The following is a 72,089-nucleotide window of genomic DNA, read 5'->3' as shown; positions in this document are numbered from 1 at the left end:
AATTAAATACGAAGCGAGAGTAAGCGGGTTTAGGTAACGAATATGTATAGGCGTTAATTGAATATTCATTTGTTTCATTGTATAAATGTGAGATGGTTCGTCACTTTGGGCATGCGCGCTTGTGGAGGAGCGATCCCCCGTGCATCTGCGCGCAATAAACATACCTACTTTATAACTTTCGAGTTATAGAGTCTAATTCCGTACGTCAATTTTCTCAGATTTTGGTAACATGTTGCTGCAATGGGGCGCCTAAAATCCATGCAGCACATACCATCAAAATCCTCACAGCCATGTTCTTGAGCCAACAACAAAAAGCCAATAGTTGCTGGTGCATCACATTCTTAACTGCCTAACAAACAAGGTGATTTAACTCTTTAATGCTTTCCCTGCCGTTACTCCAGATAAGAGAAGAACCGCTGCAATACGTTCCCATCAGTTCCATAAATCAACTACATCATTACATGCTTCATCCAAAGCTATATTGTGTTTAAGCACATTATGCTTATCAACATGTTCATAACCTCTCCCCCAAGGTAACAATTCATGGGGTCTCGACCAATGCCCGGTACGAGTGTCTTTCATGCGTACTAAGACACCTTCATGCTTTCTCTAATCGTGCCTCTGGGGTCATTCCATTCATTCCCCCTGTTTTTTTGTTTTGTTTGTTTTTTTTTTTTGCAAGCAAATGTCGATTTATTGTACACAATCACGAGTTTTTATGTTTTCAGAAGCTGCGCGCTTAAAACAGATTGGTTCTTTAAGCTAAGCATTACATACTAGGCAATCCCTGATTGGTGGTTAACTACAAACAAAGGACACTTTAAGTAAGTGTTTACAGTCATCAATTAACAGCAAGGTGTTACTTCTCCTTGGCCCATCACTTTCTCATTCCCTTATCTTTTCTCCGCATGACTCATCCTGTTGATTGTTATCTATTCACATTCCTTGTGCTCCCAGGGTTTGTGGCCTACAGGCTCGAGCACATTCCTTTCAGCTAACATGGTCCTGATTTCCAGGCCCCCTCCAGCATCTCCCCCTTGTTTTTGAGCAATCCAACATGTGTTCTCATTGTAAGCATTGAATCAAACAAGGAACACATAATACTAAAACCAACAATGCTGTCAATACCATCGATGTCCCTTTGATTATATTTTGTAAACAGCCCCCTAACCCAAGGATTGAAAGCCAGTCCGTTAACCCATTCTCAATCTTTATGGCCTGTACATTTTTTCTTAACTCAGCAAGCTGCTTATGAATAGTTTGAGTGATCAGTCAAATTCATGCAACACTTTCCTTAGCGCTGTTCACTATAGGCTACTCTCTACTGTTCATGCTGTTTCCTTATCTTCTAGAGGTGAGATCACATGCCTCCTTTTTTTCTGTCTCATCCTGGTTTCTTCTCATACTCCCTCAAAATTATTTACCTCTTTGCTGCAGGATCACAGCTGCACTTCATCAAAGCAAGGCCAAAACTGCACATCCTCAATGTCAAAACAACCCACTGTCTCTGTTCCGTACAATTCTACAATTTCTTTTTTTTTTTCTCTCTCTCTAACAGACAGATTTTATTCAATTACATGCAGAACTAAGCAAAACAGAGATGTCCAGGCTCCAAAACCAAGATTTCACCAATCACTTGGCCAGATGTCCTGGGAGTCTTGGTAACCTGGAGATAGCTGCTGCAAAGGTCCATGTGGATTCACCTCTTTTAAGTCAAAGGTGATCACAGGGTCTTTCATTCTGCTCATCTTTTATCCTCTTTCCAAATCTGCTTTCCAAGTCTTTGAGGCTGGTAACACCTCTACTGTCTTCAGTGGGTACTTTTCCAAGCTCAGGCACTATGTCCCATCCCCTTTCCTTCCAAAGACACTGTCCTTGGCTTTCCTTATACCTTTCTCCTCTGCTTAAGGAAGTCTTAAATCACACAGGAGCAGCACCTGCCCTGCCGAGGGCTGCCCTTCTCTCATCGCTCGGGACCGGCACTTTCTGCAGCGCTTGGGCACCACACAGTCACAGGAAACGTTCCGGGAACGGGCGGCGGGGCCTCCCCGCTGCACAGGTACCAGGGGCGGCAGGCCCGGGGGCCGGGCCCGCCGCAGGCCGTCCCTACCCAGCGGGCACGGACAGCGCGGCGGGGGGGCAGGCCCCACGGGAGGCGGGCGGGGAGGGCTCGCACAGCGGCCCCGAGGTTGCGAGAACAGGCCGGGAAAAGCCCCGCAACCTCCCGGGCTCGGCTCGCCCCGCCGGGCCGCGCCCCCCGCGGCCGCTCCCGGCGCCTGCTCGGCTCCCCCCCTTGGGCTGATGTATCTAGGCAACCAGTTTGCGTCAGGTGTGATAAACTGTGAACTGTTTGTTCATCAAAGTTTGTAAAAACAATGGAAATTTACATGGAATATGCGAAGGTCAGCCACAAGTATTCGGTAGGGTTACGAAAAGAAACTTGAGAAGGAAGGAGGGGGTGAGGCTCATGAATACGAGGAGTCCGTGATGTGAGGAAGACAAAGAGCCTTCATCCCCACGACCACCAGGAAGCCGAGGAAGGCAGAAAACGACCCCCTAGCAACAAGCAGCGCAGACGCAGAGTGCACCACTAACACCGGAGGACGAAGGGTATAAAACCAGTGACTTTTGGGAAGAGAACACGTGCCGTTGGTGGAGCAGGAGACTCCCCGGCCGCCCAGCGCTGTTTTGCTTACTTGTCGCTTGCTTTAATAAATCAAATTTTCTAATCGGCCAGTCTCTGTCATTTAATTGGACAGGTAAACTATAACAATTTTGGTGCCGTGACTCGGATAAAGGCAATCTGGCCTGAGGCCCTTGGCAGGGGAGGCACCCTGCTGGATAAGTGGCTCTTGTCAGGGTGCTTCTACGCCAAATCCTTTACCGATGAACCTCAAATTTGACAGTAAGCAAATAAAACTGGTTACCCCATAATCTCTGTGCACGAAGCCCGAATGAAGACGCAGGACGTGTGAGTATAGGCCGGTTAACTGTTCGGTTGGGGTTGGGTATCCTGAAGCGTGCTTGTGTGAGATGCCCAGGGAGGGCGAAGTGAGTGCGGACCCTCAGTAGTGCGGTTTCCAAACCCCGCGAGGGGCTGGGCTACGAACCAGGGGAAGCGAGTGCGTGAGTGAAAGAAGGCGCTTCGGAAGATGGGACAGAGGAAAAGCAAGCCCTCTGATCCCATGGGTGGTTCTGAAGTTCAGATTAGGCTCCCACAGATACCACCGGATAGTCCGTTAGGCTTAATGATTAAACATTGGGATGATTACCCTTCTAGGTTGAGTAAAGATAAAGTAAAAATGATTCACTATTGTATGGAAATTTGGGGTGGAAAACAAATTAGAGGGGACCATCTATATTGGCCTGTATTTGGGTCCTTTGAAGACTGGATTTGCCAGGCCCTAAACATCTATGTACACTCAAAGGAACCTTTTAGTTTAGAAGAAAGTGAATATGCCCATTTATGGATTGGGTCAGAGACCAGAGTGAATCTATATCCTTTAAAGGAGAAGAAGGAAGGAGCTAGGAGAAAGAAACCAAGAGATGAGGAAGAGGTTCTTACCTCGCCTCCCCCTTATATTCCACCACTCCCTCCTCTGCCACCTTTGGTGCCCCCCCCCCCCCACCAGTGGCACCAGGGCATGAGAATGACTCAGCTCCAAGTTCCCCTGAGGAAAATAGGGTAGTGACTCATAGCCAAACCAGACAGAGGGAGGAGAAGGCAGAGTTATATCCCCTTAGAGAAGTTGCGATAGGGGGACCCCAACCCGGCATGGGGTATGTTTCTGTCCCACTTAACTCAGGGGACGTGAGAGAATTTAAGAAAGAGATGGGGAGTCTGTTGGAAGACCCCCTAGGGGGCTCAGAAAGATTAGACCAGTTCCTAGGCCCTAATATATATCTGGGATGAGATACAAACTATTTTGAATATTTTATTTACGCCTGAAGAGAGAGATATGATCAGACGAGCTGGAATGAGGATATGGGACCATCAACATCAAGGAGGTCCGGCAGCAGATATAAAGTGGCCAGCCCAGAGACATAATTGGAATAATCAGAATGAAGTTGATAAAGGCCACATGTCCGATTTACAGATAATAATTATACAGGGAATTAAAGAAGCTGTCCCTCGAGGAAAAAACATTCACAAAGCATTTAATGAACAACAAAAGAAAGATGAAACCCTTACAGAATGGTTAGAAAGAGTAAGGAAGAGTTTACAATTGTATTCCAGGTTAGACCCAACTACTGATGTAGGGCAAGTATTATTGAAAACAGTTTGTGGCTAAATCATGGATCGATATCCGGAAGAAATTAGAACACATTGATAAAATATTCTAATCAATGTTGTCCGCTTTATAAAGTGGAATGTGGAGAAAAGTGGCCTTTTAATTAATAATTATAAGGTTATTAATAATTCTTATACTCATTTATGCTGGAAATGTGAGAACATTTTTGTATTAAGTATATTGTAAATGTTGGTATGTGGTTATTGTCTTGAACATCCAAGGGGTGAATGTGAACCTCTATATGTTTTAAAGTGTATATGGGATAAAGAATTATTATATGTATGGTGGGGACAAGAAATTGAATGCCCTAACTGTAAGGTTTGGACGCCTTGGAATAAGAGAGAGAGCTTTAAGTGAAATTAGAGTCGTCTGTGGCTGGGATAGCAATTATAGTAAGAAAGTCCGTTGGGATGTGTTTTAAGTCACTGGAAGGAAATGGGGGGGCAGCCTGGGGGAAGCGTGAATAAGAGAACTTTGGTTAAGTACTGTAATCAGTGGTGGCCCCTGTATAAGTTGGGGGACAGAGAGACATGACTCTTAAATGGGACACTGAATTATAATGTTTATTACAGTTAATGTTATTCTTGAGGCGAGAGAAAAATGGGATGAAGTAATGTGTGCTGATATATTTGTGTGACAGAAGGAGTGTGGGATTAACACCACCTGATCTTTGATTATGGATCTAGAAAAGGATAGGGAAAACCAAACAAAACAAACAAACAAAACCAAAACCTGAGACTTAAACTAGAAAGATGTTCTTGTTGAAATATTTGTGTAAAAAAAAAAAAAAAAAAAGCTCGGGTTGTTGCTCCTTCTGTGGAGCAACCAGAATGAAACATGTTGTAAGATAAAAACTTGTACTAATGTATGTCAGATCTGAAGCAGGGTGTGTGTGTGTGTGGAGAATCAAAGACCCTGTGAAAGTGTTAAAGTATTGGGGTGAGTTTGTACAAACCCCCGTACCCCCTCGAAAGTGCGGCTGAGTCATGCTGAATGCATGGCAGGGTGTTTTCTGTTTGCCTGCAAAGGCTGATATGTAAGAACACAGACTTAAAGCAACAAGTAACAGTTTTGCATTCAGGGTAAGAAAGAGTTAAAACAGAGGTACTGTTGCAGAGGCAAGCATTTGTAACCTATAACTCCTGCTCCAATCCTTCTGATGATGAGGAGGAGGAGGTTGCTGTTGCTGACAATTGAGCAGAAGGACCTGACAATGTCACCCCAATTGCTGCAACATTTGCAGTACTACAGGACCTGTAACGGCCCCTTTTGGGCAGGCAATGGGTCTGAGGAGAATAAAGGTGAAGCTTTGGGGAAATTTAGATGTTTGATAGCTGGTTACAAGTTAACACGGATGGGGGCAAAGGAGATTAAATCAGAAAAATGGGAACTTTCTGATGGGCGAGAAGTCATTTCAAAAACCATGGCTATAAGAATTATGCATAAATACCATGAAAACACCCATTCGGGGGGTTCAAGCATTAGTAGATCAATTTGCTATAAAATATGCATGTATTGGGATATATAATATAACAAAAAGAATAATTGGGAACTGCATAACTTGTCAAAGGGTGAACAAACACCAACTAAGAGAAAAGCAATTAGGAGGATGAGAGCTAACCCACCGACCTTTTGCCAAAATTCAGTTAGACTTTACTGAATTACCGAAGGTAGGAAGGTATAGATATTTATTGGTAATAATAGATCATTTAACACACTTTGTAAAAGCATTTCCAACTGCTAGGGCCACTGCCCAAATGGTAACCAAACTATTACTCGAAAATGTGATACCTAGGTATGGTTCTATTGAAACTATTGACTCTGATAGGGGACCACATTTTGTTTCAAAAATCATAAAGGAAGTTTTTACTGCTTTAGGGACCAAATGGGAATATCATACACCTTGGCACCCACAGAGTTCGGGAAAAGTAGAACGGGTAAACGGTGAGATAAAGAAACAACTGACCAAGTTGATGATGGAGACCAAAATGTCTTGGGTGAAATGCCTTCCCCTAGCCTTATTAAATATTAGGACTCAACCCCGTACTGATGTGAGAATCTCCCCTTTTGAGATGTTATATGGAATGCCTTATGATTTGGAGGTTCCCCGAGATCATCCCCAGGTCGAAAGTTTACAACTGAAACAATATATAGTTCAACTTATGGCTATGAGAAAACAATTGCGAGATAAAGGCTTAGCAGTACAAAGACCTCCATTGAACATTGCAATACACAATATACAACCTGGAGACAAAGTTTTAATCAAGTCATGGAAGGAATCCTCATTAACTCCCCGCTGGGAAGGGCCTTATCTTGTTTTACTTGCTACAGAAACCGCCATTCAGACTGCTGAAAGAGGATGGACTCATGCCAGCCGAGTGAAAGGACCCATCTCTGAGGAGCAGTGGGAGAGCTCTGGAGATCCAGAAACTCTGAAATCGAAGTTGCATAAGAAAAAGGACTAATGAACTGGACTAAAACTATATTCTGCCCTAGGAAGGATTGTATCTGTTATCCTTTTGTTTGTATAAAATGCAATTTATGTAAAGATAATTGGTGGTATCATTGTAGCGAGGATTTTTTCTTATGGGATCACTGTAAACAGTGTTATAAAAAAGAAAGAAAAGTAACTGCACAAGCTTTAAAATTGTTGGTGGCCACTGGACGAATAGTTAAGTGAACCCAAGCTTGGTGGGAAATTTTGACACTTGGTATTAACCCAGAAAAGGGGTGTACACACCCAAACGAACCTCGAGAATCCCACCCAGAGATTGTACAGGTAATTTGTAGAACTACAGTGCCTAAAATTCCTTATGTACAACCTCAAGTTAAAACAAAAAACTGGGAGGCCTGTAAAGAGCGAAAAAAGAAACAGGAACATTCTCCTGAAGAATATGTTTGCTGCTGAGAAGATGGTACACCTTGCTGTACTAGGCAAAAATGTAGGCGAAGGAAGCAGCGATGTAAAGAAGTGGAGACTGAAAAAGAGATGCTCAAGGGGGCTGTATAACAATGAACAACATAACTCACCCGCAAGGCCCCAGGCCTTATTGCTGGAAGTGAGAAGGGAAGGCACAAGGGGCACAACCAAATTACATAGGTTAAAAGGGGAAGTTTTAATCAGAAAAAACCCACCAGTCCTCCCCAGCATTGGGTATTTATTTGTTTTGATTTGTGTAAATTTAGTACAAGCGGAATATAACCCCCACCAACCATTTAAGTGGTTCTTACTTCGGTGGGAAGATCAACAAATAATTCAGATCGAGGTGACACCTTGTTATCGATTTGTTAATAAGTTAAGATTGATTGACTTTATTTGATTGATTAATTGATTTTATAAAATCATTTAATAAAATTAAAATATAGAAGGATAAGAAAAAATAATTTTTTTATAAGAAAGTTATAGCTACACAGTAAAAGTTGTTATGAGATCTTCTGTACGTCCTGTACCAAGGCTAGAAGAAGGGGCTGGAACTATTGTTAAAACATAGGTAATAACTTTAGGGTTGAAAGGTTTCTTTGTATTTAACCAGTTTTCTGTATGCAGAGGTGTATTGAAATGTCAGAATATGAGATTAATGGGAACTGGGGAGAGTCGACTGGAACAGCTTGTAGTTACCTGCCAAGAAACCGTGAACTTTAGTAAAAGGTAATTCTGGCAGGGGGAGATCGCGACCACCGACTCATATACCACCTACCCAAATCGTACCCCAGACTCATTTCTAGACCTTTCTAAGCTCTACTGCGCAGAATCGGATATAGGAGGAGAATATGTTAATGATTTACGGGAAATATCATGGTTATGCATGAATACTTAATGAATATGTATGAATAAGTTCTATATATGGTGTCTGATTTTGAGACCTGGCGTGCGTTGATCGTGAGAGGACTCACTCACGCACCTGGCCGTTAAAAAAGAAGTGTCTGCTTATCTACATCACATTGGTGTCGATAAGTTCTTCATTCCGAGATTTCGGTAACAACCTGATACACCCTCCTTCAACATCACAATCTGTCAGCTGATGGGCTTACAGCTTATGGACGGTTGGCAATCCCCGAATTGTGCTAGTAACAGGAGCAAATGGGACACTAATGAACCCTTGATTATGTTGATATTGGTGTTAACTTTTGGACCCTGTATATTCAATAGAGTAGTTTCAATCGTAAAAACAGATTAGAAACAGCTCATTTGATGTCTATAAGAACCAAATATGAACCTTTAGGGAGAATACCGGAGGTGGAGGAGACCCTCATTTTAAGCCAACAGGAGCTTAAACGATTTGATGAACAAAATGGTGAAGAGAAAAAGGGGGGATTGTGATAAACTGTGAACTGTTTGTTCATCAAAGTTTGTAAAAACAATGGAAATTTACATGGAATATGCAAAGGTCAGCCACAAGTATTCGGTCAGGAAGGGTTTCGAAAAGAAACTTGAGAAGGAAGGAGGAGTCCGTGATGTGAGGAAGACAAAGAGCCTTCATCCCCACGACCACCAGGAAGCCGAGGAAGGCAGAAAACGACCCCCTAGCAACAAGCAGCGCAGACGCAGAGTGAACCACTAACACCGGAGGACGAAGGGTATAAAACCAGTGACTTTTGGGAAGAGAACACGTGCCGTTGGTGGAGCAGGAGACTCCCCGGCCGCCCAGCGCTGTTTTGCTTACTTGTCGCTTGCTTTAATAAATCAAATTTTCTAATTGGCCAGTCTCTGTCATTTCATTGACAGGCAAACTATAACAAGGTAGTTCATTGCTGGCTGCGTTATCACAGTTTTTTGAATCCTCCTCTTCATTTGAACTAGATGAAGGAGGGGTTGCCACGTCCGAATAACTTGGCGGCTATTCTCGCCAGCGCCATGTTTGGGTGTTGTCCCCTGCTTTGTCTATTCTGCGCAATCTGTCTTCGCCTTGCCTAATAGCCTCCCACACACTACTTTCTTTTGCCTTATCCCTTTCCTGCGGTTTTTGTTCCTCAGCTTTTAACCTCCGCAGTAAATTTGCCAGGTCATCTGTCAGGTATAAGTTCTTTTGATCCCGCTTTGCATTCTTATCTTCTACCAGATAGCATTCCGCCTTTCTTTCTGATGGTGGGCTGTCCGGTAGATTACCTGGTGGGCTAAGAGGACTAGGAGGTTTAGAGTCCCCTGCTAATGAAGTGCCCACCTGCGTTTCCTGATTTATTCCTGGGAGCCGAGGACACTCTATACCAAATATAGATACTCCCGCTGCAGCCCATATTTGAGCCCCTTCAAGTTTTTTGTTCATAGTACGACATATCTTACCCCAGGTTGAACCCCACACCCTCGTGCCCGTTTTCTCAGATTCCCAAATTTCTTGTTCAAATTTTTCCCACAGTTCACAACGCATAATATCTTGTGGGTTAACAATCGACCCTCTGCCCTTCATCCATAGGATGATTTCCGTTATATCTTTCTGTGGGCGTTTTTCCCCCGCCTCCGTCACCCATTTTTTCAATACCTGTACCACGGAATCAACATCAACATCTTTTTCCAGCTTCATCGCCCCTCCGGAGGTCCAGCATCGTCCAGCGCACTGCCTTCCAGGATCACGTCTGGGTCACCACTTGTTGTAGCTTATGACATATCCAAACCTCAGTGCAGCACCTGAGGGACCATCAGCACTCAGACTCTCATGGAGAGGAAGGCAAAATGGCAGTTTATTGAAAGACAAAGGCATTTATATGCTAGTAACAGAGCCAGCCCCTTCATGGGCGGTTTTCTACTTAGTTCCTACGTTTCCGTCACAACACGTGATCTTCCGCATCGCCACATCCCTATGCTACTACAATGGTGGAATTAGGAATTAATTTGGAAGTAGATCAAGCAAAATTAAAAGTAAGATTATGCTTATTAACCACGGAAGATGAAGCCAAGATTAATCCAGAAACTTGGTATAGCCCAGGGTCGGTGGGAAAATTAAATATCAAACCGATCACGGTCTCCATAAAAGACCCAGACCAGCCAATTAGGATAAAACAGTATCCCATCTCTAGAGAGGGGAGAGAAGGATTACAGCCAGTAATTGAGAGACTTTTGGCCCAAGGGCTTTTGGAACCCTGTATGTCTCCCCACAATACTCCCATATTGCCCCTAAAGAAGCCGGATGGGTCTTATCGTTTAGTACAAGATCTGAGAGCTGTAAATGAACGAACCATTACCCGGTTCCCTGTGGTGGCTAACCCGCACACTATACTTTATCAGTTAAATCCAGACTATAAATGGTGTAGTGTTATAGATTTAAAAGATGCTTTTTGGGCTTGTCCCTTAGAAGAAAAATGTAGGGACTATTTTGCTTTCGAGTGGGAGAACCCTAAGACCCATAGAAAACAACAATTACGGTGGACCGTTTTGCCCCAGGGATTCACAGAGTCTCCAAACTTGTTTGGACAAGCACTGGAACAGTTACTGGAATCTTATGAATTAAGTCAGGGACTAATTCTAATACAATACGTGGATGATTTATTAATCGCTGGAAAAACTCAAGGAGTCAGAAATGAGAGCATCAAATTATTGAATTTTTTAGGCCTCAAGGGATTAAAGGTTTCTAAATCCAAATTACAGTTTAGTGAGGAAAAGGTAAAATATTTGGGACATTGGCTCACAAAGGGACACAAGAAATTAGATCCCTAGAGAGTAAAAGGAATTTTGTCTCTAACAGCGCCCACTAATAAAAGACAGATAAGACAGTTATTTGGATTATTAGGGTATTGTCGACAGTGGATAGAAAATTACAGCAGTAAAGTAAAATTCTTGTATGAAAAATTAACTAAAAACGGGTTGGTAAAATGGTCCCCTGAAGATGAGAATTGTTGGGAACATATAAAGGGAGATCTGGTAGAAGCACCTGTCCTCAGTTTACCCAATATCCGTAAACCCTTTCAACTTTTTATCAGTGTGGATAACGGGACAGCTTATGGGGTTCTGACCCAAGGATGGGCAGGACAGAGAAAGCCTGTGGGATATTATTCTAAAATACCAGATCCTGTAAGCCGCAGGTGGCCCACTTGTTTACAAGCAGTACTGGCCACTGCATTATTGGTAGAATAAGTGGGAAAAGTCACCCTGGGAGGTGAACTAAAAGTATACACCTCTCATAACATTCGAGGAGTGTTACAACAATGAGCTGATAAGTGGATTACAGACAGTCGATTACTCAAATATGAGGGAATTTTGATTAACTCCCCTAGGTTAGAAATGGAGACCACCTCTATTCAGAATCCTGCCCAATTTTTATACGGAGAACCTAAAGAAAATTTGACACATGACTGCCTCCAACTAATAAATTTGCAGACTAAAATAAGGGAGGACTTAGAAGAAGGTGAATTAGATGAAGGAGAAAAATTATTTGTGGACGGCTCCTCACGAGTGGTTGAAGGACAACGAAAATCAGGATATGCTATTGTGGATGGGTATACTTTTAAGATAAAAGAATCAGGACCATTAAGTAAAGCTTGGTCCACACAAGCGTGTGAGTTATATGCTATGTTAAGAGCATTAAAACTCTTAGGAAATAAAATTGGAACTATTTATACAGATTCAAAGTATGCCTTTGGGGTGGTACATACTTTTGGAAAAATTTGGAAAGATAGAGCCTTAATTAACACCCAGGGAAAAGGATTAGTACATGAAAAACTAATCCTAGAAGTTTTAAAGGCATTAAGAGATCCACTAAAGATAGCCATAGTCCATGTAAAAGGACATCAGAAGGGACTAACCCATACTGTAAGAGGAAACAATCTAGCTGACGGAGAGGCAAAATGGGCTGCATTATTAATGGTTCAGACCTTGAGAGAGGAACCTGAAAGGCTAAGATTAGATAAGACTTTCACTCTCCAAGAATTAGATAAGCTGAAACAAATTGGTGCGAAAAGAGATGGTGATAAATGGCTGTTACCAGACGGCAGGGAAATTCTTCCAAAGGGACTACCTAGGGGAATACTAAATAAAATACATCACAAAACCCATTGGGGAGCTCAGGCTTTAGTGTATCAGTTTGAAACAAATTATGCCTGTGTCGGAATATATGGTCTAGCTAAAAGAGTATTAGAGGGATGTTTAACCTGTCACAAAGTGAATAAATGACAATTTAGGGAAAAGGTTCAAGGGGGTTGTGAATTGGCTAAAAGACCCTTCGAGAAAATACAAGTGGATTTTACTGAATTGCCAAAGGTGGGGATATATCAGTATTTATTAGTCTTGGTTGATCACCTCACGCACTTTCTAGAAGCCTTTCCAGTGGTAAGGGCTACTGCAAAGACAGTTATTAAAATTCTCCTAGAAGTAATTATTCCGAGGTATGGAACTATTACAGTAATTGATTCGGACTGAGGCCCACATTTTACATCCAAAATGATTGAAGAGACAACTGAATTGCTTGGTACAAAATGGGAATACCATACTCCCTGGCGCCCACAAAGTTCCAGGAAAGTAGAAAGAATGAATGGGGAAATAAAGAAACACCTAACCAAACTTATGGTGGAAACAAAAATGAACTGGGTTAAATGTCTACCGCTGGCCTTGCTCTACATTAGGACACAACCTAGGACAGATACTGGTATATCCCCCTTTGAAATGTTGTATGGGATGCCTTATGACTTTGGATTATTAATATAGCACCCGAAGGTCGAGGATAAAATTTTAACAGAATATATTTTGGAACTCACAAAAAGGAGACAGGAATTAAGAAAGAAGGGTTTGGTAGTACAAAAAACTCCCTTGGACATTTCCATACACCGAATTCAGCCTGGAGACCAGGCAATAATCAAAACCTGGAAAGAAACCTCCCTAACACCCCGTTGGGAAGGACCCTTTGTTGTTTTACTTACCACAGATACAGCTGTACGGACAGCAGAAAAAGGGTGGACTCATGCCAGCAGAATTAAGGGACCTATCTTCCCAGAGACGTGGACTGTAACATTGGAACCAGGGGACCTCCGAATGAAGATAAGGAAAAACGAGGCCGGTAAATGAACCACTCCAGAAGGAAAGTAAGAAATAGTTTATATCAATGGTTCCAAATACCACCTGGAATTACCCTACGAAAGGTATATTTTGCACCTTGGAGTGAAGAACGAATACCTGACCAAATGGGGGGGACTGGATTATATAAACTGACAGGAACTCCTCAGGTTTTTCCCTTTTGCTGTGAGACAGAGACAGATATACCCGAATCACCCGGTATAGGAGACATCCGTGGAATACCCTGTTTAAAACACCCTACTTCCGGACACTTATGCTGGGTTGTTTGCCAATATTTAAATTGTGATAGAAAGTGGTCTTGTGTTTCATCTAAGAGACAACCTTATTGTATGAAATGTCGCAATAATTTGACACCTACCAGGGAACAACGGGCTCGAGCAGAAATTTGTAAATTATTTTGTGGATGGGAACTGTCAATACCTGAACTTTGGGAAGTATATGAAACAGACTGGTATAAAGTTTTAGGACAGTGTACTATAAGATTTACCTGGAAACGGGCACAACAACCAAACAGGTGGAAATATAATTGAGAGATAACTAGCTCCTTAGATCTTGGAAATTATTGACAGGATAACAGCAAATTCCCCTGAAGACTACCTGCTGCTGCCGAGAAGATATTGATATCCCGTTGCTCTCTGCAAAAGAGTAGACAAGGAAGGCAGAGAGGTATTGATCAAGTGGGGAAAAATGAAAGCTGGTATCCTATTAATGATATTGATTTTCACGACCTCAGGAAATGAACATCAACCTTTTAATTGGACACTTTCCCGCTGGGAAGTTCCAGCTGTACTTAAATTTAATATTACAGCAGGACCTCCGAGATTTCTGACATCCCTCTGTGAACTAGTTCCTATACAACCTTGCCTAAACCAAAAAGGCTATTACCTATGTCCAAATTCTAACCCAGGAAAAACTTATTGCAACTATCCAAATCATTATTATTGTGCATATTGGGATTGTGAGACAATCGCTTCATCATGGACCCCGACTAATCAAGACACATTTTTGAGCTCAAATTGGGGCCCCGAGGGGTGTGGGGAACCACCCAGACACGATTCCTTGGGGGGATCCGTAGGCCGCAGTAATTGTCACAATATATATTTGACTGTCCACTAACCCAATGACCCTGGATGGTTATTAGGATGAACCTGGGGATTAAGATATTGGGAATCTGGAGTTGACAGAGGAGGACTAATACTCATTCAAAAATGTGAAGTTAAAATGCCACAAACAGTAAGGACCAATTGAGTCATCACAAAGCAAAAAGGGAAAAAGAAAAAGCCAAAGGTAGAAAACTCCACAGCCTCAGTCACCCCAGGGACATACCTAACCTCTACAAATAAAGTAGAGGAAACACCCAGAAATGATGAACCCTTATGGGCTGTGATGCAGGCAGCCTATCAAGCTTTAAATGCAACAAATCCGAATTTTACCATTTCCTGTTGGTTATGTTATGACATAAAGCCCCCTTTTTATAAGGGGATAGCTGTACCATCTCCTTTTAATACCTCTACCGAGGATAGTCCCTCCAGATGTAATTGGAAAGAACGGAAAACAGGGATTACCCTCCAACAAGTCAGAGGGAGCGGTTGGTGTATAGGAAAGGTAACAAATAGAAGAAAATCTCTATGTACCAACCAGACTCGAAACTTTGTATCTGATGTTAAATGGGTTCTGCCTAGTTCTGGGACATGGTGGATTTGCTCCATAACTGGATTAACACCGTGTTTGTCTACTGCTGTTTTCAAAAGAAATGCTTCAGAATTTTGTGTACAGGTTACTGTGGTACCTAGAATCCTCTTACATGAGGAAGAGACTATGTATTTACATTGGAGCAATTTAAGACATAAAATCAACAAAAGAGAGCCAATATCTGCAATTACTATAACTACTCTACTTGGTTTAGGGGTCGCTGGGACCGCCACTGGCCTAACCTCCTTGGTGCAACAACAGCAGAGTCTAACATCTCTAAGAGTTGCAGTAGATGAAGATTTGGCCCAAGTAGAAAAATCTATTTCTTATTTAGAGAAATCATTGATCACATTATCAGAAGTAGTTTTACAGAATCGAAGAGGATTGGATCTTTTGTTCTTGCAACAAGGAGGATTATGTGCTGCCCTCGGTGAGGAATGTTGCTTCTATGCTGATCATACTGGGGCAGTAAGAGATTCGTTAGCAAAGCTAAGAGAGGGATTAGAGAAAAGAAAAAGAGAATGAGAGGCTCAATCCTCCTGGTATGAATCTTGGTTTAATCAGTCACCCTGGCTGACTACTTTAATTTCTACTTTGGCGGGACCCCTGATAATGTTGTTATTGGCTCTGACTTTCGGACCCTGTATCATTAATAAATTTGTAATTTTTGTGAAAAACAGGTTGGAAAAAGTGCAGCTAATAGTGATGAAGCAATCAGAACTAGAGATGAAAATCATACCAAATGAAAATCCTGAATTAAATGCAGCTTGTGAGGTATTGTCTAGGTTTGATCAGCAAATCATAAATAAAAGAAGGGGGGAATTGTAATAAGTAACTAAGGGTAATTTGCTGATCTAATGGGTTAAGCAAAAGGAACGATCTTGTTTCACCAGACATGGGAGCGTCCTACATTATCTTAAAGACAAATGTTAAACCCCAATGCTATGTTGCTATGGCAATTTGTATCTTTGTTTAAACCTTTATACCAAACGGCTGTGTGGAGAAAGATTGCGTGAACTAGTTTTGTAACCGACATTTTATCAAAACTACCTTAAGCAAGAAACCATGATAATGGAAGAAGTCGAGGGGTGTACCGAAGATATCGAAACCAACCTCCATGAAGATAAAAGAAGCCGTTTAGCTTGCCTGAATTTGCGAGCCTTGGGTGGAGCTGCGACTCCCCGGCCGCCCAGCGCGCTGTTTTTGCTTTCCTGCCTTAATAAATATTTAGTGAATTTATTTGGACTCAATTTATTTCAATTTTACTATAACATGCTTGTTCTTTATTTCAGTGCTGATTGTGTTGATGTGCTGGCAGTTTACTGGCACATAGTACAACTTATCATACGTCACCGTAACGTCCTCGTTGTTATTACCGCCAGACAGAATGCAGCAGAATAATGGAAGAAGTCTCTGACAAGCTGGTGCTCTACAAGATCCGTGTAGAAGTAGAGTGAGTTAAACCCACCAGTAATGTGTACCACAAAGGGAAATTTCTTAGCAGCAACATCCAGAGAAGCCCCCAAAATATGTGCTAGATCCCCAGTAACAGAGAAAGCGTAAGGCCTTTCACCCATTTTGAGCTTTGTTTTCCTTATGACAGGGTCATTGACCAGTCCCACTGCTGGAGAGTCAATGGCTGAAGCTTTGTTCTGGGGGTTAATAAGATGGTTCATACGTTCCATCAACGTGGAAAGGGACAGATAATAGCCTTTCCCCAAAGTATACTACCATGTCTTACCCTGCAGTGCTGTTTCAAAACTAGTGTTATTCATTATTATTACTCATTGATGTTATTCCAGCTGTGCGGGTACTGTATTTCTTCCAGCCCCACTTCCCACTTCCTTGAGAAGTCCAGGGATGTCACCAGCTGTACAGTAAAGTTCAAGCTGGTGTTTTGTGGGAAGATTCTGGTGCTGGCATTGCTGAGTAGCATGATGTAGAAACTGCCATCCTTCTTCCCCCCCCCCCCTCCCCCCCCAAGATGTCCTGAACTTGGAAGGCTTCTATCCAGTTGCTAAATTTCTGGGGCTAGAAACCCCACTTCACCAGCAATGTTCCTTCTTCCTCTACCTTTTGCAGCAACTGTCTTCTCAATTTTGTAGATTCTGTCCTCATCGAGATTTGCTTTTTGAAGTTCTTCAGGGTAAAATGTCCCCTCAGTTGCTTCATGACCATAGTCTATTAAGTGGTATACCGGTATCTGTCCCCTTCTCACAATTTCAGCTACTATGAAAATTCCATCTGTGAAAGTCTTCTCATAACCTTTCTCAGATCTCTCTTTTGTTCTAGACACCTTGATGTGGTCTCCCTTTTTCAGCAGAGGCACAAGTTCTTTAATTTTAAACACAGCCACATATGTGGTTTTCAGAAACCCTCGCAGAGTTTAAAGGGTTCATGTCCACAGGCCTGGCTCTGATAGTTCTGTGGAAGCTATGGTTATAGCTCTTTATAAACTCCAACAACACATCAACGTAGCGAAAATTGTTGTGTGCTGCAAAATACCTCCACAACTTGTTTTTGAGCATCCTGCTAAAACACTCTATGACAGGCTTTTTCTTCATTATGAGTAACAAAAGTGAACATTGCACTGCTTTAACAGCTTGTTTAAAGGCTGGTTTAAAGATTCTTTTCCCTGGTCATTCTGCAATTTCTGAGGCTTCTGCCCCCCACTAAAAATTGTTTCAAAAGCCCCAGCTATTTCAGAATCTGTTTTGCCTTTTAGACCAGTATCCCAGGCATGCTTGGATAATATATCTATCACCGTTAAGTAGGACTTAACACCATCACTGTTTCTGGAAAACTGTTGCATATCCTAGTAAGCATGCCTGCCATTGTGCATCTACCTCTGCCACAGTCATCCTGTTTCCTTTAAAGTGCTTTCTTGCCCCTTGGTTTAAGTTGTATGCTGCTTGGCATCTGTTCAGAACAGCGATTCTCCTTTTAGCACCTTCAAAAGGGATTTATACACCCAAAGCTTCCCACCTCCTCAGGAGCATAGTAAATATCTTTTAACAGAAGTGGTGGTATAGACATGTACATAATTGTTTCTCTCACATATTCTCACTTCTCTCTCTCACAGCTGCTGCACAGCATTTCTTTATCCTTTCTTAAATATGTTATCACAGAGGTGCTACCAATGTCACTGATTGGCTCAGCTTTGTCCAGCGGTGGGTCCGTCTTGGAGCCAGCTGAAACTGGCTCTGTCTGACATGGGGGCAGCTTCTGGTGTCTTCCCGCAGAAGCCACCACTGGAGAACCCCCACTACCAAAACCTTGCCACGTAAACCAAATACAACAAGATATAATGTTGGGGTCTGCAGCGGGTCTGCAGACAAGTTAGTTGACTTCAAAGACTTAGCCGTATACCTTTAAGACAGCCACAAATTGTCAGGTATGTAAACAGGATGTGAAGAATCAGAACTTAGAACCGCAGCATACGGGCACCTACAGCAACAGCAAATAGCAAGCAAGAAGAAGGACACAAAAACCTATCAGGGTCTAACACCTGTGCTGTCTAAGATATATAAATATTTTGTATAAACAATAAAGGGGCCATTTTGTCCGAACCCAGCTATGCAGACAGTGTTTCTTTTCAGTCCACCTCGACTTGCGTCACCACATTTGGTGACCCCGACATGCCTATATGATCCCAGTAAAGGGTATCAAAAAGAGACCCTGAGACTGTGCCGATCTAACCCTGGTAAGGGGTGTCAGGAGCAGATCCTGAGACTGTGACCAGCGGGTTGCTGGGGAGGCGGAGCCTGGTGGAGTAGCGCAGCGAGCGGCTGCAAGATCCCGGGAGAACATGACACCGGTAAGGTGAGCCACCAGGGACAACATGGGGAGTAAGTTATCTAAAGAAGATACCATGGTGCTATCTATGTGGCAATTAGTATTAAAGAAGCGTGGAATTACGTTAGATGGGCTTCGGTTAAAATAATATATATATATAATATATAAATAAAATGTTATTGTGGGCCAAAACACATGGAGTGGAAGTGTCCCCTGCGACTGCTCTTAGTGTGTGGACCTGGGACAATTTAGGATCAACACTGTCAGAAGCTCTGGAAAAAGGGGACAAAGAGCCATCCGGGTTTTTGCCTACATGGGGACTGCTTAGACATGTTGTAGGGGGCTTCAAGAATCCGCAAGACGCAAATGGGGGCTTGCAAAATCAGCAAAATGCGACTGGGGGCTTGCAGAGTCCGCAAGACACGAGTGGGAGCTTAAAAAGTCAGCGACATGCGAGTGGGGGCTTGCAAAGTCCGCAAGAAGCAAGTGGGGGCTTAAAAAGTCAGCAAAATGCGAATGAGGGTACATCGTTCAAACCTCCCCTGTATCCCCCTCCGGAATACAGACAAGAGGATGAGGGGATGGGAGAGGGGGAGAGTCTGTGTCCCTTACCAGGCGCCACTCCCCAATGCCCTGAATCCCCTAAATCTCTCCAACTGCATCGACTTATACGACAAGCAGAAGCCTCGGTGGACCGATCCCAGCCCCCCTGACTCCCCCCAACATTTGTGCCAGCCCACACGCCTTCCCCCCTCGGCTCTGGCCCCCCCGCCCGCCCCCTCGGCTCCGACCCTGCCTGCGCAGGATGGAAATGCCAAAAACCCGGATTTGGGTCCAGCTACGACAACGTTATCAGTCCCAGCAATGAAGAAGTTGGAGGTGGTAAAAATCTGATGCGCGACCCTCGCCGATTTTGGCAAGCTGTAAGAGATGGGGCATTAAGAGACGGGAACTGGGATTTAGCAGAACTGATAGGCGGACCACTCCTTGATCTTCCTACTCCTTCCACCGATGCACCGCATGCATATCCTATTGTACTGGGAGATGCTGGCTGCTGGTAATCCTCACGTTCATACACCATTTGCTTGGAAAGTAGTACAGGACTTGCAAAAAACTGTTTTGCAGTACAGGGTGACTGTGTTCTGTCACGCAGAAAACCTGTCTATAATTTACTGTATTACAGTGGTTGAAATGTATTTTGCTGTTAAAAAAAAAAAAAAGGAATTGTAGAATTGTATGGAACAGAGACAGTGGGTTGTTTTGACATTGATAATGTGCAGTTTTGGCCTTGCTTTGAATGATGTGCAGCTGAGATCCTGCAGTAAAGAGTTAAATAACTTTAAGGGAGTATGAGTAGAAAATAGGATGAGATGGAAGCATGTGAACGAGTAGTTTTAACCTATCACCTTTTACATAACAAAGCCTGCGTAGCGTGTTTATTTTTAGCTGGGGGTACAAATTGGTGTGAGTCTATTAATAAAGTGGCACTAACTTAAAAAAAAAGAAAAAAAAAGGGGAATGATCCCAGAGGCATGATTAGAGAAAGCATGCTATGTTTTGAACTTTTTGAAAATCTCTGTCGACCATGCGGTGCCTCCCATTGTGCGACATTTTATGTCAATTGGTGACAAGCAGCAAAAGCATGAAGGTGTCTTAGTACGCATGAAAGACCCTCGTACCGGGCATTAGTCGGGACCGCATGAATTGTTAACTTGGAGGAGAGGTTATGCTTGTGTTTCTACAGATGAAGGTCTGCGATGGATACCTGCTCGCTGTGTGCGGCCTGAGCTTAGCGTGCTGGATCGTGGGAGCGCTGCTGCTGGCAGTCAATCCAACAACTAATGTGTGGCCTCCTTACTGAACCAGTCCTTGTTTGGTGTGCCCTTCCTTGAAACTGACTTGCAGACATTGTTGCAAAAAAGTGAATGTAGGCGGGGAATGAAGAATCTTACTGAAATTCTTGTTATTTTCGATAATTGATTACCTCTGTATAATGTTAACCCAAAAAAAGTCAATATTGTTTGCACTTTGAATGTTGATACCTTGTTTGTTAGGCAGTTAAGAATGTGAGTCAAATTTGCCACTATTACATACAAAACAGAGCAACTATTGTTTTTTGTTGTTGGCTCAAGAACATGGCTGTGAGGATTTTGATGGCATGTGCTGCATGGATTTTAGGCGCCCCATTGCAGCAACATGTTACCAAAATCTGAGAAAATGTCAGCCTTTTTGGCATCCATTCACTCAATTGGCAGTATTGTTTGTTTGCTATTGCTTTGGTTGCCATCATGTTTGCAAGGGCCCTGCAGAACATGACAAACCTGGTACTAGCTGTTCAAAAAACAAAAAGGGGGAATTGTTGGGGTCTGCAGCGAGTCTGCAGACAAGTTAGTTGACTTCAAAGACTTAGCCGTGTACCTTTAAGACAGCCACAAATTGTCAGGTATGTAAACAGGATGTGAAGAATCGGAACTTAGAACCGCAGCATATGGGCACCTACAGCAACAGCAAATAGCAAGCAAGAAGGACACAAAAACCTATCAGGGTCTAACACCTGCGCTGTCTAAGATATATAAATAGTTTGTATAAACAATAAAGGCCATTTTGTCGGAACCCAGCCACGCAGACATAGTGTTTATTTTCAGTCCGCCTCGACTTGCGTAACCACAATATAAAGAGAGTGGAGGGGAATATGGAGGGGCAGGTGTGTCTTCTTCTGCAGGGTCAGAAGGGGGTCAGGGTCTGATCTGGGGCCAAAAATGTCCTGGTCCCAGTTATCATCATTATCATTGTCTTGCTAGATGGCAGTCCTAATTTGGGCTGTTGTAACAGGATGATCGTGCCAGGCCTCGAGGGAACTGGGTGCCACTGGGCCAAAGGGGCTTACTTATGCTCCAGTATCGATATGTGGGTTTGAGAGGCCAGGCAGTTGGATCGCCATTCTGCTGCGTCCCTCTTCTCTTCTTGCTTAGCTTCTTCCTCCCGTTCAAGGGTGCTATGCTTCCGGTAATTCAAGCCCAGGCAGCATCTAGGGCATAACTCAGGAGGCCAATTGAGGAACCTTTGCCCTTACCCTGCTTGCAATGGCTGGCCTCATGCCACTGTTCAAATTCATCCCTGACAGTTCATCCAATATCTTGGACCCAATCCTCTAACCGTCAGGGAGACCTCCAACCTTGCTCCTTTCCTAAAGTCTCCAGCAGGCGTTGGAAAGACTCCATCCTGCCGACTATGCCAATTAGTGTGGTCCAAACAGTAATGGAGTCTGACAACACATTATAAACCAAACTCTACTGAGGCAGTAAGAAAGATGAGCATCAATGCGCCCATGCGGCGACTCTCTTGATCACTGATGGCAAACACAGGATCATAAGCAATGCCATGGCTCTGACAGACTATCAGGGACACTTGATGTCTGGGTGTGGTGGGTTGATGTTGGCTGGACTCCAGGTGCTCACCAAGCCACTCTATCACTCCCCTCCTCAGCAGAACAGGTGGGGAGAAAATAAGATGGAAAAAAACTTGGGGGTCAAGATAAAGGCAGTTTAATGAAGCAATAGCAAAAGTCACACACACAGAAGTGAAGGAAAACAACAGATGTTATTCTCTACTTCCCACCAGCAGGCAATGTTTGGCCACTTCCTAGGAAGCAGGGCTTCACTATGTGTAGTGGTTGCTCCAGAAGACAAACATCATAAACAACGAATGCCCCCCTGTCCTGGATTTGGCTAGGATGGAGTTAACTTTCTTCTTAGTAGCTGGTGCAGTGCTGTGTGTTGGATTTGGTGTAAGAACAATGTTGATAGGACACTGATGTTTTTAGTTGTTGCTGGGTAATGTTTATACTAAGTCAAGGATTTTTCAGTTTCTTGGGCCTTGCCAGCCAGCGGGCTGGAGGGGCACAAGAAATTGGGAGGGGACACAGCCAGGACAGCTGACCTGAACCAGCCAAAGAGGTATTCCATACCATGGGACGTCATGCTTGGTATATAAACTTGCAGGGTTTGCGGGGGGGGGGGGAGGGGGATCATTGCTTGGGGACTGGCTGGGCATCGGTCAGCAGGTGGTGAGCAGTTGTACTGTGCATCGCTTGTTTTCCTTTCTCCCTTTTCCTTTGGATTTTATCCTTTTCCTCATCTTTCCATTATAACTGTTGTTATTATTATTATTGTTATTTTTAATGTTATTATTATTGTTGTTATTTTGTTTACATTATTAAATTGTTCTTATCTCAACCCTCGAGTTTTACAGTCCTTTCTGATTCTCCTCCTCACCCCTCTGGGTGGGGGGGCAGTGAGCAAGCGGCTGCGTAGTGCTTGGTTACTGGCTGGGGTTAAACCATGACACTCCCCTTCCACCTCCTTTCTCTTAGCTTTTATATCTGAGCAGATGTCATGTGGTATGGAATATCCCTTTGGTCACTTTGGGCCAGCTGTCCTGGCTATGTCCCCTCCCAAGATCTTGCCCACCCCCAGCCTACTGGTGGTGGTTGGGGGGGAAGGCTGGAGAGACAGCCTTGATGCTCTGCAAGCACTGCTCAGCAGTAGCCAAAACACTGGATGTTATCACCACCTTTCTAGCTACCAATACAAAGCACAGCACTATGAGGGCTGCTATGGGGCTCAGCCAGACCCAACACACCAGGTCATCTGACAGCAACGGCCAATCACGGTATATCTTTATAAATCTATCTATATATACACATATACATATATAAGGATACATAAAAATAGCATATCTATGTATACATAAATAAAATACATATTTATATATATTTGTACACCCCTTTATATATTTCTATATATTTCTATATTACATACAATTGTATATAAAAGTATACATTTTTATATATGAGCGTTTCTTGGATCAAAGGAAAAAGGCAGCCAACCAGAGGGAGAACTGATAACACGTAGTTATGACAGTGTCAAAAACAGCCCTCAGCCAATCACAAACCAGAACGAAAACACACGGGGAGTGAGAGGGGGCTTCCTTTTCTGACATGCTTCTGTAAACAGAAAGGGGTGGCTTGTCCTTCCAGCCAATCACAGGACTGCCTGATAACACGTGGGGTTGACGATTCAAGGAATGGATGTCAGCCAATCACAGAGCAGTAAGAAAACACATGGGTTTTGATGTTTAACAAAATGGCAGCTCCCTGCCATAAAATGGCATCTGAAAAAAATTAAATAAAATAATGGCCCTCTGTGTATGTAGGGGGAAGGGAATTCCTGGTCTGATGTACTTATGGGTAAACTGGAAGGAGCAACTGGTCCTGCCACCCAATCGCAACAGATCATGTGACCAGAAGAGGGGGGCATGACTGCCAGGGAACAATGGCACTCACGGGCGCGGGAGGGGGATGGGACGGGACACATGACACACCTGTTACTTCTTATCTTGGATAAAAGTTGTCCCTATACTACTAACTAGTCTCGAAAACTGGGTGACTTTCATGTAAATCAATACATCTGATCACTCAGGATATCTTTTAACTAACTCAGAACAACAACATATCAATATATGCAAATTAGAGAGCTTCAAAGATTGTGGATTTTCGCATTGCATAGAAATCCAAACTTCCAAGAAATTTCAATGGACTCAGTTCTATCTCTTTAGAAAAACATCCAAGAAGTCTGAACTACGTCTGCAGCCCCAGAAATTGCTCTGAATTGGTGCTGTGCCACTGCTGCAGTGAAACTTAGATTTATCAGTGCTGATTTCAACACATCCAATATGTCTGAGAAGTAGGGTTACCATTCACTGCATTTTTTACCAGACTATAATCCAGAAACTGGAAAGAGCTGTCTGCTGCCCAGTATGACACATGATCAGGATCCCAACAGTCTGCAAAATGCTCAAATCTAATATACTACAAGTTGGCTCACAAATGAAATGATCTTCCTAATAACCTACTAGTATGAAATGCTCAGAACACATCCCACATCATGACAGCAGCCATGTTATCCTGAAGTTGTGTGCCCAAAAATGGCTTGGCAAGAGACAGCAGTTCTACTGAGAGAGGAAGGCAAGTTAGGGCTACGCTGTCTGTAGATCATATATAATATGGGGTGTGCGTGTGTGTGTTACACCAGCAAACCAAAAATGTTTTATCCATCTCCAAGGAGCCTGGAATGGGCAAACCTAGCAAGTATACAAAAATACATCATCTGTATTAAAAAAATAAATGAGAAAACACCATAATGCCATATCCAAATTATGTAAGAAGGTCCCCTTCCTTATCAACACATATACAAAAAAATCCATATGAATATCTGCTTGGTTAGCAAGATTTGGGTCTTTAAACTTTGCAGATCTTTGAGGACCTGCAGGAAGGAAACTGCCATGCACTTTAAATTCTGTGCAGATCCACAGTGACAGGTACATTGTGACAGTGAACCCACGACTGGAGGGACAGGAATTGTAACCCTCCTTGTCTGAATTCCATGAATGGAAGAAATGGACAAAAGAAATGGTACCACAGGGGGTAAAAACCAACTGCAGCAGCAGCAAACAAACCAGACCTGCAGGAGTGAAATCATGGACTCAACGACATATCATTATGATCCTAGTTGAAGATGCTTTACTTAAGTTTCTGCAAACTTATATACAATTTTTATATTTGGACACACATCACACCTTAATTCTATTGGTTACATACACTGTTCAAATGCTGCTATACAGATACTAATTGGTTAAAAGCATACAAGTGGATAGTCCCATCTTTAAAATTGTTGACATTCCTGCAGTTATCAGCTCCCAGCTCAGCTCCTGTTTTTCTGCCTGCTTAACTGCCAAAGATCCTGTTTTCTTTGTTTTCGGTGTCTTTCTCTACACAACCTTGCGGCCTTGCTGAGCAGACAAAGCTTTTAATCATATCAAGCTGCTAAAGCAAGAGTGACTTTTGATAGGCCACATGTCCCTTTTCTTCCAAATACATTGCCACACAGACCTCAAACTAAGATATTGTAGAACAATTATATTTCAAAAGATTAACGTAGAAAACTTCACCTTGATAGAGGTTTAAATGTTTACTTTTGCATAACGCCGTGGTTTTGTACCCTTACCCCTGAGTGAATACGGCGGGTGCTGCTGGGGGGGGGGGGGGGGGGGGGGGGGGAAGAGCCAGGCCGGCAAAGACAGCCGTGCCCCACTCACCTGCCAGCCTCGGTCCAGCTCCCTGCCTACAACCTGCTCAGGACTAGCTGCTTCACGAACAAAAGCTTTGGGCAAAATCTGTAACTGAGCAACATGCCAAGCGTTTTCCTGACAGAATCAGTGCTATTTTTGCTGTTAGCCAGGCAACCCGTGGCTGAGAAGGAGAACCAGTGCCAGTCTGTGGCCAGTCTCCGGGGCCCAACACTCACTTCCCGCTGCTCGATTTCAGCTGTCAGCTCCTTCCGAGATACCTCCCGGCCAGCCAGCCAGCCAGGGCCCCCAGGCCGTGCCGGGCAGCGAGGCGAGGCGAGGCAAGGCAAGGCAAGGCATCGAAGTCCTCCGGACAAGGAGCCCTCGCACCCCCCCGCCACAGGCGGTTTTTTCTCAGTTTTTCAGTACCTATCTCAACACCGCACTGCAAGCTCGCAATGGAGCCCCGGCTCCGCCAGGGAGTGTTCCGACTCTCTGCGCAGAACGGAAGCAATAACAAGAAAACCGCGCACGACAGGGAAGATACTCGTAAGCAGCGGAGGAAACAGCCGCCACGACTCGACTCGCGCATGCGCGGCGGGGTTGTTTTTCACAAAGCTGTTCTTAAAGTGAGCTGGCAGCATGTGGGCAGTTGTCTTTGTAAGGAGATTGCAGCGCTGTACGGCCGCTGCCGCCTTAGTAATTTCGATGAAGCGTTTGTAGGGAGCACGTTGATATTGTCACGCTCTTTGCGTGGCAGAGGCGTTGTTCAGCGTAAAGTGAGGATCACGTTTTGTATGAGACCTTATTGTTTGGGTTTTTTTTTTTTTTTCTTGCAGTATATTTTTATACGTTTTGTTTTAAAATATGGTGCTAGGGAAGGTAAAGAGTTTGACAATAAGCTTTGACTGTCTTAATGACAGCAATATCCCCGTCTATTCTAGTGGGGACACAGTCTCAGGAAGGGTCAGTTTAGAAGTTACTGGGGAAATTAGAGTAAAATCTCTTAAAATTCATGCAAGAGGACATGCAAAAGTACGTTGGACTGAATCTAGAAATGCTGGATCTAACACTGCCTATACGCAAAATTACACTGAAGAAGTAGAGTATTTTAACCATAAGGACGTTCTACTTGGGCACGGAAGAGGTAAGATTTTTCATCTATTCATTCACTACATGCAGACGTTTTTCCAGAAAAAGACACATCTTTGCATCGTCTTGGTTTGTCCCTTTTTAATATGCAGTCTCGTAGAGCTCACTATTTCTAAAGATGAGGAAATGCTGGTTACATTCTTAGGTTTTACTTTTGGTTTGAACGCTTGCTTGCTATTAAAACCATGTTGAGGTGCATTTTCAAAGTACCTGCAGTCAGAACTTTCTTAAAAATACTTGCCTTTTAACAGAGTCTTTTCATAAGGGTTTGCATTTTTTTGATATAGGTTGGGTTTTTTTGTATATGCAGTGTGGCTTTTTTCTTAGTAACATTAGCAGGATTTGTTTCTCTGGGGAAAATAACCGTTAAATCAAAGCCAGATATGCAGTAAATTACTTTTTTTTGGTAGTATCCTATCGAATCATAAATGTAATTAAAACATAATATTAGACTTCTTGATACGTAATAGATACCGGTCTAACTTTCAGGCTGATATGTGATGATTTTTAAGGTTGATTCATTGTTGGCATATAAAAGATTCCCTGTGGCTTTGACGCGCTATCGTCACCCCACCTGTAATTTTCCATCTCTTCCTTTGTTCTAAACTAGTATACTTGTAAATTACTTTCATTTCTTTTATTCAACCCCTCTATGGGGGACTCAAATGTAAAAATCTGTCTGAAAGGCCAAATAGGAGGTCATGGTTCTACGATCCGAGCATCGCTTCTGCGCTGGGGAGTTCTGGAACCTGCATTCAATGAAAACCTGGTCTGCTAAGTCCTTATAGAAACGGAAAGTGCCTTACAAATTCCTTTATTTGGAGTATGGAAATGGAGTATTGCATTGTGAACAGGATTGTGGATCTTAAGTTTGATAATCTATTGTTCGCATAATTACGTTGTGAAAGTATAAGGGACTCTGAGCTTTTTTTCTGAAGTTTCCACCCTTTGTTAGAAGCGGTTCAATCCTGTTTGGGACGCGTCCTGGGAAGAAGGGAGGGAGTACTCCTCTCACCAGATTGGTTGCACAAGTCAGGTGGTGGCAATGACTTAATTCCTAGCACAAGAAAATGTTAAAACTGATTACATACTTTGGGTCGGGTGTTTTGATGTGTTATATTGGGTTGGTTGGTTTGTGGTTTTGGGTGTTTTGTTTGTTTGTTTTTAATATGCAGCATGTTTACTGCAGAGATCCTCAGCAGTAAAACGCAATTTTTAAAGAAGCTCAACTAGATTGCATTGAGCCTTTTATTTAGCACTTCTGAAGTAAATACTGTAGCAGAGTGGAGTTGCTATTGATTTTAATTATGTTATCATGATGCAAGCAAGCACGGGTCACTCATGAAGTGGTTTTGTAGCTCAAGTGTTCTTTATACTACCACCTTATAAATAATTCTCTCATATGAAAGTTTGTTCGTCCCTGGTTTGCAGATGACAGAAACGTGCAAACATGCATAAGTCGTTCATAGCAGGATGTATGCTTAAGCAGCGGTGATGACTTTCCATGTGGACTGTCGATACAAATGCTGACCCCGATAGTAAGTGCTTGGTTTTGGCTGGAAAGGGAACCAGGGGAAGGGACATATCTGACATGTTCCGACACCAGAAGCTGCATGTGTGGCACAAAAACTTACAGTTGTCCTGGCACACAGCTGCCCCTCGGCTGCAGGGACAGGACTGGGAATGCTCGCCGCCATTGAGTGGAGTTTAACTCAACACCTTGTACCCTAGTATAGTCCGGACAGGCCACTCTCTGTCCCCGCCTTGTCATTGGCCTGCTGGGGTTTGTTAGCGTGTTGCTAAAGCGATGCCAGCCGCTGATTATAGGGGCTGGGACGTGGGGGAAGAGCGAGGCTGAGGCAGTAGGTTCTCTTGTCCGTGCTCTGGTGTGTGCTGGGGGCGGGGCGAACGGACTCTGGTCTGCTCTGTGCAGGGTTGGGGGCGCTACGGGCCCCTCTTGCCTGAGGAGTTAGCAGAGTATGCGCGGTGGGGGTGAATATAAGTTAACCCGCCCCCCGGTTTCCCAGCAAGGTAGTTTCAATTCAGCAGTTGCTGCTTTCTCCCTTGCTGCCTGCCTTTCCCCCCGGTTATGGATCCGATCGCAGCCTTGGTAGGACGCTGGGGGCGCTGCACTGCTAAGGGGGAGTGCTGTCACCCTTGTTACTTCTTGTTGGGAACCGGGCCTGCCTGGCAACGTTGGCCTTGACCGCTCAGAGGGCACACTGCCTTTCTTGGGAAAGTCCATCTCTGAGGACAGACAGAAACATTCAAGCTCCTGCCGCACACATCCACTGGGCCAGCAAAGGGTGGCTGTTGGGACACGTGGCCCTGCAGCCTCTCACATCCCTCGCTTGGTTGTCTTTCCCCTCCCGAGCCCCTGGCCAGCACCGTCTATAATCGCCTTCCAGTAACGGTCAGCACATGTTCCTAAGAGAAGTGCAGGACTGGGGTGTCGCCTTGCACATGGCGCAGGGCAGGCTGGGGCAAGCCAGCAGCCATGGCCCTGTGGTATGAGGAAACCAGATGGTGAGGCATGGATAGTGCTCCTCCCTCTCCTTAGCTCTGCGGTAGTCAGGCTAGGCTGTGAGCAGAGTTGCTGAGCAAATGTGGTGGGGTGTAATGTATACTACATGTATATGAGTGGCTGGCAGGGGATCTGCTCAGGCTTTAGGCCAGTCCTCTCCTGCTCCAGTCTAGTCTGTGATTGACAGCTCTGTACTTGTTTACCACGGTTCTGCTGCTCAGGCTCAATGGGACTGCTGATCTGGCAGGAAGGAAGTGAAGAAGGGATGAAAAAAAACTTATGTGCAAGAAAGATTATAATTTAAATTAAAAAAAAAAGACTAAAAAACCTCCAAGTGTTTTTTAACAAAACAAGCATTATACACATTGTTTTGCTCTTTCAGTGTATTGAAGATTCTTATTTCATGACATTGTACTGAGGATGCATTTGTGTAAATAGCATTCTAGTGTTCTTATATTTTTGCATAGGTTTGTTTCGGCATTTCTGGTGCACCAAAGAAATTAAAGCATCAGCGTTTTTGTAGGACAATGGGAACTAAAAAAAAAAATACCTTAAAATGTACAAACATTCCTTCATGATGTTTCAGACTATTAACAATAGGTAGTGTCTTTTGCATAATTCCACTATGTGTGTTTTTATTACTCCAATGCTTTTGTACATGAGATGCTCAATTATTTTCTCTAAATAACTTTCTATTTGATGGAATTGACATTTTTCTGGTTTCATAGTAATTACATTGGCACAAACAACAATTTTTTTGAGCATTTAAAGCAATACAAGGAATTGTGACTATAAACCAAGGCCAGCTTTTTTTGTTGAAATTTAGGAAATGTTTGGGTCTTTAGCTCGATTTTGCTTGAATCGCAAACTTTGGATTTTTTTATACGTTAACTCTAAACAACATTAATTGGACAGCTTTGCCACCTTTTGTGCCCTGAATTTGTTTGGACACTTGCTAGGCAGGAGATAGAAGGAAGCTGAATTAATAGTATTAAGTTATCTTAGTATTATAAAGTTCTCTTTCATTTTAAGTTTTAACTAGAAATCCTATTGGAAAACAGTTTCCATTACAGATCTCTCAGGCAGACCTAGAAATGGCAGCAGTTACAACTATGTCAGTACTCTAAATCAAGATCATAAATTAAAACAATTTAGCTTTTATATAAGGTGAATCTGGGAATCTTGCCTAACCTTAAAAATTCTGCAGCCATACATCTAGCAGTTAATGCAAATGGACTGGAGAGACTTGGTTTTTGGGATGCTGTGTTCTTAGTATTGTAAAGAACTTATAACCCCCTCTTATTCTGGAAAAGAAACCTATATAATCTATTGTGCTGTATAAAATGTTCACAGGTAGAATAGCATATTGGGTTTTTATCTCCTAGATGATGACAATTCTGAAGAAGGCTTTAACACCATTCATTCAGGAAGGCATGAATATGCATTCAGCTTTGAGCTTCCACAGATGTAAGTACTTACATGCAGTACACAGCTTGTGTGAGAGAAGGCTAAAATACATACCTGCTTCAGAAAAGTTCTTGTGGATGGAGGGGAAACATTTTCAATGGCAGTAGGAGTTGTGCTCAGACATGCAATAGAGGGCATAAAAGCAAGCTCCTCAATTTAATGAGATTAAACTGGTTAAGAGTTTTTCACCAAACAGGAGCTCATTGTTGCCCAGTTGGTTCCTCTCTCTTTTGACTGAGGTCTATTGACTCGTTATGTCTTGTAGTATTTTACCCCTTCACAGGAGAAGGGAGGCGAATATGTGTTGAGTCCTGCAGAGTGGCCGAGGTATCTTCTAAATGAAACAAGATTTTTACTGGAGCCATGCAGGCTGTCAGAACTAGTGATAACAGCTTAACTGTTTAGGCTCACTCTGAAACAAATATGGCAAGTATCTGTTTGAACAAAACACAAGCATCGCATTTGAACAAAAGAAGAGGTTTTAGTTTTTCTAGTTTAAATGGGATGTATGTACTCAGGGTGACCTTTATGCAAAAAGCCAGGGTGGAAATAAGGAAATGGATGGGTGGATGAAGCAAGAAACATTCCCATACCTAATCCCACTTGTCTCAGAAAGCAAAGGTGAAGCAAGAGTGATAGCAGAAGTCTTAAGATAAATTCACACACAAACGCACAAAAAAAGTTTGAGGTGTCCAACATATACCTAGTGAAGGGAAGATTTACACATAGAGGAGTTACCAATGTGGAAATTAGCTAAAACACAAGTTGCAGGAAAATTAAATACAAAAGAACAGAGAGAATCTGGAAATAGATGAAAGGGAGGCAGGAAGGAGCCTTCTACTGTAAAAGCCAAGTGCTGAAGTCACAAAGGTTAAAAAAAGTTGACAGAATATTAGACTAGTACCTAATACTACAGCTAATAAACAATCTGCTTATTAGAGGGGCTGGCTTTAGCAGAACCTGTAGATGATAAATGCTTTTATGGATCAGTTTCAGGAAATACCACAGGGCTTTACAGTAGATTATATTGGAACACTGAAGAAGACCCATATATATGGAGACTTTAAGAAGTCAATTTAAGGTTCAGATGAAAATATAATCTATAACAGGGGTCTTCAAACTACGGCCCACGGGCTGGATATGGCCCCTCAGGGTCCTCAATCTGGCCCCCGGTATTTATAGAACTCCACCCCCTGCCGGGGGTTGGGGAGGGAAACCAAGCAGCCGCAGATGACTGCCTGCCACTTCATCCGCACACCGGCCCCCTGTTTAAAAAGTTTGAGGACCTCTGATCTATAAGAAGTGATAAGGATCATGCTAATATTCCCTTGAGTTGGAAGGGATGTTCAAATGTGAAAGAACAAAACAGTATATGTGAATGTGGAATATTATGTTTGATATTAAATAGATAACCAGTAAAATAGCAAAAGCATTGATTGAAATGCTAAAGTTCTTGTCAAGTGACTTGAAGGAATAACTATGAAGCTATCTTTGATAATACTGAAAAAATGAAGGCTGGTAATAAAAGGCCTGAAGAACCCTAGTTTGACACTTCCTCCTTACTGTTTCTTGCCATTATATATCCATAGAATATTTCTAACATTTATTTAAAACAAAACCAATGTGGTGGGTTGACCTTGGCTGGCTGCCAGCCCTCCACACAGTTGTTCTCTCATTCCCCCTCATAAACAGGACAGGGAGAGAAAATAAGATGGATAAACTTGTGGGTTGAGATAAAGGCAGCTAAGAAAAACAGAAGTCATACACAGAAGCAAAGCAAAAATAAAAATTCATTCACTACTTCCCATCAGCAGGCAGATGTCCAGCCACTTCCTAGGAAGCCGGGCCTCTGTATGTGTAGTGGTTGCTTGAGAAGACAAACATCATAACCATGAATGTCTGTGTCAGCCCCTCACCCCCTTCAGCTTTTATTGCGGAGCATGGTGTCATATGGCATGGAATGTCCCCTTGGTAAGTTTGGGTCAGCTGTCCTGGCTATGTCCCCTCCCAACCTCTTTCCCACACCCAGCCTATTGGCCTTTGGGAATGGGATGTTAGAGAGACAGCCTTGATGATATGCAAGCACTGTTCAGTAGCAGCCAAAACACTAGTGTGTGAACAACACTGTTCTAGCCACAAATGCAAAGCACAGCACTATATGGGCTGTTATGAGGAAAGTTAACTGCATCCCAGCCAGACCCAGTACAACCAAATACAAAGCAGTAGTGAAAAAAACAAGACCCTGATTGGCCTTACTGATTTTGCCTTAAAGGATACTGGGGCAGGATGAGGCATTTAAGACCAATTAGAAAATCCTTTCATTTGTGTTATTAAGGGGGGGAAGTAAACACTTCAGATCTGCAAATAGAGATGCTAAACCTGTAGCAGAAAGAATCATTCTAGTAAAGTACTAGCACAGCTAGTATTATTCCCTATAGGAGTTAGGGAGAGAAGCTTTGCCCATAACTTATCTCTTATTATGATGCATTTCAAAGATAGTGCAATATAAAAACTCTTCCTTTGAGTTTTAAGGCAAAAAAATCTTAGGAAAAGATAAGTTATAGTGAACTGGACATGACTGGAATATAAAAATTTTACACCCCTCATGTTATGCCTCATGTTATGATGATGGGGGGGGGGGAAGAGAGGAGGGGGAAAAAAAGGGTAATTCTGAAAGGTTTGAAGTCCCTTTCCACATTCTTCTACACCATCCCCACCCCCCAGGACTTCCTTTGTCTTTCAGCATTCAGAGAAGAATAGTATTTATAATTTTTATATGTATATATAAATACATTAAATGGCCTCATCAGGGTAAAGGAAAATGAGAAGATGCTCAAAATAGCCTCTCTCTATTCAGAACTCTAAATTGAGGTATTTAACTACCATACTTAAGGCAAAACAAACTACACAAACTATAAAAGCACTCAGTTATAACTAAAATAAGCCACTGAGATACCAGCCAATTAAATAATACACAATTACTTACAGAATACAATGTCCAAAACAAGAATTGGATGATACTAATGCTAATTTTACTTGATGGCCTTAATTTGACCTTAAAAGGCATGCTTTATTCTACACTTGAAAATGGCCTCTTAAGGCTATAGGAAATGTGTACTCTTCTGGCATTTTCTAGCACAATTCTTTAATTGAGTCTTAAAGTTTCTACAAAGCTACTGTTGGATGAATTGGAGATGATATTTTCTCCCAACTTTAATCTTACATTTTTCTGAGATATGGAAACTTTGCAAATAAGTTATATTTATTATGATGCACTAAAATACAGTTCTACATCAACTGTATCATTATTGGAAAGAGAAAAATTTTACTCAACTCTGACCTTTGTCTTGCACAGACCACTTGCTACCTCATTCGAAGGCAGACATGGCAGTGTGCGCTATTGGGTGAAAGCTGAATTGCGTAGGCCTTGGCTTCTACCAGTAAAACTAAAGAAGGAATTTACAGTCTTTGAACATATAGATATCAACACTCCTTCATTACTGGTAAGAACTGACAGTAAGAACTCTTTCTGGCATAAAAATAATGAAGTATAATAACTGAAACAACATCAACATGTAATTTTACCTAATATTTATTTGCTAGTTTAACTACAGCTCTTCTTTTAAGTATTATATCAGTTTAGCAACTTGTTAGCCTTCAAAATACTAGCAGTTAAGTTATCCTGTACTTGGAGTTGCTTGATTTCCATGGTACAAAATGCATTCCTCAATCTAAATAGATACTACTAAATTGTAGAATCTAATTAAGGAAGAAAACTTGGTGAACTGTTCCTCTTCAATTATAAATAGACTAATCTATGGAAGGAGCAGTGCAATTCTTAATGTTTTAGTGAGGGACTGCTAATTTAAAAATGCAAAGTAAAAAAATGGACTGCAGTGCATAACTGATAATTTCCATATGGATAGTTTTCTACTGATGGGGAGAAATTATCACAATTCTGTATAATCCTTTCCTGAAATTTCATTTTATTAAAGCAACTTCAATATCTCAACTGCTTTTAATGAGGACTTTATTTCATCTGGCCCAAAAATCCTTTATTTCATCCCTTCCTCAAATTATAATCTGGGGGGGATTAGAAGTTGATTGAAATGAGTTTGTGTGTATGGGTGAAAAAACAGGCTTGCAAAGGGACCTTGCAGAAACTCAATTAAAATCAAAGGTCTGTCATTTGACTTCAATGGGCTTTGGATCAAGCCCTGAATCCTGATGCGTAAAATAAATTGTTTGTTTTAACTATAGATGAAACAGGATCATTCAGAAACTGAGAAAATAGCAGGAGTCAAAATTACAGTATTGTAGCTTAATTATTTTGCTTCTGAAATACAGCTTAATGGGCATCACTAAGATATTCTAATTTACTGTTAGTTAAATTAAAAGCTCTGCAATAGTATGTTGGGATGTGTAGGTTATGAATGAAACCTTTTGTGTTATGCTATACAGTATTTATTTTTAGTATTAAAAACTTTTGTTTTAAATATGGCTGTAGTATAGAGGCAGAAAAAGCAGTATTAATACATGTTCATCCTAATTCCATTACTGTATCTGTATAATGCTGTTTAAATTACTTGAGACTTTTCCTATGAAAGTAGCTTTGTTTATCAAAATATGTAATAATAAGCACATTATGAAAATTGTTTTCCTGTGTTGATTTAAATACCTGAAGAGATTCATGGAGTACCTAATTTAATGGACAATATTTCCTCTTCTTGCAGTCACCCCAAGCAGGTACAAAAGAAAAGACTCTATGTTGTTGGCTTTGTACCTCAGGCCCAGTATCCTTAAGTGCCAAAATTGAAAGAAAGGGCTATACCCCAGGTATGTAATAAAGTAATTAGAGTATATGTTTTTAATTCCCTTCTAAAGCTAGGGTTTGTGCTTACTGTTTTTTATATAAATAAAGCATTAAGGATATTTTTCTACCTCAGTCTGCATTTAGCAATCTTCTCTGTATACTTTGCTAACTAAGATAGCGCTACTTATATCTAGATTGTTAAAGGACCTTATCCATTAGACTGGTATGTTTTGGTTGGGGTTTTTTGTGTGCACTGTTTTTTGGGTTTTTTGTTTGCTTGTAGCTTCTCTGGGTTTTTGGTGTTTTTTTGTTGTGGTGGTGGGGTTTTTTTCAGCTTTAGAACAGCTCATCTTGCTTCTATCAGCATCAGTGGATGTCTTTCCAGGTAGAGCAGTGATAGCAGCATCTGGTGCGTTACAACAGTATACAGAATGTGACAGTTTGCTTAAGCTGCCTTGTAAATGTAAAGAGAACTTGAAATTCTGGGTTGTGTTGTTTTGGGTTGTCTTTTTTTTTTTTGTTTCAGGTGAATCAATTGAGATATTTGCTGAAATTGAGAATTGCTCTTCCCGTATGGTGGTGCCAAAGGCAACCATTTACCAAACACAAGCATTCTATGCCAGAGGGAAAATGAAGGAAGTCAAACAGCTTATTGCCAACCTCTGTGGGGAATCCTTGTCATCTGGCAAAACAGAAACCTGGAATGGCAAACAGTTGAAAATTCCACCCGTTTCCCCTTCAATCCTTGACTGTAGTATAATCCGTGTGGAGTATTCACTGATGGTATGTTGGGTGGTCTGTTTCTCTCTCTGAGTAGCTTCCAACATTCCAAACAAATTCCTAGCACAGTGTTTTGTGATAATTTAGTTATGAAAGAAGTACGTGTTCTGGTATTGGTGTCCTGACAGGAGATTTGGTAAGTAAATTTAGTTTAAATCTTATAAGTTCTCAAAACAGTTGTGTGTCAACTAAGCAAGTTTTAATGAATAGGCTGCATTTCCATGTGAGGGCTTATGTTAAGACTCTTAACTTGAAGAACTCGTGTCTCCATAGGGGCATGGGCCCTAAAAGAGACTATTAGAAACAAACTCCTCATGGAAACTTCCATAGAAAGACAACTCTAGACTAATATTTGTGGGGTTTTATCAACACTTCATATCTTAATCATACACTCATATTTCTTCAGGTATATGTTGATATTCCAGGAGCCATGGATTTATTCCTTAACTTGCCACTGGTCATTGGTACCATTCCTCTGCATCCATTTGGTAGCAGAACATCAAGTGTGAGCAGCCAGGGTAGCATGAACATGAATTGGCTTGGTCTGACACTGCCTGAAAGACCAGAAGGTAACTTGACAATGCACATCCCAATCAATTTGCTACTGTTTTGATTTTTGTCTGCTTTATTCATTGTGGTCTTGCCAACAGAATCAAATTGCATGCTTTCATAATAAAGCCCACAGGAAATGTGTTGTGATTTGTTTTCTTGCCACCTGTTTGTCCTATGTAGAAGAACAGAGTTTCTTCCTTCCCTGCCTTTTTCTCTCTAGTGAAATCCATCTGCCTTGGAAGGTGGCAGAAATGAAAGCACAGGAGGCAATTGTATCTTTGCACAACTTCATTACTTCCACCTCCAGTGTCCCAATCGCATCCTTGGTTATAAGGCATTACAAGCCACGATAACAGTTTCTGGGGTCTCTCACCAGCCTTAGTAGCCAAGGCTTTGTGAAAATATAAAATTCTTTTCCATGGGAAACCTCTTATGACCAAAGAGAATTATGTATTTCTTTCCTACTGTTTTCACATATCTAATATTCTGGGTTTTTTAAGTGCAAATCCCAGATCTGGAGACTTCTGGAGTGCAGAGGACTACAATGTTCTGTCATTTGTACTTCTACAGAAATTCTCTTTATGCTTTAAATTAAGGGGATTATTAAGCCACAATAAACAGTGGTCAGTCTGGTTTTGAATGTAAGCTTAATAGTAGAATAAAATGGTCTAGTCCCCCTCTCTTTAACAATTTTTTTAAGAAATCACCTACATGCTGGTGAATCTTAGTGATTAACGTTTAATATTAATCATGTTATATATTTTGACATGCATAAGAATTTGTTGTTTGAGCTGCATCTACCTTCTCCCTTTAGCACCTCCAAGCTATGCAGAAGTGGTCACAGAGGAAAACGGACAGTCCAGCCACGCACCTATAGCTGCTTTTGATTTTGAGAGAGCACTTCAAGGACAGTTATTTGCATACATCCAGGAGTTCCGTTTTCTTCCTCCACCTTTATATTCAGAAGTAAGTATATCTGTCAGAATATGATGGCTCATCTATTGTTTCTGGGTCTTGGGGGGTGTGTGTGTGTGTGGGTTTTTTTTTTGGTTTTTTTTTTTCTTTGTCTTGAGGAATAAGTTTAGGAAGCTGTTTCTCCTTCCTAAAATTACAAGAAACTGTTAAAATGATGAACACAGAGTAAGTTTGGTTTTGGGGAGGATTTTTGTTTCTAAGATGCAGATGAATTGCATCAAGAGTTTTCCTTGCCTGTTTTACAACATGGGTTACCCTTTTCTATTTTTATTTTATTTTTAACATGAGCTCTACAACCTTAAACTTAAAAGGTGCTCTGTGAAGTGCCTTGGCTTCTCTATCGTGCCATTTCCTGGAGCTGCAGACTTGGAAGGTAATTTTCCTTGGCAGCATTCTTCCCTAGTCTAATAATTTCTGGAAATTTTCAAAGGGATGTTTACCATTTTAGTAACTTTTTAAACTTGTGTATTAAAAATAAATAAGGCTTCAACTCTTTCACCTCTACTGCTTCCTAACATTTTATAGTAACCACTAAACTGTTTTGCCTGCATGTGTGTTTAAATTCTGTGGATTTAGGGCTTTCAGAAGTAGTAACATACTGGTATTCATTTCTGACTTAAGTTTTCATCAACACTTTTGGCCTTTACAGAACTAAAAATGCAGCCATTGAATAATCATGAACGAGATGCAAATTTCAAAGCTTCTCATGTTTATGTTTTTCAAGAAAAAGCAGTGATATAGGACAAAAGAAAAATATCCCCTGGCCAAATTTTGTCTGAATTCACTCACTTCAAGAAAATAGCATTATGTAGCATGATTATTCTTCTTCCTTCCCTCCCCCCTCCTTGAAACGCTACTGTGCTAATGAGCAGGCAGAAGGGTGTGTTTTCTGTGCTGGATGCTTTCCTGAGGACTCTGCTACAGCTTAACTCTAGAGCACAGCTCCCGAGTCCTTTTCATTTTAGGTACTTTGAGATTTAGAAAGAAGACTTTTTTTTTTTTTTAAAAAAAAAACCAGACAAACAAGGTTATATGAAATTAACTGATTTAATGTCGTCTAAAAGGTGCACTGTACACTTAAATTATTCTTACCATCCAGTTGTTGAGACCTAAGCTAGCAGGCTTTACCCCTCCTTTCTCCTATAGAAAGGAAGAAGAGGTAAGGTTTAGAACACATGAACTCTTTGAAACAACTCGGGATATTTGAGTATTAACTACTTTTTAATTTCAAAGTAAATCATTTTTTGTATTGATAACTATCTGCCTCTTCAAGAAAAACTTATCTGCTTCTTTCAAATCAATTAACTTTCTTAAATTATGTTTCTAGTAATATGTAGTCATCTTTTTGTATATATAATTCAAAAGACTTCTGTGCTAGTAAAGCAGAAAATTCTGAAGTTTTATATTAGTTACCATGCTTACCCTTAAATTATCATCAACTTGTAGTTTTAAATTCTTCCACTGTATCTAATATTAATATTTCTATTAACTTTTATCCAAAGTCTTGTTTGACTAGAAGATTTTTCAATTATTTCAATAACCTTTGGACTGGGAATGCCATATATCATTGTTTTAAAATTATAAAATTTTATTTTTATTTCTAGAAGTTGACTTTAAAATGTACTGGGTGGTTGTCGATTTGTTTGGTTTGGGGTGTCTTTTGGTTTTGTTTGTTCTTTGTTAGATTGATCCAAACCCAGATCAGCCCACAGATGAGAGACCATCTTGCCCCTCTCATTGAAGGAATCCATAAAAAGCTGACTTGACTTGGGTTTTGAATCACACCTGCTGTGTTGAAGATAAAGGTGTCATAGTGGAGGCTTGCTTTTAAAAGAAGTGGTATTGCTCTTGCCTGTATGGTAAATAAATGAAAAAACAAAACAAACAATGCTTGTGATCATGCTTTGACACCTACAGCATGTCATAGGACTGCTCCACGTGCTTGAAAATCTGAGGCCCCCTCCCTTAAGTAGTGGCACATACTAGGAGCAGCCTTACTAGCATACAGTCACATATTTCAAAACACTGAAACCATGTTGTAAGACAGGAATGGCTGCTACTTATGATTTGAAAATTTGCACATGCTTATTGCTTATGTTATGCAGTTCAGTGTCACTACAGCTTTTTCTCATTTATGATGGACTGTTGTTACCCCCTCCTTAATTGTTTGCGATCTGTGTAACAAGGAAAAAAAGAAAGCTTTGACAAAAAAAAAAAGGCAATGGAGACTGACAAATGCACTGATGTTTTTAAAATTTCATGTAGCCTGGACTTTACCTGCATATGCACATGCTCAGAATTGTCCTAGTAGACTGATCATGCATCACCTCTTCAGCCTGGATCCTATTGTGGATTTATTTACAGATATGCCTTCAAGCCAATCCTTCTTGTTGTATGTTTTGCAGCCAACTGTAGTAGACAAGCAACAGATATGTAGGGGTAGGGGAAGAGATAACAGAAGGAAACTAATAAGAGACTTTGTCAAGATTGTATACTTTCTTAAATCTTTTAAGAATTTGTTGCCTTTCTGCTATTATTGCAAAGCAACATTTTGTTACAGACTGTCTAAAGATCACTTAATCTCAGGTGAACTCATCACTTGCCAAACTGTTAGAATGATATTTGTTTTGTTGTGTTGCACTGTTGAGTTATTTTCTTTTGGATTTGTTCTTTGAGGGGGATTTTGAATAGGGACATGCACAAAACATACAAAGTAAAAGCAGCACCAGCAGACACCAGCAAAGTGTGAAAAGAACTTTAAAAGGGGATAGTCATATGCTGTCCAGGATTCATAGACAGATATCTTAACTAGTAGGGATGGGAAGGAGAAGGTTGGTTTGTTTGGGTTTGTTTTTATATAAATAACATGTAGTTACCTAATCACCAAAAATTCTATATAAAATGAGTCTCCAGTAGAAAGTATATTTCAGACTGCAAGAAAAGTTTGATCTATGACAACTAAGCAACAGTTCAGTTTGTGCACTTTGTATTGTCTTCAGTGTTTATGATACTCTATCATAGAATACCAGGTTGGAAAGGGACCTCTAGGATCATTTGCTCCAACCTTTCTTAGCAAAAGCACAGTCTAGACAAGATGGCCCGGCACCTGTCCCCCTGTCCAGCTGAACCTTAACAGTGTCCAGTGTTATGAAAACCACTACTTCCCAGGGGACATTATTCCAATGTCTGATTGTTCTCGTGAAAAAAATATTCCTCTTGTGTCCAATTGGAATCTCCCCATGAGTAGCTTGTACCCATTACCTTTTTTTTTTCCCATGTGACCCCTTGTAAAAAGGGAGTCTCAATCTTCTTTGTAGCCACCCTTTAAATACTGAAACATGGTGATAAGGTCTCCCCTAAGTCTTCTCTTCTCAAGGCTGAACAAACTCAGTTCTCTTGCCTTCCTCATATCGTAGGCCTCCCAGTCCTTTGATCATCTTTGTGGCCCCTCTGACCCCTCTCCAAAACATCTTTTTTTTTTTTTTTTATAGTGGGGACCAAAACAACACAGTATCTCAGGTGTGGCCTGACAAGTGTTGAGTGGAGTGGGATAATGATGACTTTATCTCTGCTGGTGATGCCCTTGTTGATGCAACTCAGCATCCTCTTGCCTTTCTTTGCTGCAGCAGCACTCATATTGAGCTTGTTGTCCATCAGGACCCCTAGGTCCCTTTCCATAGGTAGATCCCAGCCTGTGATGTGTTCCTGGATTATGTTTTCCCAGATGCAAGACCTTACACTTGTCTTTGTTGAATTTCATAAGGTTCTTGTTAGCCTATTCTTCCAGCCTATCCAGGTCTTTCTCCAGAGTGGCTCTCTCTTCTGAAGTGTCCCCTGCCAATGATACCAAACTGAGTGGGGAAAACTTCATAAGGGTATGCTTGATCCCATCATCCGGATTGCTTATGAAGATATTAAACATAAGTATCAATCCCTGGGGGACCCCACTTGTGACAGGTTGAAAAGGAGTTATTTACCACCACTCTCTGGGTGCAGCCTGTCACTAGTTCCCCACCTGCTGCACAGACTATTTGTCTAGACTGCAACGCATCAGTTTCTCTAGGAGGAGGCTGTGGGAAATTATTGAAAGCCTTGGATAAATCAATTTAGACAGTGTCCACCACTCACCCCACATCAACTGAGCAGCTTACTTTGTCATAGTAAGCAATCAGGTTTGCTAAGCATGATTTGCCCTTGGTGAATCCATGCTGGCTTTTCCCAATCACATGCTTCATTTGACTTGTGATAGCCCCCAGGAGGATTTGTTCCATAACTTTCCCAAGGACAGAAGTAAGACTGATGGGCCTATAATTTCCTGGATCCTCCTTTAAGCCCTTCTTGTAAATGGGGGTGACATTAGCTTTCTTCCAGTCTTCTGGGACATCCCCCAATTGGGGACATCCCCCCTCTTGGTTTGGAGGTCAGTAGCAGAGTGTAAAAAAAAAAAAAATAGTAAGACTAAAACTATAATAAAACTGGGTCAGAGTATCAGTGTTTGCTGACAATTGCTCTGATTGTCTCCTGGACTACTCCTGAGAGCTTTAAAACAAACAAAAAACCCAAAAACTTTAAACATACATTCATCTAGGAAGTGAGAAATAATATAGGAAAAGCACTCGCCCCGTGAGTGTACCCTAAAGAAGAAAAGAATGATGGAGCCATTAGATCGGGCCAGTGCTTTTATGCTAGAGATTTGTAAATGTAAATTTTCCTTTCAGAAAACAAAAACCACAAACACATAACTATTGTAAAAGAGACATGTCTGATGTTGACTACTTAATCTATTGTGTATATGCTTGTGCAATAAAACAGCTCAGAAGGGAGGGGGGGAAGTTAAGCTGGTGGTTCTGCATGTGCTCGTTCTTACAAAGTTCTGCCTTATTTTTAAGGCTTCATAAATATAACAAAATAGGCTTTTCCATAAGTGGCCTTTATGAGAACATGAAAGATGTTTCATGTTTCAAAAATGATGACAGGGTGAAATGAGAGTCATGTTTTAAGTGGTTCAGTTCAAAGGTTTGGGCTTTGATAACCAAAAACTGGAAATTGGGTGATGTCTTATGCTGGCCAATTTTGTGAATGTCCCTTCCTTCTGCCCTCTCTAACCATACAAAATTTTAAAATTTGATAAGATTGTTGCCATAAAAGGGCATTTGATGATTTAACTCTGTTGTTTTAACAGTCAAGGGAACAATTGCTGATATACATAGCATTAAAGTACTTGTCCCAGTATAATGGAAAACTGTATGTGAAGCAGAATTAAACAAAGTTGTAGTAATTGACGTTGCATCGCAGGCTGTGATCAGAGTGAAAAACTATATAAAACCTTATCAAATAAAGACTTCCCATTTAAAATTTTTTGTTAGTTTTTCAAAAGCATTACAGGTTCATAGTTGTAGCCCAATTTTTTATATAGAATCTTGATCTGAATTAGGAAAAAAAGCAAAACCCAAGCATTAGAGAAATGAAGTGCAATATTAAATGTTTGCTTTCTAGATTATATTCTATGGCTGTTTTGTTTTGCTTGGGGGTTTTGGTGGTGGTTGGGTTTTTTTTTTTTGGTGCTGAGTATGTTCTTACAGACTGCTTTAAGAAAACTGGAAAAGAATGTAAGTTTTCCTATTGTTCTTCCTTGTGGAAAATAAACTTTTTTAAAAGTACTTTTAAATGTTTTAACTGTAAGCCATAAGATTGTTTGTGACTTAAACATTTAATATGTGTCTTTGTATAAAATAATAGCCATAAGCATCAAATTACTATAGAAGTACATATGCCTATGTATCAACTACATAGGGGTGAAAAAAACTTTCTGGAGCTACACCACTGATTAGCACAAGAGCTAAGTTTCAGCACCTTCAGTTCCTTTTTCTTGTTTATATTTATGATTTCTTGGGGCTAGGTTCCAGATGGGAAGCTACAGTATAATCTCTTAAACTTAGAAAATATCAATAACTTGAAGGATATGAATGTCTTTCCAGGACACTTTAAAAATCACTGTAACTGGTGACCTCTGTTCAAGTTGTCTAGTATTTTCCAGTACATCTGGTGGGGGCAGGGATTGCACGTTTTCGTAGGGGTGGGAGGAAACGGGGGAAGGGGTATTACTGTAAAAGCCAGATAAACAGTGGTTTGCAGTTAGGATCTGAAGGTTGGTTTGTTGAACTGGGGTCAATAAGGTGCATCTTGCTGTTTCCTTGGAACTCTAATGTTACCAGACGTTGAAAATCACTCTCTGCTATTTGTATTTTGGTAAGTAGAGCTTTGCAAGATATTAATACAGCTCCTCAACATTCCAGAAATGAAGCACTGCCATAGCATCTTGTTTCTGCATACTGCACACAGCTGAACTTCTGATAGAATGGACTATCCTAATTGTTTGGTATCAAAATGTCATTTGACCTAAGACAATGTTCACTAGGCTAGCAGCCAGAGACTCGGGAGTCCAACATATGTTGTTCATATCTGTTGGTGTTAAAGGTACTGAAGACCACTAAATTCTCATGGTACTGTTACAGTAGGTTTTATGGTATATATTACTACCATAAACAACCCAAACATTTGATCTAACTCTTTGTATAATGCAAACAGACTTCCTGAATGTGTGAATTCTTGTGTGAAATAAAAGCATTTTGATTTCGTTTTGAATTTTGTAACTGCCAACTACGGACAATCCAGAAATATCTTTTGGTGTATTTGCCCATTAATAACACTGTTAATTTGTACCCGAGTCCTGGTTGAAACTAATGGGAACTATAAAAAATAAGGTCTCTCATTATGTTCATATACTTAGAACTCCTTTATAGCTGAATGACAATTATTAGAATATTTTTTTTTAATAACAGCACAACCCTTTTTAATAACTAAAGTTTCTAATGCTAGGTGTTAGTGGTAGAATTTAAATTCTATCATCAGTGTCATTTAAGGGACATGCACTTGGAGCATTTTTGTGCAACGTTTTCTTGAAATTGCATTATTGCATTCTTAGACCAGAACCACTGCTTATGATTATTTTTTTTACCTTTAGGTTTATTGTTAGCATTAATAAAAAGTTGGAAATTACCAGGATTATTCTTTGAGATCTGGGGTGGGTGGGTGTGTTGTATTTAAAAAAAAAAAGCAAAGCAAATGTTTTGTATTTGTGAATATTAAAATATGTGTGCATGCATATAAACCTGTGCTACATCAGGATATAAAACAAGCCCCATCCCTGGAAGTGTTCAAGGCCAAGTTGCATGTGGCTTTGAGCAACCTGGTCTAGTGGAAGGTGTCCCTGCCCATGGCAGGGGGTTGGAACTAGATGATATTTAGACTGTTTTATGATTATATAATAAAACTAATGGCTCTTCTGCATCAGCTATCCATAAAAATATACAAAAGGGTGATGAGTTATAAAATCCAGTATCTGATATTAATGTTGCAAAATTGATCAACTTTTTTCTTTTTTTGCAATTATCTAGCTAAAATAGTACTTGTTCATCCCTTTTTCAATTTAAGCCTTTCATGTTTTAGAAAAATTAACTAGTAAATCACCATAAACTACAGCTACCTTAGTTTTTCACAGCACAGCAAAACTCATAAAAGTTCAGGTTCAGAATCAAAAAAGTCTTCAGAACAAATAATTTGGGCCTTTTTCCGGTAATGGACTTTCTCCAGGGAAACTTGAATGCAGTAGGCTGGTGTTAAAAGAGGACAGCTGCTCCTAGGAATATTGATTTGGTTGGAGAGTCCAGCCTGACTCAGAGTCCAGTCACAGGCTTTCCACATTCCATGGATTTCTGAGCAGAATCTTTTTCATAGATTCTCAGAACTTTAGAAGGTGCCAAGGACTCGTACTTGCATGGCAGTTAATTAGGATATATTATTTTCCTAGTGAAAGCAACATACAAAGGCATGTTATTAGGCATGTTTCACCTGCCCTCCAGATGATATCCTTGAAATAAGAAAAAAGTAATCTATTTGTTCTCTAAGTTATCATTCACTCCCTGTCAGCTACAGCCTGCTATTTATAGAGCTGCATCTCCATGTCTCCTGATCTAGTGGTAGCTTCTGAGTAGAGGCCAGGTGATGCTGTGACATACAAGTTGAACAGTGTACCTTTAATCCAGTTCGTAACAGGAAAAATTCAGAATTTAGAAGGATGTTGTATTTTGAGGATTTTTCAGGCATCTTGCTATAAATGCCGTATTTGGATGAAGGACAGTAACTTTGTGACTAACAGTGAAGATGAGAGGGTAGGGGGTAGGACTATACAATCACAAAAAACAAACCCCAAACCCACATCCAGGAACTAATATTCAAGTGCAAAACTGGGTATTAAGCATTAAGTCTCTGTGTGTTCAGCAGTAGAGTCGGATCCCTTATACAAGAAAAACAAAAATCTGTGATAGTGAATCACCATGTATGACAGCATTGAGGTCTCCCATGAAATCCCTGTATAGGTTCTCACTAAGGACAATGGAGGGAGTTATGGTTCCTTTCTTGTTCCTTTGCATCAAGCTAGTCTAATGTATGGTTTTGACTTGCCCACTCTTCAACAAATGTTGGGAATAGGGGAAGTCAGAACCTGTTAGCTGTACATTGATTTAATAAATGTTACATTACGTCTAAAATGATTTTATGAGTGGGATGTCATTCAATCTTTCTCAAAAGGGATATGATGCTTGTTTTCAACTGAACGCTATCAGGAAACATAGTGTTAGCTGGGGAGCAAAAAACCCATCTACACAAAGTAGATAAGCAGGCACTTCTTTATCGCAGTGCTGGGTGCTCAGTGGCATCTCCACAAATCAAGCACAACTATGCAGATTTCACTGTTACGTTTATACACAACAAGTTACAATGATTGGTTAGTAAATTACTGCTGTGTCATCCTCTTCTGTTACTATGCTTGCGCAGGGGAAGGGTCTTCACCTGGGCAAGGGTCTTCTTGACCTGTGAGTGTGTTCTTTAGTATCATAATGAAGGTAGTTCACTTTGGGACATCTGAAAAGTAAGTTTTGTTGCCAAGTTAGACAGCTAGATATCTGCCTTGCCAAGTTGTCCAATAACTCATCCTATACAGAATAGAAACCAGGTGCTCTGGTTATGGTCTAGAGAATAAGGGCTTCAAGTAATACAGACTCGAATGACAAGTCGCACAACAACCCATACATCATTGGTTAATAAGTGTTAACATAATACTAATGTAGAGGCTGGCTTCTTAAAATCAAGATGTTCCTATAGTTGTTTCACAAATAAACACAAAATATAGAAAGATTCAATAAAACTTTAAGACAATCTGCAACAATAGGAGGAGGGAAAATCACTAAAAATTCAAATGCTTTTATTTTTATCTGAAAATTCATGCAATTATTTAAATATAAACAGTGCTTTAGTGCCATCAAACTGCCTAGAATCCAAATTAAACTTCGCACTAGAGATGGTCATATTAATATTCAAGGCAAATTTGTCATGCTTGTACATCAGTTAACAAACAATATCATACATTTTTCCATGGTTCATTCAGCTCTGTAGAATATATAGACCATTTATTGGGTAATGATTTCTGATTAATAAATTATTTTTTTATTATTTATGCCCTAATTTTGGGGCCAGTTATAAATCAGTTCAAGTCTGTGGGGTTAACCAGTCCATTTTTACTGTTTAGCATTGCCAAGTTCAGAAAACAGGTCACCGTAACATATTAAAGTGTGCTGGGGAAGGCTATGGAACAGATCTTGACTTGCCATCACATGGCACGTACAGGACAACCAGGTGATCAGGCCCAGTCAGCATGGGCTTATGAAATGCAAGTCCTGCTTGTCTAATCTGATCCCCTATGACAAGGTGACCTGCATAGTGGATGAGGGAAAGGCTGTGGATGTTTTCTACCTGGACTTTAGTAAAGCCTTTGATACCATTTCCCACAGCATTCTCCTGGAGAAACTGGCTGCTCATGGCTTGGATGGACATACGCTTTGTTGGGTAAAAAACTAGCTAGATGGCTGGGCCCGAAGAGAGGTAGTGAATGGAGTTACATCCAGATGGCAGCTGGTCACAAGTGGTGTTCCTCAGGGCTCAGCATCAGGGCCAGTCCTGTTTAATATCTTTATCGAAGATCTGGACAAGGGGATTGAGTGCACCCTCAGTAAGTTTGCAGATGACAGAAAGTTGGAGGGGGGAGGTGTGTTGATCTGCTTGAGGGCAGGAAGGCTCTGCAGAGGGGTCTGGACAGGCTGGACCAATGAACTGAGGCCAATTGTATGAGGTTAAACATGGGGAAGTGCCGGGTCCTGCACTAGGGTCACAACAACCCCACACATCATTACAGGCTTGGGGAAGAGTGGCTAGAAAGCTGCCTGACAGAAAAGTACTTGGGGATGCTGGTTGACAGCTGGCTGAATATGAGCCGGCAGTGTGCCCAGGTGGCCAAGAAGGCCAATAGCACCCTAGCTTGTGTCAGAAATAGTGTGGCCAGCAGGACTAGGGAAGTGATCGTCCCCCTGTACTCGGCATTGGTGAGGATGCACCTGGGGTACTATATTGTTTTGGGCCCCTCACTACAAGAAAGACTTTGAGATACTGGAGTGCATCCAAAGGAGGGCAATGAAGCTGGTGAAGGGTCTGGAGCACAAGTCTTATGAGGAGCAGCTGAGGGAGAACTGGGGTTGTTTAGTCTGGAGAAGAGGAGGTTCAGGGGAGACCTTACTGCTCCTAGAACTACCTGAAAGGAATTGTAGTGAGGTGAGTGTCGGTCTCTTCTCCCAGGTAACAAGTGATAGGATGAGAGGAAACAGCCTCAAGTTGTGCCAGGGGAGGTTTAGATTGGGTATTAGGAAAAATTTCTTCACCAAAAGGTTTATCAAGCACTGGAAGAGGCTGCCCAGGGAAGTGGTTGAGTCACCATCCCTGGAGTTATTTAAAAGACATGTAGATGTGGTGCTTAGGGACATGGTTTAGTGGTGGACTTGGCAGTGTTAGGTTAATAGTTGGACTTGATGATCTTAAGGGTCTTTTCCAACCTAAATGATTGTATGAAAGTCCAGCTGTGATTTCCAAAATTATTTCAGTATTAAATATATGGTATAAACAATAAGAAATTTGCATCAGTGTTTTAGAGCTATTTAATTATCACCCATAAATTAAAGTCTTCTTACCAGTCTTAACAGATTAAGACAGGAAAGAATTTTACTGCTGCCATTTCTTTTTGAAATCCATCAGGCACCATATATCATGACTGACTTGCACACTTCTAAAGCAATACAGTGATTCATTGGTTGTATCACATAAGGCTATCATCTCAAAGAAAGCAAATGAAGAAAACAATACCTGGTCAGTGCAGAAGTAAACCAATATAATTTAAATGACCTTTCAAATCACATCACTATGTTTACTTTTCTACTTTCTAATTTTTCCCTATTTTTTCCTTTTTAATTCAAAGTATTTCAAAGAAGGTAACAATCTTCTCTTAACCCCTTCACTGTTGTGGTGGGTTGACCCCAGCCAGCAGCCAAACACCCACCTTGCCTCTCTCTCACTCCTCTTTTCCAGGGAATGAAAGAAGTAGGATGGCAAAAAGACTCGTGGATCAAGATAATGACAATTTAATAAGGAAAGCAAAAGCTGCCTGTGCAAGGAAAGCAAGAAGAGGAATTCATTCCCTACTTCCCATCAGCAGGCAGATGTCCAGCCACTTCCTGGGAAGCTGGGCCTCAGCACATGTAGTTGTTGCTTGGGAAGACAAACACCATAACCATGAACATCCCCTCTTCCTCCTTTCCCTGAGCTTTTATTGCTGGGCACGACATCATATAGCATGGAATAACCCGTTGGTCAGTTTGGGTCAGCTGTCCTGGCTATGCCCCCTACTAACCTCTGGCCCACCCTTAGCATAGCTAAAGCAAGTCTTTGGGGGGAGGGCAGAGAGAAAGCCTTGACACTGAGCACTGTTCAGCTGTAGCCAAAATGGCTGTGTTACCAACATTGTTTTAGCCACAAATGCAAAACACAGCATCATACAGGCTGTTATGAAGGCAGTTAACTACATCCCAGCCAGACCCAGTACAACTGTCTTCCTTTTTTTATATCTTATTCAAACTTTTTAATGCTCCAAAACATTCTACTTCTTTTAGTGCTTGTATTTCCTTTTATATTCTATACCAGCAATAATGCCAAATAAGAAGCTTGATTTTCTCAAAAAAACCCCTTTCATCTACCTTCTTTACCTGAAATACCTTCCCAGAATGCACTTGTAAAGCCACTATCCATTTTCTCCCCAAAACAATATTTTTATTTAAAAATGCCAAAAGTAATGATTAGATAGAAGACTTGTGGGAATTTCTAGTATAAAATTTACTTTTAATTCATGGCATGACCTAGTAAATAGGCAGTTGCAGTATGGCAAGTCTTTTATGATATTTCCACAGCTTTATCCTGAAGTATCTCATAATGAATGGAAATTAACTTACCTTGAGGGCAATTTTATCATAAATTAAAAGCATTCACATAGCAGATTAATATCAGAGTACTATGCAGTAAACATAACCCTGCTTTACCTGTGAGATGTCTTACCAATGTCTTACAATTACCCCTTATCACCACAAAATAATTCAAGTTTTAAATGGATTGTAAGCACCATTTATATGTAGCTAACATATGGAAACCTTTTTCTAATGAAGGTTATATTATCCTACATATGATGATACATTTTGTTTACAATATCCAATTACAATGTAATTTTAAAATATATTCATTCCTTTGGCATCTTTTGACCGATGAACAAACTCCTACAATGGAAGAAGGCTCAGAGGAGATGGACACAGACAATGAGCTCATGAAGCTAAGTGAACAATATAGGGAGTAAACATAACTGTTGTAAAGAAATCTGAATTTAACAAAAAGGGGACTGGAGGGTGGCCTTTCTTTTAGATAAATGGATCATCTTGCTCTCTATCAGTTGAGTGAATCAGCTGGTTGTGTAAAAGGCCTTCCCTGAGTTAAAAAATTGTGAATGTCTTCCTGAGCCAGCCACACCAGCATGGGGGAAATATATACATGGCTCAGCCCATCACAGAGTAGAAAAACTGAGCAACTAGCAAAATTAACTTTAAAAAGAGCAGTGGACTTGAGCTGGCTTTAGCCCATATATTCCTTCCCAGCAATTGGGAATGCTTGGTGTCATGATGGTGAGCACATAGAGACTGGTAATAGGGATCACATCTGTGTTGTGATCCAACTGTATACTACAATTGCTATATTGTGCTTGTGTTGTGATTTCAGTACATTGCTGTATCACTCTGCTGAATCAAGATCCTGTGTAATGTCAAATATCTTAAAAAAGTAAATTTGGTTTTAAAAACATTAAATCCTCCTCATGTGGAATATATAAAGGAACCTAGTCAGAGAGTATTGGACTCTGACATATATTTGGTACTCTTATGATTTTGTGTGTTCTAATACTAAATAGGCTTCTGGAACTACCAGAAGAAACAAGAAAAAATATAATTGAGAGAATTCTTAGAACAAACTGTTGAAGCAGAGTGCAAGTAGTACATTGCTTCCATTTATTTGATGCTACAAAAGGCAAGCTCTACTATGCTAAACCTTACTCTCTTGGCAACTAGTTGATACATACAAAATATTCCAATAAATCATTTCTTTCTCCTTGGCTGACTATGAGCAGACCTGAAGGGAAAGATAAAAAGTTGCTGTTATTACATATAAAGATTATTACAGGGAGAGAAACCCAATTTTTGCACTAGCTACTGGCCTCTCTACCCAAAGACTCTAGCAACCACAGAGAAGTCAGTCATTTTATCACTGAAGAATATAGGGATATCTTTAGATAAATAATGCAATCTGCAGTTTATAAGTGTATTTTAACAGGAAAGTTCCTCACAGAATGCAGTGAAAACCCTCCTGGAATGTCTTCTATAGCAAATTCCTATCCAAGCTGTATCACCTCTGTCACCTGTGTAAGGCTGTAAAGAACATGAACACACATATACAGAGTACTCTGGATTAGGAACAGCTTTGATTTATGCAATTCAGAAGTCTGTTTACTAATTACACAAAGAAGAGGTCTTTCAAGTCTGTCATGGTTTAACCTTGGCTGGTAATTAAGTACCACACAGCTGCTCGCTCATTCCCCTCTCACCCAGAGGGATTGAGAGGAGAGCTGGAAAGGAATATAAAACTCGAGGGTTGAGATAAGAACAATAGTTGAAATAGAATAAAAATGAAAGAACAATAATAACAATGACAATAGCAGTTATAATGAAAAGGGGAAGGGAAAGAATAACATCCACAGGGAAAGGAACACGTGGTGCACAATGCAACTGCTCACCACCTGCCAACTGATGCCCAGCCAGTCCCTGAGCAATGACCTGCCCGCCCCAGCCAACCCCCAGATGCCAGGCATGATGGCCCATGGTATGGAATACTTCTTTGGCTAGTTTGGGTCAGCTGACCTGGCTGTGTTCTCTCCCAATTCCTTGTGCCCCTCCAGCCTTTTTGCTAGCAAGGCCCGAGGAACTGAAGTCTCACATCAAAGCCAAAACACAGCACTGTACTAGCTCCTAAGAACATAATTAACTCCATCCCAGCTGAAACCAGGACAAAGTCCAAATAAGGACATTTTGGACTTAAACACACTGTTTTATTTTCTAACTTTATAAGAAGATGTTACAGCATTGACAGATCAGGGAAGAGCGACTGACATCATCTACCTGGACTTGTGCAAAGCTTTTGACGCTGTCCCACATGGCATTCTCATCTCTAAACTGGAGAGAAATGGATTTGACAGATGGACCACTCAGTGGATAAGGAACTGGATGGATGATTGCACTCAGAGTTGTGGTCAATGGCTCAATGTCCAAGTGGAGACCGTGATGAGTGGCATTCCTCAGGGGTCCATACTGGGACTGGTGCTGTTCAACTTCTTTCTCGGCAACATGAACAGTGGGATTAAGTGAATCCTCAGCAAGTTTACTGACAGTACCAAGCTGAGTGGTGCAGTTGACATGCTGGAGGGAAGGAATGCTGTCCAGAGGGACCTTGATAGGCTTGAGAGGTGGGTCTGTAAGAACCTCATGAAGTTCAACAAGGCCAAGTGCAAGGTCCTGCATTGGGGCAACCCTCAGTATCAATACAGGCAGGCTGGGCAGAGAATGGATTGAGAGCAGTCCTGGGGAGAAGGACTTGGGGGTGCTGGTGGAGGAAAAGCTTAAGACAGCCTAACAATGAGCGCTTACAGCACAGAAAGCCAATCTCATCCTGAGCTGCGTCAAAAGAAGTGTGGCCAGCAGGTCAAGGGAAGTGATTCTTCCCCTCTGCTCTGCTCTTGTGAGATCCCACCTGGAGTACTGCATTCAGCTCTGAAGCCCTCAACATAAAAAGGACATGGACCTTTTTGGAACAAGTCCAGAGGAGGGCCATGAAGATAATCAGAGGGCCTCTCCTATGAAGACAGGCTGAGAGAGTTGGGGTTGTTCAGCCTGGAGAAGAGAAGGCTCCTGGGAGACTTTATAGCAGCCTTTCAATACTTAAAGGGGGCTTGTAAGAAAGATGGAGACAGACTTTTTAGTAGCGCCTGTAGTGATAGGACAAGGGGGAATGGCTTTAAATTAAAAGAGTAGATTTAGATTAGATATTAGGAAGAAATTCTTTCCTGTGAGGGTGATGAGAGACTGGAACAGGTTGCCCAGAGAAGTTGTGGATGCCCCATCCCTGGAAGTGTTCAAGGCCAGGTTGGATGTGGCTTTGAGTAACCTGGTCTAGTGGAAGGTGTCCTTGCCTATGGCAAGGGGGGGTTGGAACTAGATGAACCCTAAGGTCCCTTCCAACCCAAAACATTCTATGATTCTATGTTCTGTTTCTGCAGCTCCTAGATCTTTCTAAATATGGTGACAGTTCTAATAATTTTCAAAACATTATTATGGGATTATTCTAGGATGCTCAGAATCTTACTCAGGAACTAAAGCAAACACTTTTCCAGCTCTAGTATTAATGCAAATTGTTGACATGAGGAATAAACACTTTGGTGACCTTTAAAAAATTTCAAGTTCATAATTTTAACTCAGCTCCCCCAAAAGTCTTATGGCTAGCGCTGTTACAAAAGGACAAAGAGTAAAACAAAATTAAGAGCCATGTAACTTATCAAAAAATAAAAACTACCATGTTTCACCAGATGCAATAGTACATGCCACAAAATTAACTGGTACTATGTAGTGAAAAACTGTTCATCATACTGCTATTTCATTTGTTCCAAAGCAAAAGTTACCATCTATCTGCTTTCAGTGTAGTCCAGTGTCAGTCTGCAATGCTGAACAAGGACAATACAATAGCCAGATTTTGTAAATTGGGCTGCTATACAGATGACCCTAATTACAACATGCAAATTGTTGGTTAGTACAAAAGACACTATATTGAGCAACATAAACATGGGCATCCCTTTTTAAAGGTATACTATAAGAACAAAGTGTCTTGCAAACAGACTCCAGACATGGGCCCATTGAAGTAAGGATAGTGAAAGTGCATCCTCATCAGAGGCAAGGCTGGCTGACTCTCAGGAACAGCTGTAAAGAAAATCCATCACTTGCCTATTCATATGATTTCTGTAAAAGGTGCTGCTGACACCAACATACTTGCTCTGTGTGAGTGGGGAGAAGGAGACTGTGTCACTATCTTCCCTAAGAGGGTCAAATCTGTTCACATTTTCATTGGCTTAATATTCTTGGTTTCTCCTCTAGGATTCACAGCTGACACTAGTTATTTCTAGGAGTTTTTCCACTCCTGTACTGACTATAACCCCTCCCCCATACTCCCCCTACTCCAGAGGAGTCTGGAGCGAAGGAATGAAGTTGAGCCTGGGAAAGGGGGAGGAAAGGTGTTGTTTTAATGTTTGTGTTTTCCTTTTCCACTATTCAAATCAGTAATTAAATATCTATTTTAATTAGCAATAAATTAATCTTCCCCATTTGAGTCTGGTTTGTCTGCAACAGTAATTGGTAAACAATCTCCCTGTCTTTATCTTGACCCACAAGCTTTCTTGTTTCTGTTCCTTCTATTTTTATCCCCCATCCCACTGAGCAGGGGGAGTGAGCGAGCAGCTGGGTGGGAGTTTGGCTGTTAGTCAATGCTAACTCACCAGAACTGGAAATTTTACTTCTACATAATGTTATAAAGATGCATATAGATAGCTTTTTTTTCCTTTTTTTCTTTTTTTTTTTTTCATATTGCTTATACACAAGACATTGAAGAGGGAAAAATTATAATAAAAAGTAGGTTTTATAGTTCACTGACTTGTTTATTGAGTTAAAGAGCTAAAAATTTCTTCCATTCTGTTATTTTGTTTGTAGTTTACTGATTTTATTTACTTTTAGCTCTAACTCAGTTTCCTCTAGCTCTGAATCATGACTACTATATTAGTAAATGTGAAAAAAAGGAAATTTTTAACGTCCCAAATAATCTTTATTTCTGTGGAAGGAAACTAATAGAGTGCTTTACTCAAACCACACAGAATCAACACAAAGCAAGTAGCATCACCAGGAAAAAAAAAGCAGTTCTGGGGAAATAACAGCCCTGATCTATTAAAAATATTATATATTTCCCTACACCAATATCTAAACAGTCACTGACAATGATGCCTATATAATTTGCATGTTGTATGTCTGTCAAATAAATCAAAGATCCAGATGCAAAATCTACCAATGATGACATTCTGCTGGTGACTTTCAAACCATAAGCTAATGAGTAGGACACAGTGAAGCATAAATGTCATATTTTTTAATCAGAGATGTTATTTTGGGCAGCTGTGCTATTTAAAGAAAAACTGATTTTAATTTCTTTCAGTTTGTCAAACTGTGTCCTGGTTTCAAACATGGTATCAGCCTTCAAAATATGTCAACAGAATGATAAGGAGGGAATGTTTTTAAGTTGTAAATGAAATAAGTTAATGAAATTTAAACCATTTACTTCCAAAATGAAAGGAATACAGCATCCTACAGTGTAGAACATAGTGAAGAATTAAGACACATATTCTAGGTTGTGCCATAATCATAGAATCATAGAATGATTTGGGTTGCAATGAGCAGGGGCATCTTCCACTAGATCAGGTTGCTCAAAGCCCCGTCCAACCTAACCTTGAATGTTTCCAGGGTGGGGCATCTACAACTTCTCTGGACATCCTGTTTCAGTGTTTTACCACCCTTGTCGTAAAAAATGTCTTCCTTATATCTAATCTGAATATATCTTCTTTTAGTTTAAAACCATTATACCTTGTCCTATTGCTACAGGCCCTACTAAAAAGTCCCCATCTTTTTTTTAAGCCCCCTTTAAGTACTGAAAGGCTGCAATAAAGTCTCCCAGGAGCCTTCTCTTCTCCAGGCTGAACAAGTCCAACTCTCTCAGTCTTCGTAGGAGGGGTGCTCCAGCCCTGTGATCATCTTTGTGGCCCTCCTCTGGACCTGCTCCAACAGATCCATATCTGTCTTGTACTGAGATCCATCTATCCAGAGCTCGATGTAGTACTTCAGGTGGGGTCTCACCAGCATGGAGCAGAGGGGGGGAACCACCTCCCTCAACCTGCTGGCCATGCTTATTTTGATGCAGCCCAGGTTTTCTGGGCTGCAAGTGCACATTGCTGGCTCATGTCCAGCTTTTTATCCACCAGTACCTCCAAGTCCTTCTCTTCAGGGCTGCTCTCAATCCCTTCATCCCCCAGCCAGTATTGATACCAGGGGTTGCCCTGAACCAGGAGCAGGACCTTGCACTTGGCCTTGTTGAACCTCATGAGGTTCACATGGGCCCACTTTTCCAGTTTGTCCCAGTCCCTCTGAATGGCATCCCATCCCTCAGGCATGTCAACCACACCACTCAGCTTGGTGTCATCTGCAAATTTGCTGAGGGTGCACTTGATTCCACTATGTCATTGATGAAGATACTTAACAGTACTGGTCCCAACACGGACCCCTGAGGGACACCACTTGTCACTGATCTCCATCAGGACACTGAGCCATTGACCACTACTCTCTGTGTGCAACCGTCCAGCCAATTCCTTATCCACTAAATAGTCCATCCATCAAATCCATCTCTCTCCAATTTAGAGAGAAGGATGTTGTGGGGGACTGTGTCAAAAGCCTTACAGAAGTCCAGATAGATGATATCCATAGCTCTTCCCTTGTCCACTGATGTAGTCCCTCCATTATACAAGGCCACTCACTAGGTTGGTCAGACAAGATTTGCCCTTGGTGAAGCCTCATCAAATAATGCAGTACAGGCAATTTACTAAAACCAAGCTTACTGGATGTATTTTGTGTTTCATTTCATGATTGTTTTGGCCTAAACATCAGAATTCTGCAACCAAAACTGCAGAATGCTTTATCAGAATTGCCAACTTCACAGATCCAAAGTGGTGCATCCAGCACACCTGCAATTACTCTATGCTTATCACAGCAAGTCTCAGACCTAGTGCACACAGATTATGTAATTGGTCTGTGCACACTGATTTTTTCTGCACATGCTCTGCGAGATTCAGAGGCATTTCTATAATTCATTGGCAACATTTTAAGTAACATTAAGAGGGTTTTTTATAGCAAAATGAACTAAACACTTATAAAACATGATACTATATTGGGGATTTTTGCTTTAAGCCACTGTTTCACAAAATTGGCAGTTGTCTTGTCAGCCAGCCTGTGCTGAAGTTTTCTGACATCCACATCATATTCTAATATACTCTGCTCTAAATTCTATCTTTTTAAAGTGACTGGTGCTCTTGCTAATAAGTTATTTGTCCTGGCACTGTTGAAGGACACCGTTAGTGTCTACCACTCCTGGCAAAGCTCACTGGTAAAAAAAAAAGATTGTGAATGCAACTAAGCCATAGGCAGCACTGCAGATGGCCTGTCCAGAGGCTTCAGTAAACAGTGAGACTCACCACATTAAAAACACATTTCTGGAATTACTTTTACTACTGCCCCTCTGATGGTGGTGTGCACAGAAACACACTCTCTACATTTGTCTAATAAGAGGCTGTCCAAAGGATACCTGTATGCAGGGTGTACAGAAGGAAGGAAAACAAGTGTATTGTATGCACTGTATTCATGTTCTGCAATAAAACTCTCAGTGCTGCAATTATCTGATAAGTTACTTTAAAAATGGCACTAGAGTGAATTATGACAACCAAATCTTATACCTTAGAATGACACTGTTATGCTTATAACAAAACATTTTGCTGCTTTTCTCTTAAGAGAATATGGTGCTTATTACCTATGAATGTGCAATACAGATTTCAAACAAAAGTTGACTATCCTAACACTACTTAATGACTGAGCGTACCAGTAGGGAAAAGGCTTCTAGGGGACACCTAGAAGAACATGTCTTCTAGGGTAAGGCACATCAGGACCAAATTATTAGCTCAGGGGAAAAGCAAAGAGCCATACATGCTCAGACATCTAGATAGTGTCAGCTATGTTCTGTGAAATAGAGCCATTTTCTATGAAAGGAGCATGGCTGTGGTTCACTGATGGATTGTTGTACAATAATATGGTCCAGTGCAGCAAGTTATGGCAAAAGGGCAAAACTCAGCAACACATATCAAATAATCACTCAGGGGGCATTTATCTAGTGCCAAGAGTCAGAACACCATGGAAAGTAGATTGGTGGGAGCTCTGGGAAAAGGAACAGTACAACAGTACCCTTGGGATCTTTATGGACCTGACTTTTCTCTAAGTCTCTAACTGAACTCTAGATTCACCAAATCATGGTGGGAACATGGTTCTCTAGGAAAAGTTGTACCAGTCACGCACGACCTATGAGGGTTACTCAACCCATGGATGTGTAAAGATCATAACCACGGGTTACTAAGATTCTGTAATACACAAGGACATGGAGGCTTTGTTTCTATGAATTCCTTTATTATAAATTACTACAAATTACTACTAGTAAAACAAGTGTATATTACAAGTTACTACAAAATTACCACTAATAAAGTATGTATATACTTATGATCATTTACTTATATGCTTTCCTATATATATAATTTGAGGTGTTACCAGTATGACACTCACCAAATCACTCCAGGAGTGAAGCTAACTGATGACAGAAAAATCTTTTTTCATAGATGATCCACATCACAGAGTCTGGAGACAGCTAGGTGTTCCCAGAAAGTCTGGTCTGTTCAGGAGAAGCTCTTGCAGAGAAGCTTGTCTTGGGTAGATGGTGAGTTACTTTTATACCTTTTTGGTGTAGATACATAAGTGGACATAGGTCAGCAGTTCCCGGAACAGTTATTGCTTACTTTGTTTTCCTGAAAGGTCAGTTCTTTATGATAGTTTCTTTGTTCTGAACCTATCAAGGGTGTCTGGGCTCCCTGCTGAGCTTATGAGGGATGCCTAGGGCTCCCAGATAAGTCTTTGTCAGGTTGTTTATGGGGTCACCATTGTGGCAGCTCTGTCACTCCACTCATGAGTCATTAGGGGTGAGACTACACCATATCTGGTGTGTCTCTCTTGCCTCCTAATGTGTGAGGCAGAGGAGACTATCTGCATCAAGCCCAATGTTATGACTTCTGAGAAGGTTTGTCAATTGAGACGCAAGTATGCAGTACCAGTTTAGATAGAAGTGATGCACAAAGTGATTTGTTACAAGATATAATCTAAAAAAGCACAATTCCAACAGCTAAAATAAGAGCTAATATCCTTAAACTGCCTGTGCCGATGTTCTGAGGTCTGGTAGTGAAGACCATAGCCATGACCAGTCAGACGGCAGACCCTCAAGCAGAGATTGTTCTCAGGCTATTTGGTGAAAGGTATGAATATGTTGAATTATATTTACATTGTATTAGATTTGGTTAGATTAGTTAATGTAAAAAAACCAGGTAGTATTTATTAACACACAAACACCTCCTTGTGAGACAGTCTTAAGACCCAGTGGTTTTGGATAGCTAGTTGTGAGAGCAAATTAATTTCAGATTGTAGATTCTTTAAAGCATCTATAGTAGCATTTTGGGCAGTTTCAAGTGCAGTAGAAATGTTAACAATAGCTCATTCTGTTGCAAATTGTCTTAAAGTTTTATTGAATCTTTCTATATTTTGTGTTTATTTGTGAAACAGCTATAGGAATATATTGATTTTAAAGAGTTCATTTCCATGTTAGCATTATGTAAGCACTTATTAACCATTGATGTATGGGTTGCTGTGCTGCTTGTTATCCAAGACTGTGTTACTTGAAGTCCCTATTCTATAGACCATAATACCCCTAGTCCTTATTCTCTAGACCATAACCAGATCACCTAGTTTCTATTGTGTATAGGATGAGTTATTGGACAACTTGGCAAGGCAGATATCTAGCCATCCAGCTTGACAACAAAACTTACTTTTAAGGTGTCCTGAAGTGAACTACCTTCACTATAATACTAAAAATCACACCCACAGGTCAAGCAGACCCTTGCCCAGGTGAAGACCCTTCCCCTGCACAAGCATAGTAACAGAAGAGGATGACACAGCAGATATTATAATTATATGCAAATTATGAACCAATCATTGTAACGGAGAGTGTACTACCTTGTAATTGTTGTGTATAAATGTGACAGTGAAATCTGCATAGGTGTGCTTGATTTGTGGAGATGCCACTGAGCACCCAGCATTGCAATAAAGGAGTGCCTGCTTCTTAATACTACATTGGTGTTAAGAGGTTTGATTCCCGATGTTGGTGACAATTCTAATTCAACAATACTCAAAGTTAAAAACAACACACATACAAACTGGTGAAACTTGGTCTTTCTACTAAGAAGTTAGATGCTTCATGCTTATTACATACAGAGTAATGGTTTCATAGAAAGTTAAATGTTAATTTTTTAGATTTAAATGCATAGGGGGCAAGATGTGCTATAGTACAAGTGCCTGCCCACTGTAGTGGTAGACTCCTATAGGCATTAGTGCCACAAAGACAGAACCACACAGGTGTTAAAACGGTAGGAATACAGCTTTACCAGAAGTTTCTGCGATACTGGCAAAGTGAGCACCATGGAATGGAAGAACAATCAAATTTTATTAAGCATGTTTGCCTTAATTGGATTGTCCAAAAGAGGTTGTGATCTACACAACCAGATACAATTCTTGATACAAGAATTATTTACTTTTTTAAAAAGACATATGTAAATATCTATAAAGAAAAACAAGAAAGAATTTGAAAAGCAGAGGATGTTAATCAACCCTTACAAACAGTTAACATGACATGGCCTTGGGAGAAGGAATAGACACCATAAATATGTCAAGTTGCTGCCAACAAGATAAGCTCAAGGAAAACCAAATGGTTAATGAGACCAAACAGAAAATTACTTGAACTATGCGTGAACTATCCTAATTAGCGTAGTAAAAGATCCACCCTCGAGCAAAGAAAGCCCCCGAATAACAAAGCCCCCTCCCCATAGAACATGCTAGTGGAAAAAAAGAATACTGTACCTTTAAATGGAGACGAGGCTCATAAGAACCAATGAGAATTAAGTGTGACTAAATGTAATTATAAACAATTGTTCAAAATGTATAAAGTGTTTTACCATGTGTTAAGAGGTTTTGTGTTTGTGGATTTACCACCTAGCACCTATCTCTGTGCAGACATGTAATAAATATCTCAACTCTGTGTGTGGATTGGCTCATGCAAAACGGGTGAAGAACCCAAGATTTGGGAAAACACTGGGCCACATGTTTCCCAACTATCGTTAGTACTTAGCTAACCATTATTCTGTAAACTGCAGTATGTAGAATTCAGACCAGTGAAACTATAGTATCTTTGGTATTTCGTACTATTAACATAACATGTAAGATTCCAGAGTCTTAGATTATAAAAAAATGTCATAATTTGTAATTGCTAACTCATGTTTACATGTCCATGAGTTTCCCAGGTCAGAACCAATAAAATCGTGTGTTCTGTCACATTTAAATTGAAACTGCACTTGGGTGTGATTATAATACAGAATATAATTATAATCACTTAATCTCCTGTCCTGGTTTCAGATGGGATAAAGTTAATTTTCTTCTTAGTAGTTAGTGCAGTGCTGTATTTTGGCTCTGATGTGTGAACAATGTTGATAGCACACTGACGCTTTTAGTTGTTGCTGGGTGATGTTTATACTAAATCAAGGACTTTTCAGTTCCTTGGGCCCTGCCGGTCAAAGGGCTGGAGGGGCACAGGAAATTGGGAGGGGACACAGTTAGGACAGGTGACCCAAACTAGCCAAAGAGGTATTCCATACCATATGACGTCATGCTGAGTATATAAGCTGGGGGAAGAAGAAGGAAGGGGGGGGCGGACATCTGGCATTATGGCGTTTGTCTTCCCGAGTAACCATTATGCGTGATGGAGCCCTGCTTTCCTGGGGATGGCTGAACACCTGCCTGCCCATGGGAAGCAGTGAATGAATTCTTTCCTTTGCTTTGCTTGCGTGCGCGGCTTTTGCTTTACCTATTAAATTGTTCTTATCTTAAGCCTTGAGTTTTACATTCCTTTCTGATCCTCCTTCTCATCCCTCTGGGTGAGGGGGAGTGAGCAAGCAGCTGCGTGGTGCTTGGTTGCCGGCCAGGGTTAAACCACGACATCTCCCCATCCAGGTTAAATTTGTGCCCTGGGGCATTATAATGCACCAGGGGGCCTTATCAGAGCTTTGAAAGACTGTTATTGATAATCTGGGGTGCTGGGGAGTAAGTATTCCAAATGAGGTTGATACCATGATGCAGGAGTCCTCAAACTTTTTAAACAGGGGGCCGGTTCACTGTCCCTCAGACACTGTTGGGGGCCGGACTATAGTTTGGAAAAAAATAAACAAATTCCTATGCACACTGCACATATTTTATTTGTAGTAGTGCACAAAAACCAGGAAAAAGAATGCAATATTTAAAATGAAGAACAATTGTAATCAACAAAAACAAATAATATTTCAATGTGAACTATGGGCCTGCTTTTGGCTAATGAGATGGTCAATGTTAGGTTCCATATTTGTCACTGCTAGTCGTAGCAAGTGATGCAAGTGTTCATCAGTTAGTCTGGATCTGATTGGAGATTTCAGATGTTTCATTTGGGAAAAAGTCTGCTCACAGACATAGGTGCTGCCAAAGATGGTTGCAATTTGGAGTGCATGGTTCCTGAGATTATGATATGTCTCTGAGGGGAGAGATGCATAGAAATTAGTAAGGCTGCTTGATTTGAATGCATCTTTCAGTGAGTCACAGGTCTGTAGTTTGGCCAATTCCATTTGGTAAATCGGATCAACAGTTTCGATGTCAACAGAAAATGGGTTCCGGAAAAGTTGTATGTCCCGTTCATGGAGACGAAGCTCTTTAAATCTAATTTGAAACTCCTTTTGCAACATTTCTAGTACATCCATACATGTTTTGTTTGGGAACGCAACTGCTGGTTTTTCTGCAGACAGGTTTTGAGTTGTGGGGAGATGGCAGAAGTTTTCCTCCTTTACTTGGTTAATGAGCAGGTCTAATTTGACTTGAAATGCTTTCACATGTGAATACATATCACAGATGAGCTTCCCCTTTCCTTGAAGTTGGACACTGAAATCATTGAGTAGCTCTGTTACATCTGTCAGAAACGCAAGGTGCCATTTCCATTCTGCATCTTTGAGCACTTTGTTTTTAGAAAGCACAAAATCATAAACCTGTGGAAGTAAGTCATAAAATTGTTTCAAAGCTCTCCCTCGACTCAGCCAACGGACTTCTGTGTGGTACAGAATATCTTCATAGGCAACATTTAGCTCAGACAGAAATTCCTGAAACTGTCTGTGGTTTAGTGCATGAGCTCTAATGAAGTTAACACAAGAAACCACAATTTTCATGACAGAGTCCAGCTTCAGTGATTTACAACACAGTGCTTGTTGGTGGATGATGCGGTGTATGGCTATTGGATGTGAATGGCTGTGTTTGTCCATCTCTTTGTTAATGCGTGCAACCATTCCTTTCATGGACCCCACCATGCTAGGAGCACCATCAGTTGTCACACTGAATAGTTTACCCCAGTCCAGCTCCAAATCATTCATAGTTTGGCAAACTTTCTCATAGATATCCTCTCCTGTAGTTGTTCCTTTGATGCTTTTCAGTGCAGCAAGCTCCTCTGTGACTTCGAAAGAATCATTTGTCCCACGAATGAAAATTAGAAGTTGTGCAGAATCACGAACATCATTGCTTTTGTCGAGTGCCAATGAGAAACAGCAAAGTTTTTTGAGGAGTATGCAACTGCAGATTCAAATTTTCCCCCATTTCTTCAGTCCTTCGTGTAATTGCAGGTCCTGAAAGCCTCACTGTACTAAATAAATGCGCCTTCTCTGGACACATCTCTTTGGCCACAGAAAGAAGGCGTTCTTTAACAAATTCTCCCTCTGTGAATGCTCTGCCAGCGCGCGCTATGAGCTTGGCAACTTGATAGCTTGCTCGAAGTGATGATATATTGAGCTGCTTTTGCTTCACAGAAGTATTTTGCTGAGTTGTCAATCCATGTTTCAATCTTAATATTTTATCTTTTCTCACTTGTCCAACCAAAGAATCATATTTATCTTTATGTTGAGGTTGGTAGTGTCAACGCAAATTGTATTCCTTGAACACAGACACTGAATTCTGGCAATTCAGACAGACAGGTCTTTCTTTGTACTCCGTGAAAAAATAATCAGAAGTCTACTTTTCTTGGAACACCCCGCACTCGGAGTCAATTTTTCTTTTTTTTGACATGATGGTGCGCGCGCTTCCCACTGGTGCTGGCTTGCTTGTCCTGCCTGGGAGCTGGAGGGAGGGAGGGAGGGAGAGACGGGGGAGCCGCCCCCCTCGCTGATGCCGCCGCCCCCCTCCTCAGCCCGGCCGCGCAGTCCGGACAGGGTGGCCAGAAGGGACTGAAGGGACTTTGCCGCGCCGGGGCTCTGGCGATTCGCCCGAGTTGGCTGGACCTCGCAGTGCAGAGGCTGCCGACTGAGCTTGCCCGGCAGAGGAGATGCCCGCGCCTCTCGCCCGCCGCGCAGAGGCGCCCCCTGGGGGGGGCAGGTCGAGGACGAGGCGCTGGTTCCAGCCCGGTCCCGGCGGGTGCTTGGGGGCTGCGGAGGCCGGCGCGCGGATGAAGTGGCAGGAGGTCATCTGCGGCTGCTTGGTTCCCCCCCCAATCCCCGGCGGGGGGGTTCCGTAAAGACCGGGGGCCGGATTGAGGACCCTGGGGGGCTGTATCCGGCACGGGGGCCGTAGTTTGAGGACCCCTGTACTAGACGAAGGAGTATGTGGTAAATTAAATGATTCTAACTGTTGTTTAAAAATTAGCCATAATGGTCAAGTTGTTAAACAAATCACTTCAGGAATACAAAAACTGGCTCATGTCCCCGTCCAAACCTGGAAGGGTTGGGAATTTGATCCCTCCTCTTGGCTTCCAGGCACCCCATGGGTCAAATGTGTCCTTTTCTATATGTTATGTGGTGTTGCATTGTTATTGTTCCTTCCCTGTTTAATCCCATGTTTTATACAGTTGATCCAATGCACTGTCTCAAGTATGCAATTTATAGACGCCTCGTCTAATGATGATGTCAAATATATCTGCGCAGTATATTGGTCTAAACCTCAGATCTCAATTGTAAAAATTGTATAAGCTACGCTCTTTTCCACTCAACTATTTTTTCCATTTTCTGCCACCATGGATGAAGAAACAACAATCTTTGAGCCACAGGGTGGTGTGAGAGACCATATTTCAAACTGACTGTCTCAAAGCTTGTTAGCTGAGCTCCTGCAAGACTTAACAGTTGCCAACAGATAAGGAGCCAACAGCTGCCTGACATCAGTTTTCAACCAGGGTCAAGGAAAGGCCACACTGCTGTGAGGGATGTGCCTAGACATGGGTGATCACTCCTGCCAATGCAGTAATCGAATGTGCCCTACAGAGGAATGCCATACGTGCTGTTGTCTGGGAAACGACCCCCCTGAACACCCTATAAAAGACTGTGCCACCAAACAATAAGTGGCGATCTGGAGACTCTCATCACGGACATGGAGACTACGGACCAACGGGATGCTGCTGGATCCATGGTGGTGACTATCTCTTGCAACTCTGTCTCAACTGCTTGCTAGATTTCCTTCTTTCCTATCTTTCCCTCTCTTTCGTATTGCTATTTTATTACAACACGTGAATGTTTTGCTTATATAAGTGCACAATAAATTTCCTTGATTAGCGGCATTTGACCTTGTTTGTGTCTTAATCTCACTCTGGGTATAACAAAGAATCTCCCTGTCTTGAGTCTTCCTGGACCAGAACAACTGGTTAGTGGTGCTTGAGAACCTATCTATAATTTAAACCGCATCATCTTGTTGCAAGCCATCCTAGAAATTATGACCAATGAGACTACCTGTGCCCTTGATCTATTGGCAGGTCAGGCCGCTCAAACTCAGTGATATTCCAACACCAAATGGTTCTCGATTACCTGATAGCTGAAGAAAGGGGTGTCTGTGGTAAGCTAAATTATTCTAATTGTTGTTTAAAAATTGATGATAATGGTCAAGTTGTTAAACAAATAATTCCAGGAATACAAAAATTGGTCCATGTCCCTGTCCAGACCTGGGAGAGGTGGGAATTTTAAACCGCTCTTCCGACCACAGCGTTGTGCATAAACATTTCTCTTGTCCTGCTTGGCGGGAACTGCCTTGAGTCTGCTACAAAGACCCAGAAACTAACCAATGGAGTGTTCTGGTAGAATTAATAACTTCTTTTCAGTGAATTGTCTAAAAGTCTGAAGAATAGGATTCATTTTGACACACATAACTGAAAGCATGATTATATATCCATTTTATCCAGTGATAAAGTGGATCTTATTTTTATTGCAAAAATTTACTTCCAGCTGAGACAAGCTTTGTACAACTACTGACTCAGTCTGTTGGGAGCTTTTGTATAAGACCACATGGAGAACTTCCTGCTTAATTACTATGAAGCTCCTGGATTGAATCTGCATTACATATAGTTGGGCACAGACAGAGACTCACTCATATTTGGTCTAATGCTAACTGCATTCAACTACTGGCCAAGAAATGGTGCAACAGAGAGTTTATTGAGTAGAATTTTAAAGGTTTACTTTGAAATAATATCACATTTTCTTAATCCCTTTAGAGACATAAGAGTTCATTCTCTCTTCTTAATTTATAAATCATAAAAGACTTTTATAAGATCAGAACTACAATGAAGCTTTTAGTTTCTTCTTGAATTTTATTAAATTATAATTTCAGATCAATGATGAGATGTTGCTTTGAACTCTTGCAGGAAATAGACCCGAAAAAAAAATCTCACTATCTGTAAGGGACAAAAATAAGTTGACCTTGTAGAGAAACAAGGCTGAACTGGCAGAACTGTTAGTGTACAGATAAGCCACCAAATTTGGCAGTGAAACCGCAAGTGTGTGAACAGCTCGTAATGAGCAACTCCTTTGCTACACGTAGACAAATTCCCAGGTGCTTGCTGCACATAGGCACGTTCCAGGGCAGAACTTGGGTAGATAAGTGATTGTACATAACCAGCACTTATGTATGCAATAAACAATCTCACCTCTTCACTGACTTGGGGTTCATGTCTTAATATGACACAAATGGTGCCCAAACAGGGACTTGAGGAATAAAAACTGCAACTCCGGTGGCATAGCTGAACCAGGGAAGACAGATACATGAGTGCTCTCATCACAACTGCAGAACGGCAGGTGAGTGTCTGGGAGCCATGAAGCAATCATTAACACAGGAACAGAAAAATCATATGGATGTTTTGCAGAAAAATTTAAAGACTTATGGGGACAATGTATCTCAGCTATCCCTTGTAACCCTCTTGGCATGGGCTCGGGACAATTGTTCTTGGTTCCCTAATGTGGGCACGCTGAATATCACCATATGGAAACATATCGGGGATGAGCTGGGACAGCAAAATGATGAGAAGTCAGAGTTTGCTGATAGCGTGGCAGCAAGTGTTTTAGGCTCTTAGCTGCTTACAGACTGTTAATGCGGCAAAACTTCTGCATTATAGTGGGGCAGCCTCATCAACAGCAAGCGGAGATAAAGAACAGCAGCCACTGTCTTTGCATAACGATCCTGAGCCTGATGATCCTTTTGACCCAGGCTTAGCAGATCTGGAAAGGGAGCCAGATCTCTACTCATCAGATGATAACGATGCAGGTATAATCAATGGCTCCATTTAACCCTATGACCAAGGAGCCTGGACCAAAACAGCTGAAATCGCCCCCACTTACAGATCCTGCATTTTGGGCAAAACCAGCTGAGTCATCTGAAGTATGCTATGGTGCCTTAGATCAGTGCAGAAAAGAGGCTATGCAAAAGGGAGATATGGAATTACTCAGTGTATTCCCTATCCAGTACCAGGCAGGGTGACCAGCTGTGTGGGAGCAACTCCCATACTGTAGAGAGCTTTATAGCAAGTGCTGGAGGCCACGATGCCTGTGAAGGACCTTGAAGGCTAAAGAAGAAAGAAAGTAAGATAAAGTTGGCTGAATGCCCAGAAGAAAAACGGGATATGAAGCGAGGCCAGAGCGGATGCGCGATGCCACGTCTTGGCACCTGGCTGAGAACATGAAACTCACAGCGATAAGAAAGAAGAGAGAAAAAAAATGCAAGAAGTTCAGTGTGTTTGTAGCTTAGTAATGAACCAATTATATGTAGCCAAGAAGTGTGTGAACAGTATTGATTAACCAATGATATTTTAGTACATTGCGCGTGAACAGCGAACGAGGATATATAAGCATGGGTTTTGGACTAATAAAAGGTCTTCTGGTCAGATTCAGGAGTCCGTGTCTTAATCTCCTCACCGTACGAAGCTGTAAAAGAACTCAGATGCTCAGTTAAAGATTTTGGACTCAGATCAGCATTTACCATGAACTTGTACACTGCCATTGCAGAAGGATATGTTATGACCCCATATGATTGGAAAGTGGTGTGTCATATGACGCTTACCTCTATGCAGTATACAGTTTGGATAACAGAGTACCGAGACCGAGCTACTATGCAATGGACAATTTAACGAACATGAAAAATATAGGTGTGGATGAACTGGTGGGGGAGGGCAGATATTCTGCTGCGGTAGCGCAGGTACAATTGCCTAGAGAGGCACTTGAACAAGCCACCTGGATAGCTCTTGCCTCCTTAAGAATGGTCCCTGGGGGAAAGCCTGAACAGTCATTTTCAGCTGTCCAGCAAGGGTCCCAAGAGCCTTATGCAGACTTTTTAGATCTCCTGCAAAATGTGATAGATCAACAAGTAGAGTCAGAGGAAGCCAAACAATTACTTCTCGTGCAGCTCACAGTTGAAAATGCAAATGCAGATTGTCAAAGAGTTTTGCGTCTGCTTCGGAATAGTAACTCTTCATTAGCAGATATGATAAGGGCTTGCCAGGATGTTGGCACCAAGGCTCATCGCGCAGATATACTTGTTGCTGCCTTGTCACAGTGAATGGTAGTGGCAACTGCACAACGAGGCTCTTGTTTTAATTGTGGTCAAATAGGTCACTTCAAAAAGGAATGTAGGGCAGGAGATAGGAAAAAATCAAATGGGCCCAAGACTCCCTTAAGACCTTGCCCACACTGCCAAAAGGGGCATCACTGGGCCAATGAGTGCCATTCTAAATTCCATCAGGACGGCCGTGCCCTTTCCCCAAATCACGTAAACAGGAAATGCAGTGCGAAACTGCTGCACGCCCAGACAAAAAATCTGGCAGCGATGACGGTCCAACAACAGCCTCAGACCTCTGGTCAGCCACTCGCGGCAGTGCCAGACTGGACTTGGCCGTCTCCCAGTCAATCTTAATTACTGATACTGCTGTGCATTTGCTCCCAACCAGAGTCTGGGGTCCCTTAGGGAATGACTGTAATGTGCTTTTGTTGGGATGCTCTTCAGTCACACGCTCAGGGCTGTTTATACTTCCTGGAGTGATTGACACCAATTACATTGGTGAAATAAAGATTATGGCTTGGACCTCATCCCCTCCGTGTCATATTCAAAAGGGAGAAAAAATAGCTCAGCTTGTATTATTTTGAAATGTGGGTCCAAAAGGGAGAGGCAAAAGGCAAGGTGGGTTTGGCAGCACCGACCCTCCACAGATTATGTGGGCACACCAAATTACTCACAACCAACCGTTATTAACCTGTTATATTAAGGGAAGACCCTTTTGGGGCCTAGTGGACACTGGTGCTGATGTTTCAGTAGTTTTGTAATCAGACTGGCTGAAAGAGTGGCTTTTGAAAGGCCCCACATCAGCAATAGTAGGTGTTGGGGGAATACAGCTGCCTAAACAAAATGCCCAACCAGTTTTAGTACTTGGCCCCGAAGGACAACGAGGACATATCATTCCATATGTCATGCAAGTCCCCTGCACCCTGTGGGGACGTGATTTGTTGAGCCAATGGGGGGTTACCTTGAAGAAAAATTTGTCCTAAGGGCCACTGGGGTGCAGCCAATGATTAAACTCACCTGGGAAACAGATACACCGGTGTGGGTGGAACAGTGGCCCTTGCACACAGAAAGGCTGCACAAATTGCGTGAACTGGTGCAGGAGCAAATCAAAGCAGGCCATATTGTGCCCTCCACTAGCCCTTGGAATACTCCTGTCTTTGTAATACCAAAAAAGAGTGGCAAGTGGCAACTTTTATATGACTTGTGAGCTATCAATGCAGTGATTGAGCCTATGGGAGCTTTACAACCCAGCATCCCCTCTCCCGGTATGCTGCCAGACTCCTGGTCACTTATAGTGATTGATCTTAAAGACTGTTTCTTCACCATACCGTTACATCCTGACGATGCACCTCGGTTTGCAGTACGGTACCAGCAATTAATCATCAGGAACCCACCATGCGTTTTCACTGGACTGTGTTGCCACAAGGCATGTTAAACAGCCCCACCATGTGTCAAATGTTTGTAGCGCAGGCTATCAGTCCTGTTTGCAAAAGGTACCCTTTGATCTAATGGATGACATATTAGTATCGGCATCATCCTCCTCATTGGTCACTCAAGCCGTGATGGACCTAAGATGATCATTAAGCAACGCCAGTCTCTGTATAGTAGAGGAAAAGGTCCAAACTCAAGCGCCATGGAAATACCTCGGATGGAAAATTGTTGAGACAGCTATTCGTCCTCAGTCTTTACACCTTGCTACAAATGTCAGGACCCTCAATGACCTGCAGAAGTTACTGGGTACCAACAACTAACTGGGTGTGACCATATCTAGGAATAACTACACAAAACCTGGCACCTTTGTTTACCCTGTTAAAAGGAGACTCTAATTTGTTGTCGCTGCATACACTCACCTTCGAGGCCAAAAGGGTTTTGCAGACCACGACTAATAACATCCAGGAGTGTCAGAGTCATCACATTATACTAACTTTGCCTGTTTTGTTGGTTTTGATTTATAACGAATTTCAGCCTTACGCTTTTTTGTTTCAATGGGCAGCAGGATCCACTGAGAATTTTGCAGTGGATCTTTTTGCCTCGCTCTTTTTCCAAAACAGTGACAACTCTTATTGACATGTTGGTGCTCCTCATTCAAAAGTGTCGACATCATCTGCCGGAACTTATGGCCCGTGACCCAGCCACCATTTTCATGCCTTTGGCTAAGCAGGACTTTGGTTTTTGGGTTAAGCAAAGCTTCTCACTGCAGTCTGCTTTGGCTGACTTTAGTGGAACCATTGCCTTTGCTATTACTCGACATAAATTGCTTCACTCTTTAACTGATTTACCCTTACAATTGAAACTGCATATTTCTCATGTACCTATCCCAAATGCCCTGACTGTTTTTATTGATGGCTCGGGGCCTTCGGGAAAGGCTGTTTTGTCATGGAAAAATGAGCAAGGGCATTGGGACTCAGACGTTACCTTTGTTACTGGCTCTACACAAATAGTGGAGTTAGCTGCGGCTATTTGTGCCTTTACATTTTTCAGACAACAA

At 41.5% G+C, this 72,089-nt stretch overlaps 1 protein-coding gene across 8 annotated transcripts; it reads left to right on the top strand.

Annotated features, from left to right (window-relative positions):
* Nucleotides 1-26,496: 26,496 nt before the first annotated feature.
* Nucleotides 26,497-60,818, top strand: LOC130142137 (arrestin domain-containing protein 3-like). Of its 8 annotated transcripts, none has more exons than XM_056323592.1 (9): nucleotides 26,497-27,049; nucleotides 30,964-31,045; nucleotides 34,401-34,548; nucleotides 35,779-35,881; nucleotides 36,385-36,641; nucleotides 37,045-37,207; nucleotides 38,005-38,156; nucleotides 38,477-38,538; nucleotides 39,850-41,646. In XM_056323592.1, exons 1-9 carry the CDS (start codon nucleotides 26,770-26,772, stop codon nucleotides 39,929-39,931), a joined length of 1,329 nt encoding a protein of 442 aa, XP_056179567.1. In that variant the 5' UTR covers nucleotides 26,497-26,769; the 3' UTR covers nucleotides 39,932-41,646. The 8 variants fall into 8 exon arrangements, 7 of the variants coding, with proteins under 7 accessions (XP_056179567.1, XP_056179568.1, XP_056179571.1 ...); XM_056323593.1 differs by having other exon boundaries at nucleotides 38,454-38,538; XR_008819308.1 differs by lacking the exons at nucleotides 38,477-38,538; nucleotides 39,850-41,646 and adding exons at nucleotides 59,263-59,360; nucleotides 60,575-60,818 and having other exon boundaries at nucleotides 26,500-27,049.
* The last annotated feature ends 11,271 nt before the right edge of the window (nucleotides 60,819-72,089 follow it).

Source organism: Falco biarmicus, chromosome W (assembly GCF_023638135.1).
Source record: "Falco biarmicus isolate bFalBia1 chromosome W, bFalBia1.pri, whole genome shotgun sequence".
Taxonomy (NCBI): domain Eukaryota; kingdom Metazoa; phylum Chordata; class Aves; order Falconiformes; family Falconidae; genus Falco; species Falco biarmicus.
The sequence above is the reverse complement of the archived record's forward strand: the minus strand, read 5'-3'. Positions and strand labels throughout refer to the sequence as shown.

Coding starts and splice junctions, on each gene's coding strand:
- LOC130142137 (XM_056323592.1), top strand. CDS start 26,770: ATGGTGCTAGGGAAGGTAAAGAGTTTGACAATAAGCTTTGACTGTCTT. Junction 35,882..36,384: donor AAGAAAGGGCTATACCCCAG/GTATGTAATAAA, acceptor TTTTTGTTTCAG/GTGAATCAATTGAGATATTT. Junction 36,642..37,044: donor GTGTGGAGTATTCACTGATG/GTATGTTGGGTG, acceptor ATATTTCTTCAG/GTATATGTTGATATTCCAGG.